Source organism: Trematomus bernacchii, unplaced genomic scaffold (genome assembly GCF_902827165.1).
Source record: "Trematomus bernacchii unplaced genomic scaffold, fTreBer1.1, whole genome shotgun sequence".
NCBI lineage: Eukaryota > Metazoa > Chordata > Actinopteri > Perciformes > Nototheniidae > Trematomus > Trematomus bernacchii.
The window spans coordinates 774,690-845,787 of record NW_022987527.1 but is presented as its reverse complement, the minus strand read 5'-3'; the positions used below and the strand labels follow the sequence as shown (position 1 = coordinate 845,787).

General features: G+C 40.5%; 5 protein-coding genes across 8 annotated transcripts; 3 read left to right on the top strand and 2 right to left on the bottom strand.

Moving 5' to 3' along the window:
• Positions 1-6,382: 6,382 nt before the first annotated feature.
• Positions 6,383-10,584, bottom strand: LOC117474455 (apolipoprotein A-IV-like). Its single transcript, XM_034120247.1, has 4 exons — positions 10,477-10,584; positions 10,321-10,371; positions 7,508-7,658; positions 6,383-7,365 (listed from the first exon to the last, which is right to left on the bottom strand). The coding sequence occupies exons 2-4, from the start codon at positions 10,358-10,360 to the stop codon at positions 6,825-6,827; spliced, it is 732 nt and encodes a 243-aa protein (XP_033976138.1). The 5' UTR covers positions 10,361-10,371; positions 10,477-10,584; the 3' UTR covers positions 6,383-6,824.
• Positions 10,585-12,573: 1,989 nt separating this feature from the next.
• On the top strand, positions 12,574-15,307 carry LOC117474435 (apolipoprotein A-IV-like). 2 transcript variants are annotated; one of them, XR_004555098.1, is made up of 5 exons: positions 12,574-12,684; positions 12,767-12,811; positions 12,928-13,078; positions 13,190-13,811; positions 15,179-15,307. XR_004555098.1 is itself a non-coding variant. In XM_034120222.1 (4 exons), exons 2-4 carry the CDS (start codon positions 12,772-12,774, stop codon positions 13,752-13,754), a joined length of 756 nt encoding a protein of 251 aa, XP_033976113.1. In that variant the 5' UTR covers positions 12,574-12,684; positions 12,767-12,771; the 3' UTR covers positions 13,755-13,969. The 2 variants fall into 2 exon arrangements, 1 of the variants encoding a protein (XP_033976113.1); XM_034120222.1 differs by lacking the exon at positions 15,179-15,307 and having other exon boundaries at positions 13,190-13,969.
• Positions 15,308-17,686: 2,379 nt separating this feature from the next.
• LOC117474588 (meprin A subunit beta-like) lies at positions 17,687-25,300 on the top strand. Its single transcript, XM_034120464.1, has 12 exons — positions 17,687-17,782; positions 18,638-18,659; positions 21,310-21,348; positions 21,493-21,518; positions 21,609-21,696; positions 21,977-22,094; positions 22,335-22,513; positions 22,820-23,038; positions 23,803-24,033; positions 24,159-24,608; positions 25,009-25,114; positions 25,240-25,300. Exons 1-12 carry the CDS (start codon positions 17,687-17,689, stop codon positions 25,298-25,300), a joined length of 1,635 nt encoding a protein of 544 aa, XP_033976355.1.
• Positions 25,301-54,085: 28,785 nt separating this feature from the next.
• Positions 54,086-55,042, top strand: LOC117474583 (protein ANTAGONIST OF LIKE HETEROCHROMATIN PROTEIN 1-like). The gene has a single exon (XM_034120452.1). The coding sequence runs from the start codon at positions 54,086-54,088 to the stop codon at positions 55,040-55,042; it is 957 nt and encodes a 318-aa protein (XP_033976343.1).
• A 5,438-nt stretch (positions 55,043-60,480) lies between these two features.
• Positions 60,481-70,557, bottom strand: LOC117474767 (meprin A subunit beta-like). 3 transcript variants are annotated; one of them, XM_034120774.1, is made up of 25 exons: positions 70,466-70,557; positions 70,187-70,269; positions 69,924-69,942; positions 69,792-69,830; positions 69,644-69,669; positions 69,465-69,552; positions 69,019-69,136; positions 68,561-68,739; positions 68,036-68,254; positions 65,952-66,113; positions 65,517-65,747; positions 64,939-65,388; positions 64,647-64,820; positions 64,422-64,527; positions 64,245-64,280; positions 64,040-64,078; positions 63,824-63,862; positions 63,567-63,605; positions 63,304-63,345; positions 63,151-63,192; positions 63,005-63,043; positions 62,350-62,388; positions 62,130-62,168; positions 61,182-61,220; positions 60,481-61,005 (listed from the first exon to the last, which is right to left on the bottom strand). In XM_034120774.1, the coding sequence occupies exons 1-25, from the start codon at positions 70,476-70,478 to the stop codon at positions 60,927-60,929; spliced, it is 2,379 nt and encodes a 792-aa protein (XP_033976665.1). In that variant the 5' UTR covers positions 70,479-70,557; the 3' UTR covers positions 60,481-60,926. The 3 variants fall into 3 exon arrangements, with proteins under 3 accessions (XP_033976665.1, XP_033976672.1, XP_033976679.1); XM_034120781.1 differs by having other exon boundaries at positions 64,040-64,054; XM_034120788.1 differs by lacking the exon at positions 63,151-63,192.
• Between the last annotated feature and the right edge of the window lie 541 nt (positions 70,558-71,098).

Sequence of the window (71,098 nt, the reverse complement as noted above, 5' to 3'; positions counted from 1 at the left end):
TTAATTACCGAACGGACCGGATGTGCACTTGGCTCGCAAAGCAAATCATATCCCCTCAGCCAAATGAATATCTGAACCTTAAGACAATCATTAGGATCTTCTCAGGCAGAATTCACGACTACGAGGTCAGACTACAGTGATTCCCTCCAGCATAACATGTCCTTACGGCTAGCAAAGATCATATCCCCTCAATCAAACCCTTAGCTTCTCAGGCAAGATTACGACGCAGAATACAGTGATCTCTACAGTATAAACATTTATCAACATAAACAAGACCAACAAACAAAACAAACAATCAACAGATCTCAACCATAACTGTGCAAATATCTCAAATCCACTCCTCTGCATTTTCCTTTTAACCAATACACACTTTCAAAAGTCATTTCATTCCAAATACGTTTGCTTACTGTTGAGTTGGTATTCTTCTGTGGAAGTCTCAAGTCTGGTTTCTCAATTCCTCGAGTTTACACACAGCTTTCTATGTAGCTGCCCTGATCAGGGTGAGTTGAGACCTCCAGGGAAACAACACAGCAACCTCCAGCATCGGCAATCTCGGTAGAACCTCCAAAATGTTGTGGCGATCCAGTACTCACACAACCTGAAGAATGAAACAGAGAGGAATCAATGAAACACAAACACAGAATAGTTGATGATTAATCATTATTATTTAGTTGCGCACCACCAAACAACAATGGGGGAAACATTACCTTGCTTCAACAGCAACCAATCGCAGAAATGGTCCCACAAATATTCAGAAACACAGGACACTTATAGGTTTCCTAAATGACCACACGAACATGTTCCCTAATCATGTTTAACGCACACACATTGTCAGGTCTCCTAAACTTGGACGCACCAACATCAGAGCAACATGTAGTTCCAGATGTCACACACCAACATCCTTATCGTTTCTTAGCTAATGCATGCTGGATATGAACCACTAACTAACAAGACTTTAACTGTATTATATCTGAGGAAGACCTCTCTTGGAGTTCTCTGACCTTTGCCAATTTACTTAACATGGGTACATCTGCTGTTAATTGCAAAGACCATTGATAATTAGCAAAGAGACTCATGGGGCCTCTTCCAATATCTTGAAACTGTATTAAATTATATTATATTGAGAAGGTCCAAGACTTGACATAACAGGCCCGCCTCTCGGAGCATTGCTCAGAGTGGCGGCGGATATGTTTGATGGACAGATGGGATGAGCAGGCTGATTCAGCAAAGGGTACTCTCTGCAATTCGCCTCCCCCTCCTCCGCAGTTCAATGGGATTCAGGAAACACTCCTGTCATCCCAAGAACACGTGTCTTGCGCTCCAGGAGGAGCTGCAGGAACTCCTGGTAAAAAGTGCGATTTCCAGAGTTCCTCAAGGGGAAGAAAATCGGGGTGTTTTACTCCCGTTATTTCTTATCCCACAAAAGACCGGGGGAATTGAGACCCATCCTCGATCTGTCAGCATTCAACAGGGTGATAATTGAAAAGACCTTTTCATATGCTGACAATCAAAACAGGTGCTGGATACGTTCACCAGGGGAACTGGTTTACGTCAATAGACCTGAAGGATGCCTACTTCCACATAACCATAATCCCGAAACACAGGAAATTCCTGCGTTTTTCTTTCCAGGGAATTTCGTACCAGTTCAATCGACTGCCGTTCGGATACTCCCTGGCTCCTTCGCACCTTTTTCAAAGTGTGTGGAGACGGCTCTGGAGCCGCTTCACAGAGGAGGATGAGGGTGTTATTTTATCTGGACGACCTGCTGTTGCTGGCTTTACAGACGGTACAGCTCGTATCTCATCTGTCAAGCCTGGGTTTCATTGTCAACTGGAAGAAGAGCTGTCCTCTTCCCTCCCAGGTTATCATTTATCTGGGAATGGAATTGAACTCAGCCCTCATGAGAGCGCGACTCTCACAGCAGAGAGTGGAGAAAGTGACAGCTCTCCTCCGACGCGTCACACCTCGCAGGGTGGTGACAGCCCTCTCCGTGATGCAGCTGTTGGGCATGATGTCAGCTGGTCACGTGGTGATCCCTCTGGGACTCCTTCACATGAGGAGACTCCAGAGGTGGCTTATTCGCCTGCACATCGAACCCCGTGCGGCAGAAAGAGACGCATGGTGTACATTCCCCTTCCGTGGGTTTGGATTTAGCCTATTGGAAAATCTCCACGTCCTGTCAGTGGGGGTTCCCCTGGGCAGAGTGACGTCACACACAGCGGTGTTCACAGACGCATCTCTCGCAGGCTGGGGAGGAAACGTGCATGTCACAGGCAGTGGGGGGGACAGTGGCCGGCTCACATGTCTCTCCACATAAACGTGCTGGAGTTAATTCTCCGTATGGAGAGTAATCCAGCACTTCGCCCGTTGCTGTTAATCAACATGTGTTGATTCGGACAGACAACAGAGCAGCAGCGGCATACATAAATCGCCAGGGAGGCGTACGATCAGCGCAGCTGCTGAGCACAGCCAGGCGGCTGCTGTGCTGGGCGCAAACACACGTACTCTCTATCAGAGCGGTGTATATTCCCGGCGTGTTGAACAGAGGGGCGGACCTCATGTCCAGAGGAGGTCCTCGCCAAGGGGACTGGAGCCTCCACCCCGAATTGATCTCCCAGGTATGGAGCAGGTTCGGGAGAGCGGAGGTGGATCTGTTCGCTGCACGCGAGAACGCGCAGTGTGCCCTTTGGTTCTCCCTGAGAACGCAGGACCACCCCCCCCTGGGCGTGGACGCGTTCGCACACAGGCCGTGGCCAAAGGTGTTGTTATACGCTTTCCCACCAGTCCCTCTGATCCCTCGGTTCCTGGACCGAGTGCAGGAGGAGAGACTGACAGTGATTTTAATAGCACCGGAACGCACGGGAGCGTCCTGGTTTCCATGCCTACAGCGGATGCTGTCAGGGAGGCCGTGGGAAATTCCGTGGCGCAGGGACGCTCTCTCCCAGGTGGAGGGAGCGATCAGCGGTCACCCAGTATTGGGCCAACGTTTGTGGGCATGGCCCCTGAACGGGAACATTTAGAGGGGATGGGCCTCTCTAAAAATGTTATCAGTACCATTCAGGGTTCAAGGGCGGCGTCCACCAGAGCATCCTACACAGCCAAATGGGCAGCGTTCCAGCGCTGGTGTGTAGGGAAAAGCCTGGACCCCGTTACGTGCCCCCTGCCTCACGTGCTGTCGTTCCTCCAGACCTTACTAGACAGGAATTTGGCTTATAGCACGGTCAAAACGTACGCTGCTGCCATCTCATCTTGCCACGTAGGGTTTGGTGTCAGTACGGTGTTTAGTCACCCTCTGACAACACGCTTTTTACGGGGAGTACAGAGACTCAGACCGGTGTCACGCGCTTTGGCGCCTCAATGGGATTTGGCGTTGGTGTTACGCGCACTGAGTAAAGCTCCATTCGAACCTTTATATCAGGTCCCCCTAAAGTTCTTGTCAGCCAAAGTAGCTCTGCTCTTGGCCCTAACATCAGCTAAAAGGGTGAGTGATTTGTCTGCTCTCTCTGTGGCTCCGTCATGCCTCCAGATCCAAGGAGATGGCAGCTCAGCTGTTTTGCGCCCTAACCCGGCTTTTATGCCAAAGGTTATCACAAGCTCTTTTAGATCAAGAGTGATAACTTTGGATGGTTTCTTCCCTCCTCCTCACTCATCGGAGGAAGAAGCCACATCTCATCTCCTCTGTCCCGTACGTGCGCTGTCATGCTATATTGCACGCACAGCCACATTGTGTAGGTCCCAGCGCCTGTTTGTGCATCACAGAGAGCACTCAATAGGACAGCCTCTGTCTGCACAGCGCCTGTCACACTGGTTGTGTGAGGCTGTGTCACAGGCGTATGTCTCCTCTGGGAAGGATCCCCCGGAAAACATCAAAGCGCACAGCATCAGAGGAATTTCAACCTCTACGGCTTTGCACGGAGGAATGACAGTGGAAGACATTTGCACGGCGGCATCTTGGTCTTCCCCCTGTTCTTTTATTCGTTTTTATTTGAGGGATGTCTCCCATTCCTCTCTTACTCATTCAGTACTCAGTGTCCTGTCAGATTGAGTAATGTCAGAGACTGAACGGTGTGCCCTCTCTCCTACCTGTCGGCACTGAGAGAGCTGCCCCTTTTTCCCCTCTTTTATCGTTTTAACAAGTGGGATTTTGTATCTCTACTTTTTAAAAATGCTATATTTCCAGGGACTGTGATGCTCCTTTACGCATGGGTTATTAATTGAGTAGATGTGTTTTTGTACTTCTGGTAACGGACGGACCAGTGGGGCGTGGACTACATCCTGCTTCGCCCTTAACCCAATAGCGATAGCCTTAGAGGGCGAAGCCTTATACGAAATAGAACTGGGGTTACGTATTGTAACCCAGCTTCTATGAGTATAGGCGCAGCCCTCTAAGGTTCGGGCCCCACTGGCTCCGCGAATAGCTGAAGAAAAGCTGTTTGTGTGGGAGCAGATTGACGGGCATACTTCCTATTTATACGGAAGTGAGACCGTAGGTGGGGCCCACGTCATAGGTGGGCGTGGATTAAGTCTGTCAGTGCTGCGCATGCGCAATGGGATTACCCAATAGCGATAGCCTTAGAGGGCTGCGCCTATACTCATAGAAGCTGGGTTACAATACGTAACCCCAGTTAGTGTGTGTGTGTGTGTGAGGTCCTGGTGGCTGGTGACTGTGTTCACGTGAGACAGTCATATTGAGGCTGTGTATCCTGTACCACAAAGAGGAATAAATGCCCACACCGGGTTGTATTTGAACTCTCTGCCTCTGCCTCCTTGCTTGGTCGGGCCGCTCAATGGTTAGCTTCACACACGCCCACTCATGTTCCTTAAGCACTTTGGTTTATTGACCTTTTTTATTGTAAAGATCATTATGGTTCATTTATTCTATTCTGAGTAAAATTACCTTCTATTGGGAGTAAAATTACCTTCTAGTTGGAGTGAAATTACATTCGATTGGGAGTAAAATGACCTTCTATTATGAGTAAAATGGCAGTAGAGTTGTTTTTAATATACACTACATAGAGTAAATAACCATTAAGCAGAGTCAAATCTAAGCACATAATAGAGTAAAATGAACTCTAAAAATACAACTCTGAACAAAGAGTACATTTTACTCTATATAGGTTGGGACCAAATGTTATATTTTTAGAGTAAAATTTTCTTCAATTTGAGTCAATTTTACTCAGAGAAATTTACTGTGTATGCATTTTATAGCACCACCACCAATGATCCCCCGAAGACCACAGATTTCAGGTATTCCTTACACACGTCACAATTTCAGTCATTTGTGAGCAGTAAAAAAAAGTGGGCTGTGAAAATCTTGATTTGATGCTTCTAAGGTTAATCATCCTCTTAAATATATATAAATTCATATTAGGCAAAAAAGTACAGTGATGCTGTCGAAGTTGAACAAAAAACAGATATGTTAACATTGAGCTAATAACATTTTATAATGCCTTTCCGATGATGCTATGAATTTTACAGCACCACTCATACTTGTTTGAATCTGAAATTGTATATATTTATATGAATATATTTGTGTGTAGGCCTATATGTCCGCATCTGTAGCCTGTTATTGTCTCATTATACCGCACTGTCAATGAATTAAAAGTAAATATATAAGTCGTCATGAACACATCTGTCCATCAAATAGAGGGCTGCTGTGACTCCTGTCATCATTAATGAACGTCTCTTTAAAATGACCGCTCAGAGGAGAGGAGTTCTCATTTCTCTAACCGCCTGCTGCTTCCACTCCTCTCTCCTCGGTCCCCCTCCTCAGTCCTCCGCTCGCATCTCCTGTGGGCGGCACTAAGTCTTGAGGATAGGAGTCGAAGAGGGGAAATTAGAGTATTGAGAAACCTCTACTGTCATATTTACAGAAATGGTAATTAATACATGTTGTCATTATCCTTGTATTTTAAATAAAACAATGTGCTTTTACAAAACAAATATTCATTGCTACCAGTAATGACATAATCTAAGGATTAGCTGCACATGTTTAGAAGTACGTTGGTTAGCACTCTTGCATATATATAAATAAGAAGATTAATACCACACTCATTATGCATGGGTTTTAAAATGATGCTACAGTACAAAGTCTGAAATCAGGGATAAGAACTATCCTGGCTCCGTCAAGACTTTAAAAAACAATACCTACCAGAAACTCTAAACCTTGCTAATTAAGTCTCAGACAAAACCCTTTGTAGCCCTCTGTAGTAAACACAACTTGATATTTGTACAACTTGTTTATTTACACAATCTTGATCCAACGTGTTGAGTACGTGTTGGTTTCACTTGTGGAAAGGAGATACAGAGTGAATAATTTATGAAATACATGCCAGTCTCCTTTAGTATGTTCTTCTTTTCAAAATAACTTTCTTTTCTTTTCTATAAATACAATCATTAGTTTCTTACTTAAGAATGCATATTACACAACATTTATTCAGGACACTTTAGTTACCAAATGTTTTCACCTGTCTTGCTTTCACGAGTGATTATAGGTGATGCACAGTAAACTCATGAGCTTCAGTGCAGCTCATAATGTGTTTGCTGCTTCAATTTGTCTTTTTAGTTTTTCATGTCCACTTTCCCCAGTCTGATTTCACAATGCAGAAAAAACATCTGTTTTTCAGATTTTAAGAATCTACCAAGGTATGTTCCCTTTTCATTAATTTACTAACACAGTCATTAACCTCCAAATCATTATTTTCTTAAAACATCTATAACTGGTTAGCTTGTGTTGTCGTTTTGTTCATTTTGTGTCCCGGGGTCAGATTATTGTGTATCTGTTGATGCAGTTACTTTCCCTTTAAGGTGAGGGGGAGGTTGACTTATGTTGATTTGGCGTAGGCCTCGTAGAGGGAGGTGAGGCGGGCCTGGAGGACCTGGGCGTAGGGGTTCAGATTTACTCTCAGATCCTCAACGTATGGGGCGGCCATATCTCGAACCTGAATGGCTCTCTGAATCAACTGATCTTGAACCTGCTCGGCCACGGGGGCCACGCGCTCCTGGAAGTCCTGCAGGTGCTGATCCACCTTCAGCTTCAGGTCATCGGTGTTGCCGAGCAGAGCCTGCAGGTCCTTCACACTCAGCTTCAGCTCCTCGCTCTTCTGCTCCAGGGTGGTTCTCACGGCCTCGGTGTCAAGGGACTCAGCGTAGGGGGCCAGCTCCTGTTTGAGCTGCTCCACTCTCTGCTGGATCTGGACCTTCATGTTATCGGTGTATTGCTTCAGGGCAGCGGCCAGCTCCCTTTCCACACGCCCGGTCTCTCTGTTGACTTTGTGGATCATGTCCTTAGCTGTAGGGGGAAGCTGGTCCTGCACGGCGTAGGCATAATAGAAGGCAGCCATGAACCCGTCTCTCAGAAGGGCACTAGAAAGGAGCGAGAACAATGGGATGTTACCTTTAATTAGAATTCAGTGAGGAGAAATTGCATATCAGTTTGCAGTATACTTTTTTTTGTTTGCATCATTAGAATGTCGACAATGGTAACAATGGTCTTGTCTAGACTTACTTGACATGCTTGACAAACGGTGATTTGCTGATCATCTGGAGGGTGTCATCAGCTGTGTCTTTTGCCTTTGCGACATAGTCCCAGAAGGCCTCAGTCAGCAATTCAATCCGTGTATTGGGTGCATCAGCATATAAGATGTTGGCATTGCAGCCTGTTGAACAGAGAGAAAAACATTTTGAAGAACAGTTGGAAGGTTCAAAATATTTCAGAGTTTTCAGGTATTTTAACTGAAAAAATATTCCGAAGGAGGTAAAGTGGCATACTTAACTGCCAAATCCCAGAGGCATGTGTGAGTGTGTGTGAATGAGCATTAGATTAGATGATTGTCTTATTTTTATCTTGGTTTTATGGAAATTATAGATAGACATGCACCCCTGCGTAAATTTAGAGTGAAGGGACGAGACAATCCTTGGTTTTCTGCTGAACTATCCAGTCTCCTTCATGAGAGAAACAAGGCCTGGGCAAAGGCTAGGAAATCAGGCTCAGAGGTAGAATGGCTACGCTTTAGGCAGCTAAGAAATAGCTTCACATCACAAATAAAAAGTGCTAATTTGAAGTATTATCTGTCAGTTACCACAAAGAACCTGAATAATCCTGGAACATTTTGGAAAGCCATAAAATCGATATCCACCGGTGAAATCCGTAATGAGCTACCTCCGTGCCTTACCACAGCATCTGGCACAATATCGGACAGGGCTACTATGTTAAATTGTTTTAATGAGCATTTTGTGTCCTGTGGCTCTCTGTTTGATTCTGTCACTAACTCTGCTACTGTGAACACCACAGTCGGTGACTCTGAACAATGTGGTCTGGAAAACCCTTTCAGTTTTACTCCTTTTACTATTGATGTTGTTCGTTAAGCCTTAACCAAGTTAGATCCTAAGAAACCGGCTGGCCCGGACAACGTAGAACCTTTCTTTTTAAAGATAGCTGCAGATTTTATTGCTCCACCTCTCACTACTCTTTTTAACCTCTCCCTCAGCACAAATACAATTCCAAAAATATGGAAGTCAGCTCATGTCCTACCTTTACTAAAAGGAGGGGAGGCCACCTTATTAAATAATTATAGGCCCATCTCTAAATTATCAGTTCTGGCTAAGGTTCTTGAACGCCTAGTGAGTGAACAGGTAAATGAGTTTTTATGTATAAATGACATCCTATCTAAACATCAGTCAGGCTTCAGAAAGCAACATAGCACCATCACTGCGACAATGAAAGTGGTGAATGATATGGCGAGTATTTTAGATAATAAGCAGAGTTGTGCAGCTCTATTTGTTGACTTGTCCAAAGCGTTTGATACCGTCGATCATCACATCTTAAAGCAGAGGCTACTCAGTATTGGCATATCCAGCCGTGCAGTGGGGTGTTTTGTGAACTACCTCTCTGAAAGGTCCCAATGTGTTCACTTTGATGGGCTGTCTTCTGAGTGGTTAAACATTACTAATGGTGTACCACAAGGTTCTGTTTTAGGTCCGCTATTATTCTCCATCTATATAAATAGTTTAGGTGAAAATGTTGATGGAGCAACCTTACATTTTTATGCGGACGATAACGTGATGTACTGTGCAGGTCCCTCCATTAAGGAGGCTGTTGTTTAATTGCAAGCTGTTTTTACCATTATTCAGACTGAGCTCTCTGAACTAAAGCTTCTTTTAAATGTTGATAAAAACCAAGGTAATGCTCTTTTCAAATGCTAAAAAGACACCAGAGCCTGTTTTAGATATTGTAACTACGCAAGGAATAAAACTTGAAGTGGTTACCTGTTACAAATACCTTGCTATCTGACTTGATGATTGTCTCACTTTTAAACTTCATGTCAATAACCTGCTTAAAAAACTGAGGATTAGGCTAGGTTTCTTTCACAGGAACAAGTCCTGTTTCTCGCTTGAGGCCAGGAAAAGGCTAGTCACTGTGACCTTTTTACCTGTGCTGGACTATGGTGATCTGATCTATATGAATGCACCTGCCAATTGCCTAAACAAGTTAGATGCTGCGTATCACAGTGCACTGAGATTTGTGACAAACTGTAAAGTATTAACCCATCACTGTACCCTGTATGCAAGGGCAGGTTTGCCTTCACTAACTGTACAGAGGCTCAGTCACTGGTACATTTTTATATACAAAGCCATGTTAGGGAAACTTCCATCCTACATCTGCTCCCTGATCTCACGGCGAATTGTAAGTGGCTACTGCCTGAGATCGCATGCTGTGGTTTTATTAAATGTGCCAACTGCTAGGACTGTCTTAGGGAAGATAGCTTTTAGATGCGCAGCTCCACTAACTTGGAACAGTCTGCAAAAGGAATGGAAGCTGAGCAATTTGGTTCCACTAAAGGTTTTTAAAGCAAGGATAGATGCTATCCAATCGGAAACTGTTGGAACCTGTAAATGTCACAAGCTATGTAAGCTGTAGTCGCTGTAAATATGCTGTATGATGTCCTTTTTGTTTTTCTGTTGTTTTATGTTTATATGTATTCATGTGGAACCTACTTGCAGCAGGTCACCCTTGAAAAAGAGATCAATGAACTCAATGGTATTCACCTGCATAAATAAAGGTTTGAAATTAAATGAAATTAAATGATGAGCAGTCTGACTCCTTATATGGTCACCCATACAAGGTTCCATATCAGTACACACCAGTGTATTAATGTGTATGTGATCGGTTAATTTCACATCCAAGGAATTTCTGGGTGTTATTTAAAAGTGATTTGAGTGGTCCAAAAACCTCATTGCAATTCTATATTTGTCCTTGAAGTCTTTTGACTTGGGTGTCACGCTCCAAAACAAATAGGGATATTTTTCCACCATACTCACCAGTGAAAACGGCAAGGACGAGCAGAACAAGGACCTTCATGGCTCTTATATCTTAACAAGGAGATACAAAGATAGTTAGCAAAGCCTGTTCACTAAGATTCAGTGTAAAAAGAAAAAATTCAGAAGCTACTCCGAGCCAATCCTTCATCATCTCACCTGAGTTTGTTGTTGTATCGGCAAATCCACTTGGCACTGCTTGTGTTGAGCTGGTGAGGTTCTGCAGCTTATAAAGCAATACGGACTCTAATGATCCCAAAGTACAGTGGCTAGTGTCTTGCTGTCACCTTGCCTCACCCTGCTATCCTCACAGACACCCAGTGCCAGACACCACGCAACAATCATGCACAACCCCATATTGTTGCACCAATGCACACACACACACCAAGCAAATCATTTATTTTAAACAGTTTCATATGTCAGTTATCATCTACCAAACAGTATTGATTTAGTTATGTGCCTTTTTATCATGATTTGGCCTAAATATGTGTGATTCCTCTGTGTTAGAGTGTGACTAAATCCTCAAGTGTAACCTTAAATGGACCTTGTCCTCAAAAGCCCTCCTGTAAGTATGTCTGTAATCACTTTTATGTTAGCTCTGCATCGCCAGAGATAACGCTTTGCCAGGAATGGCAAAATCCCTCTTCTCATGTCTCTGATGTCCAGCTTTGATTATATTTACAGTGGTTTATTTATTGTCACTATTAGCTTGCCATGTTGCCAACCAACTTCACCGTAGCTTGTGGTTCTAGTCTGTGTCATGCTATGAGTCCATATGGGTCAGTTTGGCCAAAGGTCAGCAGACACCAACACCGTCAGCTTTCGGAGGACAAAGTAGCCTCAGTTTCACACAAGCCAAACCATAGTATCAACATTTTTGTTTCTTCCATTTTTTCTATAGACAGTGTCCAACTCACAATGTCTTAGACTTGAACATTTATTTTATTTATTTATTATTCTCATTTTACCATGATAGTATTCTAAGACTTTTGTACAAGTGGGCTAAACTTGATATGTATATATCTTCTAATTCTTTTGGTATTCAAAATATGTATAGTGCCCATGCAAAACCGGCCTTAGACTATAGAATTGCTGCTTGAACAACTCGTAGAAACAACTTAACCCTCGACACTGCCTTCTTTTTGAGTCCTTATGATAAGTTGTGGCTTTTTGCATTTCTCAATGTATGTATCTTTCAGGTTCCAAAATGAGACAGACACTGGCTTTAAGATAACCGGTTATACTGTAAGGTAAATCAAGGATTTAATTAGCTTGAACATTTTGCCTTTAGAAATGCCCTTAGATTAAGTCAATTGTCTCAAGGTCTGCTTCACCTATTTGAAACACATTCCCGTATCCATGTTGATGGCATATGTCTTTGTCAAAAAACAAAGTTCATAGTCTAATAGGTTAGAACAGCAAACGTGAGAAGTTGGGTTGTAATGTTTGTATACCCAGCAGCAATTGTGACTGAACTGGGTGGGTAATAGCCTGCTGCAGACATGATGACATGATCAACTCAGTATTCAGAGCCCTGAACTCCTGACCTGCTCCGGCCCAGAGTCCTGTTCATTTGTTTGTTTTCTATAATATTGGACATGTCCTATTTGACCCTCTTCGGCACTTTACAATCCGAAGCATTACATCTGTAAAGTGTGAAGAAGGTCAGATAAACCGTTCTCGAGGAATGGGAAAGAATACCAACATACAGATCCCTTGCTTTATATTTACAACGCATTTTAAGAGGCAGTTTGGTACATTTATTTCAAACTACTTATTCCAATTATTCCCCTCTGTCAGTTTAAAGTATTTTTTAAAAGGCCACAATTTGATTTAAAGCTAACTTAAATCACCTCAAACCGCATTACCAAGGAAAATTGATACCAAGATGACTTTGGATATTTTGGCTTCTCACTACGCATATTTTATTCACGTTGCTTGCCCCTAACACAAAGTCCACCAGTCCAAGCATATTGAGGTTATCTGGAGTTATCTGAGGACACTTTTACCACTGGACAACGTGGACAGTTACTATTTCCTAGTTGCTTTCTAAAAAGGGGTCAAACAAGAACTATTGCAATATTCATGGTCAGGTACATTGGTTTTATTGTTCCAAAAGCCATATTGCCTGTGAAAACTGTAAAGGTTGTGTCAGTGCGCCTGCGTTGGAGGCTCAGCAGCTCATGTGATAGTAGTGCGGAAGCAGAGGAGTCAGGAGGAGAGTCATTGTGACAACATGGAACTTGACTCCTGGACTTTGAGCTCTTGACTACAACTGTTCTGTGCTTCAGTATATATATACATGGAAGCGCCAGTCTGTCATTCACAAACACGCTTAACTCTGAGAGACGCACAAGCCAAAAGCAGGTGAGAATTACACTACATTTGAATACATCACATGACACAATAATGCAGTCTGAAAGCTAACAATCTCATAACTGTCTTTCAGCAATCATGAAGGTATTCCTTGTACTCGCCATTGCCGTACTGTCTGGTAAGTTGTTTTTGCTTTCTCAAGTGTCTTTTCTACATCAATCAGTATGGTTTACCCAACTAAGAGCTATTAATATGAACTGCATTTATAAAGCTGCTTCTGTGTCCGTCCAACAGGCTGCAATGCTAACATCTTTTATGCTGATGCACCCAAGCCACAGCTTGAAGTGCTGACTGATGCTTTCTGGGACTACATTGGGAAGGCCACCCAAACAGCTGATGACACCCTCCAGATGATCAGGAAATCAGAGTTTGGACAGGAAGTCAAGTAAGTAGTGTGACACACAGGAACCATGGTGACTATTAGTGGCATGTGTGGTTGGCATTGTATTACACAAAAATGTCTGATTGTCTAACCTTCACCCTGCGTGTCTTCCAGTGCCCGCCTGGCCGACAGCACTGACATTGCCAGCCAGTATGCCGTCTCCCTGCAGGAGCAGCTCCCCCCTGCCGCCCAAGACCTGATGACCAAGATCACCGCAGAGGCTGATGTGCTGAGAAATGTTCTGACCAAGGAGCTGAGCACTGTCAGGGGCAAGCTGGAGCCCTACACCGACGACATGAAGGTCCAGATCCAGCAGAGAGTGGAGCAGCTCAAACAGGAGCTGGCCCCCTACGCTGAGTCCCTTGACACCGAGGCCCTGAGAGCCACCCTGGAGCAGAAGAGCGAGGAGCTGAAGCAGAGTGTGAAGGACCTGCAGGCTCAGTTCGGGCCCTACACCGATGACCTGAAGCTGAAGGTGGACCAGCACCTGCAGGACTTCCAGGAGCGCGTGGCCCCCGTGACGGAGAAGGTCCAGGTGGAGCTGATGCAGAGAGCCAAGCTGGTGAAACAGATGGTGGCCCCCTATGCTGAGGACCTGAAGGAAAAATTGGACCCGTACGCCCAGGACCTCCAGGCCCAGCTCACGTCCCTCTACGAGTCCTTTATCAAGGGCAACTAAGTCCACCTCCACACCTACTTCATCGTTCATCAGGATGCCGACCTCTGTTGGAAGCATGTAATATACTGTAAACCAAATTAAACTAATATTTATTACAAGTTGCAAAGCTCTGCACTTGGCGAAATTGTAAATATTTGTGTTTTGAAGTTGGAAACTGTGACTTTTTTGTAATCTCTGTTAAGTTATCAAAAATAAATACTTGCATCTGCAAACAATACTTTTGTATTTCTAGTCGATTACAGATTATGTAAATCTACAATAAATCTAATCCTAAAAAAAACATTAAATATATATTTTGTACTTACGCTGTTTTAGAGCATACAGTGAATTATCAAAACATCTCTAAAACAAACAAATGGTTACTACATAAACATAAACAGGGACTGCTGTGGTCACAGTGGGGCATGTGCTGCTTTTTTCATAGGAGGTAACTTGTATTTATTCCATGTCTTAACATGTCCTGGCTCCTGTCACAGTTTCGTCTCAATCTTTATCCAGAGGCAGAATTATGTTCCTATTCAGATACTTGTCAATGCTTGCCATGAAACTGCACCTTCCTGTTTTCAATACCAAAATTGGGAAATGTTTTCAAAAACATGGATGACCAAGGTACTGTGAGAGAGGCCTAGATAAGTCAGGTATTGATTTATCCCATTAGATTTCTTTTTTTTTAGCCCTAAAAATCATGTGAATCTGCATTTTATTCAATTTTATTTTAATGCTACTTTGGAAACAACAAAAATACTTCCAGGGTGAAAAAAAGTTGTGCAATGTCTTATAGTTGTAAATATCCAAAACAAAGCGTTATCCACCTCTAGTGACGCTGCCGGCATCCAACGTGGAGGTCCAGAGTCCAAATACAATACTAACTTTACACTCATGCACACATGACACACAAGCAATGCACATTGTTCCCAGGTGAATAACGTGGAAAAGTGTGTTTTGAGTTATCTTGATAACTAGGAAAATTGATAAATGAGCCTTAAACTAGTGCAATCAAATATAAAGAATAGCACATTTAATTATTTATTCAGCTCACTTATTGCATTACTTTGATTTAGATAAAAACATTAAAATACATGTCATCATAATTTCAAATGTTTTACTGTTCCTATCTTGTCATAGAACATCTTTATGAGATTTGTCATATGTTTTACTTTGAACCTTTGCACATTTCTCCAATCATTGTGCACATGTGTGCCCAAAATGACAACAACATTTACATAGAAATGTATGTATTTTTATAATATTTGCTCTCTCATTTTAATGTATCTTACTGTATTTATGTATGCACCATTATAAACCAAAGCTTATTCCATGTATGTCTAAACCTGTGTGTGTGTGTGTGTGTGTGTGTGTGTGTGTGTGTGTGTGTGTGTGTGTGTGTGTGTGTGTGTGTGTGTGTGTGTGTGCTCCTTCAACAGGATTGAGGTCATCAGGGTTGTTTGCTTGTGTAGCCACAGGAATTAAAATCTGATCAAACTGCGTCCAAACAGTCCTGCTGGAGGAGATATGTTAAATTCTGTCCATTAAACTCTCTGAATAAATAATAAATAAGTAATAGGAATGTGTGACTGCAAGGACGTTACTATATCTCCATAGATAGTGTTTCCTATTTTTAAGAAATGAAGGTGATTAAATCACAACACATTTCTCAGTTTGAAGTTTCTGCAACAATGGCACAACAGTTTGCAAAAGACAAAACAATAGTCTCAAAGGCGGAGATGTCAGTAAGATTAAATGAACAAAAGACGTGTGTGATAACATATGTCTAACACGTTAAGTCTAATTAGCATTCACATTCTCACGCCTGTCAAACCGGGCTCCTGTCAAAGTGCAAATGTCAAGCAAACAAAAATAGTTTTATGTAAATTCCATTTACTGATCCTATCTTTTGTGAATGTAACATTATCTGCTTCCTCACATCTCAGTTGAAAACGACATAATGTGAATAGATTGTGCATAACAGATGTATGACTTCATTAACTAAGGCAGTCAAATTTAAATAATGAATTTAATTGACACTTATTTCTATATTTCTCAAGTCTTTACCTGAGACACCTGACCAAGGCTGTAATGTGTCTGACTTCATCAATTACATGCAGACAGATAACCATGCCTAAACCAACAGTAAGAGATGCAGCTGACAGATGGACATTTAGATGAAAAGTACACAGTAAAAAAAGAACGTGTTGAAAGATTTACTGAGTCACATAAGACCGTATGACAAAGCATTTGGAAAAGCCCGTATGACAAAACGCCCCTTACCTCTTCTGACAGAATAGAAAACAGTAAAAAAAAAACAATCGCTCAATTATCACGTTCCCGTTCCAACATGTTTACAATGCAAACATTTCATTTCTAAAAGTACAAAACTTAAGTTGTATTTCATAAAACTTAATACCTCTCTACCGTTAAATATTGTAATTTCCACTTCACACACACATTTCCATACCCTTCCAGTAATTTGCATTTCCAAATTTGATTTTGTCTAACATACGGAAGAAAAATGAACTAGTATTTACAAAGAATGATCCCCAAGAGCTGAATCTGACCCGGATAACTATATTCTATGTAAGTTATATTTGATTGTTTCAGTCCTTCTCTGTGTTGTCCCTACAGCAGCACGGAAAAGCCTACTCGGGTACATTTGGCTAAAGGGGTTTTCGGTTTATGTGTTCATTGTTTTATCAGTGTGATACTTAATGACATTATCTAAGTCAGGGGTGTCAAACTCAAGGCCCGTGGGCCAAATCCGGCCCGCGACCTCATTTTTAAGAGCTTGCAAAGAATATGATATACAATACAATTGGTGTAATTGTTGAATATTTGCTTTCAATTATTTGCCCTATACTTCTTCTTTCAGACGTAGTTATTTATGAAGTTACTACCAGAACTGATAATAATCCAATGCAGAGCCAATAATGTAATATAATACATTATTTAATATATATTATATATTTATATATGTATATTTATATAGAGAAGCCAAGAGTCTGCAAAGCTGTCATCAAGGCAAAAGGGGGCTAATTTGAAGAATCTAAAATATAAATCATATTCTGGATTTTGTAACACTTTTTTGTTTACTAGATAATTACATATGTGTTTTTTTATAGTTTTGATCTCTTCAGTATTAATCTACAATGTAGAAAATTATTAAAATAAATAAAAACCTTCGAATGAGAAGGTGTATCCAAACCTTTGACAGTATATTTATATAGTTACAACCGGCCCTTTGAGTGTAACCATAATGCTAATGTGGCCCGCGATGAAATTTAGTTTGACACCCCTGATCTAAGTGTATTGTAGTTGCTTAAAAACCTGATATATGACTTGTTTTAGTTGTCAGCAAAATTAAAGTACACATTAGTTCCCAATTGGCTTCTATGCAGGATATCTGTGATACGTTTATTTGGATTTACTAAGACTTTATTTAAGTGGTCTACAATCAAAACTGTAGATGCACTGGATATTTTATGTATCTGCTTGTATTCTAACCCATGGTGTTTTTAGGACTGTAGTATTACATCAAATGAAAAAAAAAAATTCCTGTGTTTAAGTCCCTAAAACTTAGCTTTCAAATGCATGTCTATGTGATATAATCTTCACAGATAACATTTTATTTCAATGTTTCATTCTTCCTGACATAATCCCTAAAACTATTAGTTATTATAACATTAAAAAAAGGCAACACTTATAAATATTTGTATTTATAGAATGATCAAATCTCCCACTGAGTGGCTGAGACCTGCATCAGGTGTTGCCAAACATCAGCCATGTGACTCTGATAATAATAGATGATAAGATAACTTCTCTTAAACCAACTGTAAGTGATACAGCTGACATGTATTGAGAGGGAAAAAAAAGACACAAAAGAATATATGTTGAAAGTTTTAGAGATACTGTGTCCATCTGCGACTGCATGTCAAAGAATGTGGAACGGCCTGGTTTACAAAACAAACCCTCACTCTTCTGACAGTCTGGAAAACTACAAACCACCATCCTTCAATTACTACGTGCATGACTGTGTCAGACTTCCTGTCTTAAACACAAATAGTACCTAACTCAAGTCTATACTTAGAAATACTACTTGTATATTTCTGCTTGTCAAATGGGCTCCTGTCAAAGTGCAAATGTCAAGCAAACAAAAATAGTTTTATGTAAATTCCATTTACTGATCCTATCTTTTGTGAATGTAACATTATCTCTTTCCTCACATCTCAGTTGAAAATGACAAAATGTGAAATGAGTGTGCATAACAGATGTATGACTAAGGCAGTGAAATTTAAATAATGAATTTAATTGACACTTATTTCTAGATTTCTCAAGTCTTTACCTGAGACACCTGACCAAGGCTGTAATGTGTCTGACTTCATCAATTACATGCAGACAGATAACCATGCCTAAACCAACTGTAAGAGATGCAGCTGACAGATGGACATTTAGATGAAAAGCACAAAGTAAAAAAGAACGTGTTGAAAGATTTACTGAGTCACATAAGACCGTATGACAAAACGGCCCTTACCTCTTCTGACAGAATAGAAAACAGTAAAAAAAAAAAATAATCCCTCAATTATCACGTTCCTTTCAGACAACATGTTTACAATGCAAACATTTCATTTCTAAAAGTACAAAACTTAAGTTGTATTTCATAAAACTTAATACCTCTCTACCGTTAAATATTGTAATTTCCACTTCGCACACACATTTCCATACCCTCCCAGTAATTTGCATTTCCTAATTTGATTTTGTCTAACATACGGAAGAAAAATGAACTAGTATTTACAAAGAATGATCCCCAAGAGCTGAATCTGACCCGGATAACTATATTCTATGTAAGTTATATTTGATTGTTTCAGTCCTTCTCTGTGTTGTCCCTACAGCAGCACGGAAAAGCCTACTCGGGTAAATGTGGCTAAATGGGTTTTCGGTTTATGTGTTCATTGTTTTATCAGTGTGATAGTTATTTATGAAGTTATTACCAGAACTGATAATAATCCAATGCAGAGCCAATAATGTAATATAATACATTATTTAATATATATTATATATTTATATATGTATATAGAGAAGCCAAGAGTGTGCAAAGCTGTCATCAAGGCAAAAGGGGGCTAATTTGAAGAATCTAAAATATAAATCATATTCTGGATTTTGAAGCACTTTTTTGTTTATTAGATAATTACATATGTGTTTTTCTATAGGATTTAATTGCTGATTTTTGCAGAGGAAGTAGTTCTGATGGCATTATCAATTAGCGACCTTCAGCACTAATTGGATCTGTTCGCAGCCGAGTGTGAACACTGGAAAAAATGCTGCTCCAAAAACAAGTTAAACAATAATGAAAACAAGGTGTTATCACTTGAAATAATTAAAATAATCTGCCAATAGAACAAGTGAAAATTTGCTTGGTAAGATTCCTTGAAATAAGAAGGGGTATTTAGATAAATCAGATATGGGAAAACTTATTTTGAACTATATTTTACCAGAATCAGGAAATGTTTTTACAATATAAGCCGCAAATGCTCAAAAGTGTTCTGTTTTTCTGATGCTAGTTGGTTATCTTTCAATTAACATGAAAAATAAATGTCTTTCATTTGAGATACAACTCAAAATAAGATTATCTGTACAATAGCTGCCCACTGCTCCTAGTACTAGACTCCTTGTACTAGGATGGGTTAAAAGCAGAGGCCAAATTTCACTGTGTGTGCTGTGTGCTCTGCATGTGTGACCATTAAAGAGGGTTTCATCCCTCCCTATAACATAACATATTTGACTTCACAAGGAGGATGCATTGTCTAAAAACAAGACCCGATATGTCATTGCAGTGTTACTTCTGAAGTTATTATGTCTTATAGCAGGTGTAAAGACATATTCGATATGTTGATTAGATATTAGACAAATATACTTGGCAAGATTCTGAGTTTTTGTAGTGAAGCGGCGGGGATAAGGATCAGCAACTCTAAATGTGAGGCAATGGTTCTCAGCAGAAAAAACAATGGTTGGTTAACTCAGAGTAGGGAACGAGTCCTTACCCCAAGTTAAGAAGTTTAGGTATATCTGGGAGTCTTGATCTTGTGTGAGGTGACAATGGAGCATGAGATGAGCCTGAGAATCAGAGCAGGGGGAGAAGTGCTTAAGACACGTGGGAGGAGGATGGGTGGATGAATGGATCAAACTAAATAATCATGCATTTTCATAACATTGTTCATACAGTATAAAATAGAAGAAGCCCCAGAATCCAGAACATAAAGGTGTGTTTTATTTGTCCAGTGCAGTTATACAATGCTTGATTTGGAATCCCTGGATTACATGACATTGAAGCTATTGGAAGAATCAATAAACACTCATAGATCATAGAACAAGCACTAAAACCAACAAAAATATCCGGGTCTTCTCTGTGTAGTGTAGTAATATATCATATCATTGGAGCTATTGGAATGAAATGAGAGTTTTTTATACGCTGAATTTCCCTAAAATAGTCATATAAAATTGAAAAAGCTCTATTAAATCAGAAGAAATGTATGTGTTGTTGTTTTTTGCATAGTTGTAATATCTGATATCGGTTTGGAGTTAAGTGATGCTGCAGTAGATATATTAAACTAAAGTGCAAAAGATAATGCTCCACTGCGTTTAAACCGGATCCTCAATTAACAGATTGACAGCAGTTTGCTTTGCTCTTGAATGGAATTCTCAAGGTCCTTTGTCTGCACTTTTGTTTCTGTCTTCACAGCATTGCAACCACAACATCAATTGTTAAGTATTCGGAAAGAATGTAAAAGAATTGTCTGAAGTTAAAACCTGTTCTACTTTGTTTTCGCAGATGGGCATGATGATTTACACACATATATAAACTCATACTGTATAGCCAAAACCTTCATGTTTAGAACAGACAATCGAGCTGGCAGAAGGTAAACGCAGATGAGCATTTTCTGTCTTCTTTAAATACTGCATTTTCAGATTAGTGAATAGGACACAATAATGTATAGTAACTTTATCGTGTTTTGAGAGGTTTACGATTATATTTGTTCATATTATACAAATATATTACCATATTTTTGAATTTATCATGCTTATTAATATTGATCTTGTTTATATTTCCAGTTTGTTTCAAGACACAAGGATGAAAGGCTACATTTTCCTTGTTGTGATTTTGACCGTTTCATCATCATTCTCCAAAAGAACAGTAAGAGTTACTTTATTGTTGTACTTTTCCTTAATTTCTAATGTATTGGCTTGCTGTTGATTTCCTAACATTTCATACAGGAATGAATGAATTACTTATTTTTCATAAAAGTTGAGACTCAAGCATATTTAACTGCATCCGAAAAAAAATAGATGGAATGCGAACATGTTATTTGTATGTCATGTTGTACGTTAGATATTATAGTTTTACAATTATTTATCTCCGCAAATGTAATTGTTCACAGGTCAGATTGGAGATAGTGGGTAAGTTGTGGTATTTCATATTTTATCTTTTATTTCATAAAATATATAATATTTAATAATTTAATTCTCAATGTTACTTCATAAGGCAACCTCTTATCTGTTTTTCTAGACATTGGTGCAAGCAAGAGCATTCAAGAGGCAAACAAAGGTAAAGTTAAACATTTTCATACCATTAAATGGACCTTTTGGTAATATTGTTCTGTCAAGTTCATTTATAACCAAGTAACTTATTCATTGTATCGTTATTGATATTCTGTTAAAAAAAAACATCCCCTTTTATGTGTTATCTTAGATTCTTTTCAGGATGATATCCTGAAGGTGGGTTTAGCATTTTTAGGCAAATATTCAAATGATAAACATTTGTGTGTGTGTGTGTCACATGATACAGTTTCTTATAAATCTTCTCAGGACCCACCAAACACAGAAAGGAGTGCCACTACTAATGAGAAAAGACTGTGGACATCCCCAGTCCCATATGTTTTGAATGAAGACCTTGGTGAATATTAGTTTTCCTGCATTAACCAGAATATTTGTTTTAGTTATGGAGGCCTATGCAACATGTTAAGGAGTTAGTTACATAATTGAACAGACAGAAGTTCAATATGCATCAGTTACCTGGAGGAGAAGAGCAAGTTTAATGGCATCCTGTTGTGAATACAAATTTGTGAAATTCATACCAACAATGTATACAAGCGAGAATACCTCATCTGTTCTTGTCATTTACAATGCCATATCTTTGTTCTTCCTTTTTGAAAAATGCCCATGCACAATGGAAGAGATGAATGCTAAAGGAGTCATCCTGAAAGCCTTTGACCAGTTCAGGTTGAAGTCATGTATTGACTTCAAACCAAGGGACTCTGAGGAGTATTACATCAACGTCAAAAATATAGGCGGGTAAGTTTTAAAAATATTTTTAAAATGCTCCATATCTTTCTTGTTCGCAACATTTATCCACAAAAAGCACCTTAACAATTAGACTAATGAGACTTCCAGAGATTAGAGGGTGATCATGTTTTGCTATTGTTTGTACATTTGCTTGTGAGATGTATTGTTCTTTGTGGACCTTTGATAAGTATACATTTTGTTGTTTGTTATTGTTGTTGATGAGCTAATGACTGCTTTTTCTCATTTTAGATGTTATTCATATATTGGGAAAGTAATATCCAACGGACAGGAAATCTCCATCGGGCCTTACTGTGATTCCATCGCAACGGTTGAACATGAGTTCCTCCATGCTTTGGGCTTCGACCATGAACAGTCCAGATATGACAGAGATGATTATGTGACCATTGTTTACGAGAACATCAGAGAAGGTTTGTTAAATACTCTTATTAAACATGCCTCTTCTTTATATGTACAGGATGATATCAAGGTATATAAAGGACCTACAATGATTTGGAAATAAATAAGTTATTAGAATAATTAGTCCATGAACATATCATCAATATTTTTGTCTAAATACAGACGGTATAATCAAAAGTATTTCAAATATAAATTGGTGGCAAGATAAATGCTGCTGAAATTAAAACAATGAATACATAACATTATTCCAAACAATCTTCTTCATATCTTAATAAGTTTAAACAAATAATGATTGGCTTTTATATGTCTTTATCTAGACTATGAGAATAATTTTGACAAACAAAGCAATGTAACCAGCACCAACCAGGGAGTCCCGTACGACTTCTGGTCAGTGATGCACTATGGCAAAGATGCTTTCAGCAATGGCAACGGGTTAACTATTATAACCAAAGACCCAAAGTTCGAAGATGTGATTGGTCAAAGACTGGAAGTGAGTCCCAAAGACGTTCTGGAGCTGAACCTCCTCTACAAATGCAGTAAGTGATTGAAAGTTGGTGGAGATATAATAATGCTATTTGCAGCCCAGCAGGTTTTCAAGGGGCATTTTAATGAACTCAATAACTTTACCTGTGCTTTTAACTAAGTAAAAACATAATTGACGACAGCACAAGCTCGAACTAAAGCTATTCTTCATTCATTCTTATCAAAAGCCAGATAAGAGCTTATTTAATGATTCCTGTGAACCTGTATAATGCCATTTGGTTGCAGTTTGTGTATCAAAACATGTATTTGAACAATGAACTTCAAACTTAAAGGTTTACTCAATATTAAATGACTACCCACACAATCCTTTAACAAATCGGAATCAGTCTTATTTTGATTTGATACCCTACATACAACCAAGAGTCCGCAACCCAATGTTCTCTATCTTACTCTACAGAGTCAACCATTGCATTTCAGATGACATGCAGCTTCCCCGATGAGACCATGTGTCAAATGACTAGCTGTTCACAGAGTGGGCTTGTCTGGGAAATGGTAACACATGTTACAGGGGGTCCTGTGTCTGAACACACCAATCTACCCAGTGGCTGTGGTGAACAAGGTAACATTTTTAAATCTAACATTGCATTTGTGTACTTCAAAACTTTCCCTTTTACTATTCCTATCCACCTTTCTTATGCCACCCCCCATTATGTCATGTTATCTTTGAACTGTTGAATATATTATCAAGTATCCCCACAGAAAATGATTATAAACACAAATATATAACTCCTTATTTTTGGGACAATACACATTCTAGGTGAAGATGTGCGTTACTTCATGCATGTTAGCACGGCATCAGGTGAGGAGGGAGACTCGGCCTGGCTGGAGACCCACAGGATGAGTCTCAATAGGGAGCATCATGTCCAGTGTCTCCAGTTCTACTATTTCCACAGTGGGAAAATGTCAGACCACCTCAACATCTGGATCAGAGAGTTTCAGGAGGAATTGGACCTCAAGGGAACCTTACGCCTCATGGGACAGATCACTGGTAATGTAGCATCTGGTATCATTCTCCATAAATAGCATTTAAGAATCTTGTATTTGAAATCTATATATCTCATGCGCCTGTTATACAACAAATACAATTCAGACATCACAAAATGTTTCCTCCAGGTGAGCCAACAAACTACTGGAAGCTCCATCATGTGTCCCTGAATGCCACCAAGCACTTCCAGGTGGAGTTTGAGGTTCGTAAAGGAGCAGGAAGCTCTACAGGCGGCTTCTCAATTGATGACATAAATCTGTCAGAGATCGAATGTCCACATGTAACCATGCAGCTTGATGACTTTGAGCAGGCTTTGAACTCTGGAGGTTCTGGCATCCCTATTTACAGCCCTCGGCAATACTCCAGCGGGGGCTATGCTTACAGAGTTGGGGTTGTGTTGTATAATTCATTGTTCGGATTGATTGTGCAACTCGTGTCTGGTGAAAATGATGACCGGCTGGAGTGGCCTTGCCCACAAAGGCAGGTGACCTTCAAAATGCTGGACCAGAACGCCAACATCCAGCTGCAGATGTCCAAGCAATTTAGTATCACCAGTGATCTAAGCATATCCTCTGATGGTAAGTCTAAAAGTATTTAAAAAGGTATGTTTAAAAATATATATTATCTCTGGAATGAGATAATAATCGAATGTTATTGTTGATTACTTAGCTTTGATGATGTATATGCTTTCTATATACAGGCAGATATCGGTGGGGCAATCCTCGTAAAGTTGGAACTCCATACGTAGATGAGAATAATGAGAATGCATTTTCTGGAACTCTGTTTGGCCGTTGGCTTTCTGCCAAACAGAAGGATATGACAACCAGAGAGTTCCTCAAAGGAGGAAGTGTCGCTTTTGTTTTCAGCTTCCAAGGCAGGCTGAGAAAATATTTGTTTTGCTTCTAATTCTAATACAAACTCTTTTGAATATGTGTTTCAAATTGAAGTTATTATAGCTAAATGGTTATTATTTTCTAGATATCACCCCGCTAGTCACTGGAAGTTCCCTGCCAATTCCTCAAGTGGGACCAGTGGAGATCAAATATCCTCCGAAAGATCTAAATGGAGGCCCCTGCTCATCACGGTAAGACATTGTCTTAGCAAACAAAGTTTAATTGTCAGAACTGAAACCAATTTGAAACACAACTTAATGAAATAGATTTAATTTTGTTATAAGATGTCTTTCAAATGATACAATTCTTTCTACAGAATCTCACCAACCACCACCCACTCAACTCCCAAAACAACGGATGAGAGGTATTCACACTGACTCCCATGTTACATTTGAAGTAATTTGTAAGTTGTAAAATAGCTTGATGCCCTTGAGGATAATCAACAAATAAAATATATATAAATGTGTTTCTATGTTCATGTTAAGCAAAACAAATTTTTTTTATTTTAAAACAACAATTGAAGAAAGCAAGTTGATTTGTACATGCCTTTCAAATAATACTATGCGTTTTACAGCACCACCACCCTTAAACCTTCTAGAACCACGGATCACAGGTATTCACTATCACTCCCACACACTTGCAGTTATTTGTGGGCTTTGAAAATCTTATCTTAACTTGCACTAGCAACAACCATGCCACAACAGTATAATGTTTGTAGGTTTAAGGTAGGAGTATCAATGAATTGATAATGGAGGAGGTGATTAAGCGAATGGCGTCTGTTGGTCTGGTCTGGGATGACGTGCTTTGGTCCAGGCAGAGGGAGACTCAGAGTGGGGGTTCAGTCCCCGGCATGTTTCCGCAAAATATGCACGAGTTGAATACGAATAGAGACAGGTGGAGAGGATGAGGGGATGTAGGGATAATGGAAGGGATGAAGGGATGTAGGGATGAAAGGATAAGGTATGTCGGGATTAAGGGATGTCAGGATGGAGGGATGAAAGGATTAAGAGCGTTCAGGATGAAGGGATGAAGGGATGTAGGGAGGAAAGGATAAGGGATGTCAGGATGAAGGGATGAAAGGACTAAGAGATGTCGGGATGAAGGGATGTAGGGATGGAAGGATAAGGGATGTCGGGATGAAGGGATGTAGGGATTAAGAGATGTTGGGATGAAGGGATGAAGAGGTGGGAGGAAAGGATAAGGGATGGAGGGATTAAGGGATTAAGGGATGTCTGAATGTCAGGATGAAAGGATAATGGATGGAGGGATAAGAGATTAAGGGATGAAGGGATGTCTGAATGTCAGGATGAAGGGATAAGGGATGGAGAGATAAGGGATGCCGGGATGAAGGGGTCGATGGTTGGAGGGATTAAGGGGGTTGGGCTAAGGATGAGGTAGAAGTGCATGAGTGGAAGGGAGAGCGAGGGTGGGTTGAGAGAATGGAGACAAGTGATGGCCGCATGTTTGGCCGGATATAAATAGAATTAGCCTTGATTAGCGATGGGGTTGAGGCGTGGCCATGCTCCTGAACCTGAGTTAACAAATGTATTCAGTTAAAGAAAGCAATTTGCTTTTCAAATCATGCCTTGCATTTTACAGCACTACCACCCTAGAGCCTCCCAGAACCACGGATGAAAGCAGGTATTCACATTTACACTTTAAGTAATTTATTAACTGTATTACGTTTGTAAGTGGTAAAATAGCTTGATGCACTTGAGGATAATCAACAAATAAAATATATATATGTGTTTTTATGTTCATGTTAAGCAAGAAAGGTATATTTCTTTTAAAAAACAATTGAAGAAAGCAAGTAGATGTGTACATGTCTTTCAAATAATACTATGCATTTTACAGCACCACCACCCTTAAACCCCCTAGAACCACAGATCACAGGTATTCACTATTACTCCCACACATTACATAAAATCTTATCTTAATGCTCCTGAACCTGAGTTAATAAATGTATTTCATTTAAAGAAAGCAATCTGCTTTTCAAATCATGACTTGCATTTTACAGCACCACCACCCTTGAGCCTCCCAGAACCACAGATGAGAGCAGGTATCCAAATTTACACACAACTGTTACACTTGCAGTCATTTGTGTGCTATGAAAATCTTATTTTAAATTGCACGAGCAAGGACCATGCCACAACAGTAGAAGTTTTGTAGGTTTAATGAAGGAGTAACAATGAATGTATATGGAGGGGGTGATTAAGTGATGATGGCGATTGACGTCTGTTGGTCTGGTCTAGGAGGACGTGCTTTAGATGAGGGGATGTAGGGATAAGGGATGTAGCGATAAGTGATGTAGGGATAAGGGATGAAGGGATAAGGATGGAGGGATAAGGGATGGAGGGATAAGGGATGTAGGGATAAGGATGGAGGGATAAGGGATGGAGGGATAAGGGATGCCGGGATGCCGGGATGCCGGGATGAAGGGGTCGATGGTTGGAGTGATGAAGGGGGTTTGGCTAAGGATGAGGTGGAAATAGGAATGTATGAGTGGAAGGGAGTGGGAGGGCGGGTTGAGAGAATGGAGACAAGCGATGGCCGGATGTTTGGCCAGATATAAATAGATTTAGCCTTGATTAGCGATGGGGCTGAGGCGTGGCCATGCTCCTGAACCTGAGTTAACAAATTAATTTCATTTACAGAAAGCAATTCGCTTTTCAAATCGTGCTATGCATTTTACAGCACTACCACCCAAGAGCCTCCCAGAACCACAGATGAAAGCAGGTATTCACATTTACACTTTAAGTAATTTGTAAACTGTAATACTTTGTAAGTGGTAAAATAGCTTGATGCACTTGAGGATAATCAACAAATAAAATATATATGTGTTTCTATGTTCATCTTAATCAAGAAATGTATATTTCTTTTAAAACAACAATTGAACAAAGCAAGTAGATGTGTACATGTCTTTCAAATAATACTATGCATTTTACAGCACCACCACCCTTAAACCCCCTACAACCACGGATCACAGGTATTCACTATTACTCCCACACATTACATAAAATCTCATCTTAATGCTCCTGAACCTGAGTAAACAAATTAATTTAATCTAAAGAAAGCAATCTGCTTTTCAAATCATGCCTTGCATTTTACAGCACCACCACCCTTGAGCCTCCCAGAACCACAGAGGAGAGCAGGTATTCAAATTGACACACAACTGTTACACTTGCAGTCATTTTTGGGCTATGAAAATCTTATTTTAAATTGCACGAGCAAGGACCACGCCACAACAGTAGAATGTTTGTAGGTTTAATGAAGGAGTAACAATAAATTGATATGGAGGGGGTGATTAAGTGATGATGGCGAATGACGTCTGTTGGTCTGGTCTGGGAGGACGTGCTTTAGATGAGGGGATGTAGGGATAAGGGATGTAGGGATAAGTGATGGAGGGATAAGGGATAGAGGGATGGAGGGATATGGGATAGAGGGATAAGGTATGTTGGGATTAAGGGATCTAGGGATGTAGATAGGAAAGGAAGTCAGGATGAAGGGATATGGGATGGAGGGATAAGGGATTAAGGGATTAAGGGATTAAGGGATTAAGGGATGAAAGTACTAAGAGCAGTCGGGATGAAGGGATATAGGGATGTAGGGATGTATGGATGTAGGGAGGAAAGGATAAGGAATGTCGGGATGAAGGGATGTTGGGATGTCGGGATGAAGGGGTCGATGGTTGGAGGGATTAAGGGGGTTGGGCTAAGGATGAGGTAGAAGTGTATGAGTGGAAGTGAGAGCGAGGGCGGGTTGAGAGAATGGAGACAAGCGATGGCCGGATGTTTGGCCAGATATAAATAGATTTAGCCGTGATTAGCGATGGGGCTGAGGCGTGGCCTTGCTCCTGAACCTGAGTTAACAAATTAATTTAATTTAAAGAAAGCAATTCGCTTTTCAAACCATGCCTTGCATTTTACAGCACTACCACCCTAGAGCCTCCCAGAACCACGGATGAAAGCAGGTATTCACATTTACACTTTAAGTAATTTAATAACTGTATTACGTTTGTAAGTGGTAAAATAGCTTGATGCACTTGAGGATAATCAACAAATAAAATATATATATGTGTTTTTATGTTCATGTTAAGCAAGAAAGGTATATTTCTTTTAAAACAACAATTGAAGAAAGCAAGTAGATGTGTACATGTCTTTCAAATAATACTATGCATTTTACAGCACCACCACCCTTAAACCCCCTACAACCACGGATCACAGATATTCACTATTACTCCCACACATTACATAAAATCTCATTTTAATGCTCCTGAACCTGAGTAAACAAATTAATTTAATCTAAAGAAAGCAATCTGCTTTTCAAATCATGCCTTGCATTTTACAGCACCACCACCCTTGAGCCTCCCAGAACCACAGAAGAGAGCAGGTATTCAAATTGACACATAACTGTTACACTTGCAGTCATTTTTGGGCTATGAAAATCTTATTTTAAATTGCACGAGCAAGGACCACGCCACAACAGTAGAATGTTTGTAGGTTTAATGAAGGAGTAACAATAAATTGATATGGAGGGGGTGATTAAGTGATGATGGCGAAGGACGTCTGTTGGTCTGGTCTGGGAGGACGTGCTTTAGATGAGGGGATGTAGGGATAAGGGATGTAGGGATAAGGGATGGAGGGATAAGGGATAGAGGGATGGAGGGATAAGGGATGGAGGGATAAGGTATGTTGGGATTAAGGGATCTAGGGATGTAGATAGGAAAGGAAGTCAGGATGAAGGGATATAGGATGGAGGGATAAGGGATTAAGGGATTAAGGGATTAAGGGATGAAAGTACTAAGAGCAGTCGGGATGAAGGGATATAGGGATGTAGGGATGTATGGATGTAGGGAGGAAAGGATAAGGAATGTCGGGATGAAGGGATGTTGGGATGTCGGGATGAAGGGGTCGATGGTTGGAGGGATTAAGGGGGTTGGGCTAAGGATGAGGTAGAAGTGCATGAGTGGAAGTGAGAGCGAGGGCGGGTTGAGAGAATGGAGACAAGTGATGGCCGGATGTTTGGCCAGATATAAATAGATTTAGCCGTGATTAGCGATGGGGCTGAGGCGTGGCCTTGCTCCTGAACCTGAGTTAACAAATTAATTTAATTTAAAGAAAGCAATTCGCTTTTCAAACCATGCCTTGCATTTTACAGCACTACCACCCTAGAGCCTCCCAGAACCACGGATGAAAGCAGGTATTCACATTTACACTTTAAATAATTTAATAACTGTATTACATTTGTAAGTGGTAAAATAGCTTGATGCACTTGAGGATAATCAACAAATAAAATATATATATGTGTTTTTATGTTCATGTTAAGCAAGAAAGGTATATTTCTTTTAAAACAACAATTGAAGAAAGCAAGTAGATGTGTACATGTCTTTCAAATAATACTATGCATTATACAGCACCACCACCCTTAAACCCCCTAGAACCACATATCACAGGTATTCACTATTACTCCCACACATTACATAAAATCTTATCTTAATGCTCCTGAACCTGAGTTAACAAATTCATTTAATTTAAAGAAAGCAATCTGCTTTTCAAATCATGACTTGCATTTTACAGCACCACCACCCTTGAGCCTCCCAGAACCACAGATGAGAGCAGGTATTCAAATTGACACACAACTGTTACACTTGCAGTCATATGTGGGCTATGAAAATCTTATTTTAAATTGCACGAGCAAGGACCACGCCACAACAGTAGAATATTTGTAGGTTTAATGAAGGAGTAACAATGAATGTATATGGAGGGGGTGATTAAGTGATGATGGCGATTGACGTCTGTTGGTCTGGTCTGGGAGGACGTGCTTTAGATGAGGGGATGTAGGGATAAGGGATGTAGGGATAAGGGATGAAGGGATAAGGATGGAGGGATAAGGGATGGAGGGATGAGGGAATGCTCTGGTTTTTGGACAAAATTAACATGGGATCACTCCCGTCACCGGACGTACTTCGTCTCACTGGAATATTAACGGCCATAGTGAATATAAAATCGTCCCCATGTATCCGGCCAATGGCGGGAGAGTTTTGAAAGAGACAAAACACTGTTCCATACATTTAAAAACACTTAAACAATTAAACAATGTTTACCCCAGGATTCAGGCACCTTCCCTGGCTTGTAAAGTGCAGTTATGCGCCCTGGAGGTATTGCACTATTTACAAAATGTATACCCAGGATTGAAGCACCTTCCCTGGCTTGTAAAGTGCAGTTATGCGCCATGGAGGTATTCTGCTATTTACAAAATGTAGCACTCTGTTTATTTCACAGCTCCAGGAGAGACCAGGGGAAAATCACCTCTCTTTGCCCGCTCACAGAGCCCCGAAGTACGGACTAATGACTTCCAGCATGGCCCCCTAACAGTGGGACTCTGTTTATTTCACAGCTCCAGGAGAGACCAGGGGAAAATCACCTCTCTTTGCCCGCTCACAGACCCCCAAAGTACGGACTAATGACCTCCAGCAGCAGTCCCTAACAGTGGGACTCGGTTTATTTCACACCTCCAGGAGAGACCAGGGGGAAATCACCTCTCTTTGGCCGCTCACAGAGCCCCGAAGGACGGACTAGAGACCTCCAGCAGCAGTCCCTAACAGTGGGACTCGGTTTATTTCACACCTCCAGGAGAGACCAGGGGAAAATCACCTCTCTTTGCCCGCTCACAGAGCCCCGAAGGATGGACTAGAGACCTCCAGCAGCAGTCCCTAACAGTGGGACTCGGTGTATTTCACACCTCCAGGAGAGACCAGGGGAAATCACCTCTCTTTGCCCGCTCACAGAGCCCCAAAGGACGGACTCATGACCACCAGCATGTCCCCATAACAGTGGCACCTCCATAACCTTGCACACCGTGAGTCCCCGGGCCCCCGCAGTTAAGCACTCCCCCCACGGACTAAACACAGGTATTCACACCCACCAGAACCTCGTGCCCCTGGTGACCCTACAAGGGGGGTGGTTTTTATGGTGCTTCTAAGTCCGCCCATCAGCATCCATATTCGTCCTTCTTCACGGCACCACCCCCCCTTCTTTGGAGGGTATTCTCGTGCCCCTGGTGACCCTAAAGGGGGTGGATTTTGTGGTGCTTTTATGTCCGCCCATCAGCATCCAAATTCGGCCTTCTTATTGGCACCACCACCCCCCTTCTGGGCTGGAGGTTCAAACACTTTAACTTTTGTTCACCCTCCTCTGGCTTACACCTCCTCCGCCAACACTTGAGCGCTCATCACAGGGTTCAGCACCAAGGAGAGTGCCTCCCCGGTGCTGATGGAAAGTGGCACTTTATCTGCCCCTGGGAACCATCAAGGTTATTGTTTTTTTTTTTTTTTTTTTATTTGAACAAAAACTACACAACGTAGGTTAAGAAATGTAGTAGTACTGTTATAGCAGCAGTAGTACGTGTAAATAGTTGATGTTTTAGTCTGTGTGTACTGTGATTTTTGTTACTGCAACGTGTAAATAGTTGATGTTTTAGGCTGTGTGTACTGTGGTTTTTGTTCAAATAAAAAAAAAAAAAAAAAAAACAATAACCTTGATGGTTACCAGGGGCAGATAAAGTGCCACTTTCCATCAGCACCGGGGAGGCACTCTCCTTGATGCTGAACCCTGTGATGAGCGCTCAAGTGTTGGCGGAGGAGGTGTAAGCCAGAGGAGGGTGAACAAAAGTTAAAGTGTTTGAACCTCCAGCCCAGAAGGGGGGTGGTGGTGCCAATAAGAAGGCCGAATTTGGATGCTGATGGGCAGACATAAAAGCACCACAAAATCCACCCACTTTAGGGTCACCAGGGGCACGAGGTTCTGGTGGGTGTGAATACCTGTGTTTAGTCCGTGGGGGAGTGCTTAACTGTGGGGGCCCGGGGACTCAGGGTGTGCAAGGTTATGGAAGTCCCACTGTTAGGGGCCCATGCTGGAGGTAATTAGTCCGTCCTTGGGGCTCTGTGAGCGGGCAGAGAGAGGTGATTTCCCCCTGGTCTCTCCTGGAGGTGTAGAGTCCCACTGTTAGGGAGTGCTGCTGGAGGTCTCTAGTCCGTCCTTGGGGGCTCTGTGAGCGGGCAGAGAGAGGTGATTTCCCCCTGGTCTCTCCTGGAGGTGTAGAGTCCCACTGTTAGGGAGTGCTGCTGGAGGTCTCTAGTCCGTCCTTGGGGGCTCTGTGAGCGGGCAGAGAGAGGTGATTTCCCCCTGGTCTCTCCTGGAGGTGTAGAGTCCCACTGTTAGGGAGTGCTGCTGGAGGTCTCTAGTCCGTCTTTCGGTGCTCTGTGAGCGGGCAAAAATAGGTGATTTTCCCCTGGTCTCTGCTGGAGCTGTGAAATGCACAGAGTCCCACTGTTAGGGAGCCATCCTGGAGGTCTCTAGTCCGTCTTTCGGTGCTCTTTGAGCGGGCAAAAAGAGGTGATTTTCCCCTGGTCTCTGCTGGAGCTGTGAAATGCAGAGTCCCACTGTTAGGGAGCCATCCTGGAGGTCTCTAGTCCGTCTTTCGGTGCTCTGTGAGCGGGCAAAAAGAGGTGATTTTCCCCTGGTCTCTGCTGGAGCTGTGAAATGCACAGAGTCCCACTGTTAGGGAGCCATCCTGGAGGTCTCTAGTCCGTCTTTCGGTGCTCTGTGAGCGGGCAGAGAGAGGTGATTTTCCCCTGGTCTCTGCTGGAGCTGTGAAATGCACAGAGTCCCACTGTTAGGGAGCCATCCTGGAGGTCTCTAGTCCGTCTTTCGGTGCTCTGTGAGCGGGCAAAAATAGGTGATTTTCCCCTGGTCTCTGCTGGAGCTGTGAAATGCACAGAGTCCCACTGTTAGGGAGCCATCCTGGAGGTCTCTAGTCCGTCTTTCGGTGCTCTGTGAGCGGGCAGAGAGAGGTGATTTTCCCCTGGTCTCTGCTGGAGCTGTGAAATGCACAGAGTCCCACTGTTAGGGAGCCATCCTGGAGGTCTCTAGTCCGTCCTTGGGGGCTCTGTGAGCGGGCAAATAGAGGTGATTTTCCTGTTGTCTCTCCTGGAAGTGTGAAATAATCTAAGTCCCCAGACCTCTTGTTTACCGGACCCGGGGAACCCCCCCGAGACCCCCGATGCGTCCCCCTATTTTAGAAACCCGAGTAAGGTTGTTTAACTCACCACAGTAAATATATGTATAAATGCATAACATATACAGCCGGTGGCTGTATGTTATATGCGGAGAGGGATCTCGGGGCTAACTATTGGTAAGCAGCATGACTTCCTAAAACATCCCACATCTCACTACTTCCCTTCAGCGCTGTCCGTGGTGCTGAAGTGTGAAATAAACAGAGTGCTACATTTTGAAAATAGCAGAATACCTCCATGGCGCATAACTGCACTTTACAAGCCAGGGAAGGGGCCAGAATCCTGGGTATACATTTTGTAAATAGTGCAATACCTCCAAGGCGCATAACTGCACTTTACAAGCCAGGGAAGATGCCTGAATCCTGGGGTAAACATTGTTTAATTGTTTAAGTGTTTTTAAATGTATGGAACAGTGTTTTGTCTCTTTCAAAACTCTCCCGTCATTGGCCGGATACATGGGGACGATTTTATATTCAATACGACCGTTACTATTCCAGTGAGACGAAGTACGTCCGGTGACGGGAGTGATCCCATGTTAATTTTGTCCAAAAACCAGAGCATTCCCTTATACCAAGGAATAAGTGTTTGAAAGGCGGGGAAAAGTTGTTTGAAATAGTATAATACCTCCAGGGCGCATAACTGCACTTTACAAGCCAGAAATAATGTTTAAATGGTCGGGAAAGTATTTTTAAATGTCTGGAAGAGAGTTTTAGCCAGTCATTTTGCACGAAATCATTTAACATTGACGCTCTCCTGAAAATGCACAGAATATGTGCATTTTCAGGAGAGCGTCAATGTTAAATGATATCTTGCAAAATGACTGACTAAAACCCCGGAATAAGTGTTTGAAAGGCGGGGAAAAGTTGTTTAAAATAGTATGATATCTCCAGGGCGCATCACCAAAAATGTACAAGCCAGGGAAGATGCCTGAATCCCGGATACTTTAGGTCTGTCACTTAGGGTGACCGCACCACTCCGACGCTCCCGAGAGCGGACGTCCATTGTTTGTAAGGCACCTAATACGGATAAGGGATGTAGGGATAAGGTATGTTGGGATGAAGGGATCTAGGGATGTAGATAGGAAAGGATGTCAGGATGAAGGGATATGGGATGGAGGGATAAGGGATAAGGGATTAAGGAATTAAGGGATGAAAGTACTAAGAGCAGTCGGGATGAAGGGATATAGGGATGTAGGGATGTATGGGTGTAGGGAGGAAGGGATAAGGAATGTCCTGATGAAGGGATGTATGGATGTAGGGAGGAAAGGATAAGGAATGTCGGGATGAAGGGATGTTGGGATGTCGGGATGAAGGGGTCGATGGTTGGAGTGATGAAGGGGGTTTGGCTAAGGATGAGGTGGAAATAGGAATGTATGATTGGAAGGGAGCGGGAGGGCGGGTTGAGAGAATGGAGACAAGCGATGGCCGGATGTTTGGCCAGATATAAATATAATTAGCCTTGATTAGCGATGGGGCTGAGGCGTGGCCATGCTCCTAAACCTGAGTTAACAAATTAATTTCATTTAAAGAAAGCAATTCGCTTTTCAAATCGTGCTATGCATTTTACAGCACTACCACCCAAGAGCCTCCCAGAACCACGGATGAAAGCAGGTATTCACATTTACACTTTAAGTAATTTGTAAACTGTAATACTTTGTAAGTGGTAAAATAGCTTGATGCACTTGAGGATAATCAACAAATAAAATATATATGTGTTTCTATGTTCATCTTAATCAAGAAATGTATATTTCTTTTAAAACAACAATTGAACAAAGCAAGTAGATGTGTACATGTCTTTCAAATAATACTATGCATTTTACAGCACCACCACCCTTAAACCCCCTACAACCACGGATCACAGGTATTCACTATTACTCCCACACATTACATACAATCTCATTTTAATGCTCCTGAACCTGAGTTAACAAATTAATTTAATCTAAAGAAAGCAATCTGCTTTTCAAATCATGCCTTGCATTTTACAGCACCACCACCCTTGAGCCTCCCAGAATCACAGAAGAGAGCAGGTATTCAAATTTACACACAACTGTTACACTTGCAGTCATTTTTGGGCTATGAAAATCTTATTTTAAATTGCACGAGCAAGGACCACGCCACAACAGTAGAATATTTGTAGGTTTAATGAAGGAGTAACAATGAATGTATATGGAGGGGGTGATTAAGTGATGATGGCGATTGATATCTGTTGGTCTGGTCTGGGAGGACGTGCTTTAGATGAGGGGATGTAGGGATAAGGGATGTAGGGATAAGGGATGAAGGGATAAGGATGGAGGGATAAGGGATGGAGGGATAAGGGATGTAGGGATAAGGATGGAGGGATAAGGGATTGAGGGATAAGGGATGCCGGGATGAAGGGGTCGATGGTTGGAGTCATGAAGGGGGTTTGGCTAAGGTGGAAATAGGAATGTATGAGTGGAAGTGAGAGCGAGGGCGGGTTGAGAGAATGGAGACAAGCGATGGCCGGATGTTTGGCCAGATATAAATAGATTTAGCCGTGATTAGCGATGGGGCTGAGGCGTGGCCTTGCTCCTGAACCTGAGTTAACAAATTAATTTCATTTAAAGAAAGCAATTCGCTTTTCAAATCATGCCTTGCATTTTACAGCACCACCACCCTAGAGCCTCCCAGAACCACGGATGAAAGCAGGTATTCACATTTACACTTTAAGTAATTTAATAACTGTATTACGTTTGTAAGTGGTAAAATAGCTTGATGCACTTGAGGATAATCAACAAATAAAATATATATATGTGTTTTTATGTTCATGTTAAGCAAGAAAGGTATATTTCTTTTAAAACAACAATTGAAGAAAGCAAGTAGATGTGTACATGTCTTTCAAATAATACTATGCATTTTACAGCACCACCACCCTTAAACCCCCTAGAACCACAGATCACAGGTATTCACTATTACTCCCACACATTACATAAAATCTTATCTTAATGCTCCTGAACCTGAGTTAACAAATTCATTTAATTTAAAGAAAGCAATCTGCTTTTCAAATCCTGATTTGCTTTTTACAGCACCACCACCCTTGAGCCTCCCAGAACCACAGATGAGAGCAGGTATTCAAATGTACACACAACTGTTACACTTGCAGTCGTTTGTGGGCTATGAAAATCTTATTTTAAATTGCATGAGCAAGGACCACGCCACAACAGTAGAATATTTGTAGGTTTAATGAAGGAGTAACAATCAATGTATATGGAGGGGGTGATTAAGTGATGATGGCGATTGACGTCTGTTGGTCTGGTCTGGGAGGACGTGCTTTAGATGAGGGGATGTAGGCATAAGGGATGTAGGGATAAGGGATGAAGGGATAAGGTATGTTGGGATGAAGGGATCTAGGGATGTAGATAGGAAAGGATGTCAGGATGAAGGGATATGTGATGGAGGGATAAGGGATAAGGGATTAAGGGATTAAGGGATGAAAGTACTAAGAGCAGTCGGGATGAAGGGATATAGGGATGTAGGGATGTATGGGTGTAGGGAGGAAGGGATAAGGAATGTCCTGATGAAGAGATGTTGGGATATTGGGATGAAGGGATAAGGGATAAGGGATAAGGGATTTTGGGATAAGAGATTAAGGGATGTAGGGATGAAGGGGTCGATGGTTGGAGGGATGAAGGGGGTTTGGCTAAGGATGAGGTAGAAGTGGATGAGTGGAAGGGAGAGCGAGGTTGGGTTGAGAGAATGGAGACAAGCGATGGCCGGATGTTTTGCCGGATATAAATAGACTCAGCCTTGATTAGCGATGGGGTTGAGGCGTGGCCATGCTCCTGAACCTGAGTTAACAAATGTATTTAATTTAAAGAAAGCAATTCCCTTTTCAAATCATGCTATGCATTTTACAGCACTACCACCCAAGAGCCTCCCAGAACCACGGATGAAAGCAGGTATTCACATTTACACAAAACTATTAAGTTTTAAGTAATGTATAAACTGTAATAAAAGTGGGTTTAGAAAATCTTAATTTGAAGATGTCGAGGTTAATCAACTCACTAAACATATATATAAACTGGTTCATTTTAGCGCTGAGAAAACTTCTCATTTAAAAAAATTTTTTAAGGAAAGCAATTAGATATTTGTATGGTTTTTAAATCATTGATATATATATATATATATTAAAAAAAAAGATACTCATTTGAAAAATAAAACATCTAATTATACGGCTATCAAATTATGCTATGCGTTTTTTACCATCACCACCCCTGACCCTCCAAGAACCACCGATGACAGGTATTCACATTTACTCATACACTAACATTGCATTAACTTGTAAACTATGAAAATAGTGGACTTTAAAAGTAAAATCTAATGCTGTTGTGGGTACTTTACTTTTTACAAAATATAATTTTGAATGTTCATATTAAACTAAATGTTATCAAGCAATATGGGACATGTGTGAACAATCCTCTTATTTAAATTAATCCATTCCTTTCTTCCGGCTACAGCATTTTTGGCTTCTCTCCTGGTTTGGTGTGTTCTCCTGTCCTCACCTTCCTGCTAGCATTGATGCTTTTGATACCTTGAAGCACATCTCGCCTCGCTCATGACGGGACCAGTAAATGTGCCACATGCAGAGTAATTCAGCAGATTTTACATTTATTAACTTTTTTTGTTATAAACACAAATCAAAAAAGGGGTACACAAAAGGGTAAAAACTATTGGTGGATACTTTATACTGGTGGGAGTTGTTGTATCACAATTTAAAACAGCATGTGTAAGAACGTATGAAATACCTGTAATACTGTGATGTTTGGTGTTGTGACCATATATTTGTTAGTACCAATGTTAGGGATCATGTATGTCAGGGTTAAACTGATCACTACGCAATTGATTATTATTCTTTTGACTCATTTTCCATGACATTAACCGTTTAATCGACAAGTTTTACAAACATTTACAGAAACAGACAGTCACACTGAATTTGAGTTAATGTATTGAAATACAGTTTCAAAGGTGTTTCAAATATCTGTGTTGTGTAAATGTACACTACAATACAGTGTACAATACAAGTACCTACTGTAAATAAAAGGTTTACTGTAGTTAAAACTATAATTAGGTTTAAGTCTATAACAGTAGTGTGCTGTTTACCATTACAGTAATATGAGTAGTGCAAACACTTTCAAAAAACTTGCTGATGGTTTTAGTGCATTACTACATTTTTAACAAGCTTGAAAATAAACGTAAGGGTATCAATCCCTAATATCATCATAACATTTTAAATATAGTATATATTGAAATATACATTTGTATAATTTAGTATATTGTATGAAAATAACCAAAAGAATGAGCAAATTATTTTAACAGCAATTGTTTAGTGTGGCCAAAGTTTTGAGCCATAAAGGTGTTTGATCACTGTAATCATAATTACTATAGGGGGGTCAGGGTTAGTTTCCAATGTATTTTATCTTTTGTGGGCTTATCTTGAAATGTTATTTTGATTTCTAATAGCAGTGCACTCTCTCAAATAAATAAAAAATACTTATTTTATAACTGGCTAATAAAAAGAAAAGTTGCTGTGAGACATATTTGTGTGTACACTAGTCTTTCATTCACAACAATATCATTTTGAGAGTGTAATCACATGCATATAACGCGTTTTGTTTTGTTTTCATTAGACATTGCTTATTAGGCAAGGTAAGGCAAGGCAAGTTTATTTATATAGCATCTTTCAACACAAGGCAATTCAAAGTGCTTTACAAAAATGAAAGACAATAAGCCCATTAGTATTATGGATTAGATTGTACAGGAAGTATGTAGAAAATGCAAACTCACTGAATGAAAGGAATTGTTCTTTGCAACTCTAACGTGGCAAAATAACAATATCAGGTTGCTGTTTAGTAATAAAAACATGACTTACTTCAAGAAAAAGGGGCTGTTAAAGTAATACAAACTTGGCAAACTTGCTAGAAACACTTGCTTATAGTTCGAGCAGATAACGAGAATGTTGTGACATGTCATATTATGACTTCATATATACATTTCTGTTATACAACTCAATAACATTTTTATTTGTATGGAAATGTATGTGAAAGAACACATTCGGTAAAATAACATGGAAGCTATTCAAAGAAACCAATAGTTTATAATTACAAAACTGTTAATTCTTTCATTGAAATCCTTAATTCTATCAAAAATAATGTGTCGTACAGTACTTGTGGTAATACAATGCCAAATACATTTGAGGTCATTGAATGAGCATGATAGAGAGTATCCTGACTGGCAGCATCACGGCCTGGTACGGCAGCTGCACCGACCTCAATCGTAAGGCTTTACAGAGGGTGGTGAAAACTGCACAGCACATCACCAGGACGGAGCTGCCATCCATGGAGGACCTTTACTCCCAGCGGCTCAGGAAGAAAACACTACGGATTATCAAAGACCCCCATCACCCCAGCCACAAACTGTTCTTTCTGTTGCTGTCTGGCAGACGTTACCGCAGCATCCTGGCAAAGACAAGAAGATTCGGAGACAGTTGCTTCCCGCGGGCAGTGAGACTGTTAAACAATTGAACTGCTGAAACAACTTCAAAACATTCATCTGCTACTCAGTAATATGTATCTAATATCTAATATATGTCATTCCAATAACTTGTATATAGACTCGTACTGCACTATTCCACATGCTCACTTTATTTTATAACTATTTTTCTTTTTGTATTGCTCTTGCTATCTGTTTTGTTATTATGTTGCATTGTAGGAGAAGCCTGTGACATAAGATTTTCAACAACATAATTACTCTGTAGCTATGTCAGTTTGACAATAAAGAACCTTGAACCTTGAACCTTGATTGGGTTACATGACATGAAAGCTATCATCAAGAAATTAGACTTTTCAATAAAGAAAGTGTTGAATCTTCATAAAGATATTCATAATGATAGAGGAAGCACTAAAATCCAATCCCTGCTTTTCCAGTGCATTAATACAAAGTTGCATTTATTTGCAGTCACTGGGTTACTTGACATGGAAACTTTATTAATAAAAACTCAAGACTTTAAAAAAAAAATACGGTGTAATTTAAAGGTTACCTATTATGCTAAATCCACTTTTCATGTCATTTATACAGGAATATGTGTTCCCTGTAAAGAGATTCTGAAAGTTTTATGAAAAAAGTTTTTGTCCTGATCCATTTATATAAAAACCTGTCTGAAAATGAGCTGATCAGACTTCGGCCATTTTGTGATGTCACAACAGTTTTTTTTCGGTTGTGCAACCATTAGCCAATCACCAACCAAGGTAACGCCCGCCCACCTTATCACCTGAATCTCCTCCTAGAGCACCATTGTGTTTTTTAACACAGGGGTGTGGGGAGTGTCATGGCCTGGCTCTTGGCCATAACAAAAAGCGTGGGAAAGGACAAGAACATGTATGAAAAATATATTTATTAACAAAAGTTTGTCATAAACAAAGAAAAACTAACACAAAGGCAAAAAGCCAAAAAAGGCTAAGCAACGTGGCTGCTCCGTGGTCAGGTCCTCTGCGGGAGAGAGCGATCGAGAGTCTGCTCAGGCCTTTTCAATCCTCTGGTGCCAGCAGACAGGTGTCCTCAATCAGCGCTGACACAACAGAGGGAGAACATTAAAAGGCCATGCACACACACCACAGGAGACAGTAAAGCAGGGGTCGTCACACCCCCCCCCCTTAAAGTCGGTGTCCCTAGGACCACCGGCACAACAAACCAACCCCATCCCAAACAAAAATAAAAACCCAACCAGTAATGAAAAACAAAAACAAAAGACATAAGGTACCCTATTTTAAAGAAAACCAACAACTGTAACATACAACCCTCATTCTGCCAACCGCGCCTCCAACACCCAGCCACATCTTTAGCAACCCAGGTACCTGAGAAGCACACTTTAAAAAGATCGGCAGAGCAAGAAAGATTTACAAAACAGTATGAAAGACAATACATTACAGTCAAAGATAAAAGTTATGCACATTTTCCTCGGGGCAAACTGCTAACAGATGGTCCGCTTTTCTGCAGTTGTAGCCGTTAGCCTCACTGGGTTTACTGCAATGCCCCGCAACGTGGCCAATGTCGCCACACCTGTAACATTTCACCTTATTACAACGTCTCCAGATGTGACCAAGCCCACCGCAGAAGTAGCACCTCCGGTCGTTGGCATGCCCACAGTCACGAGCCATGTGGCCTGGTTTGTTGCAGTTGTAGCACACATCCTCAGTTTGGTCACAGTCCCTGGCCATATGTCCTTGGTCTCCACACCGATAACAGACCATTTCCTTGCCACGTCCTCGACCCCTGCTGCCGCTGCCGCCACGACCACCATCAAAGCCGCCGCCACCACCATCAAAGCCGCCGCCACCACGACCACTTTGACCAGTGGAGCAATGCTTGGCCTTCTGGTTTCTAAACAGCATAGTTTTGGCCATAGCACGCGTGATCACGCAGGAGGACGTGACCCCTGGCACCACTGTAGAGCTCTCCTCAAGCCCAGACTCAATCAGACCACCAGTCACTAAAGGCGCAGGGGGAACATCAGTCCAGATTCTGCCACCTGCCAAACCGTTGCCCAGAATAAAATGTATCCCCTCGATTGGCAAAGCTGGACGTACACCAACAGCTACTTCACCTTTAACAAGGTCACAGTCAATATACACCTTATGAACAGGAATAGGAAAAACTTTTAATCCCATCCCCCAACTCAGAACTGTGTCACCTGTGTCACTTTCACCAGATAACGGCAAAACAGAGTCAACAATATAGGAGTCAAAAGCCCCTGTGTCCCGTAAGATTTTTATTGGAACTCTGACATCACTACCTACCAATGACATCAAGCCGTCTCGTATAAATGGAGTATAAGATGCCAAAACCTCAGATCCACATAAGTGGGATTTAAGCACATCGGCAACACAGCAGCTTTTCACAGGCACAGCCAACGCAACAGGCCCAACAAAACATCTTCCTCCCTCAGATTTTGCTCTAATCGCAGGACATTCTGCCTTCCAATGGCCTTTTTCACGACAGTAGTGGCAAATATCGTTGTTTTTATCCACATCAGATTTGACCAAACTCAATTTCCTTGGATCCATCCCTCCGAACCTGCTCTTATGAAGCAACACAAACTCATCAGTTGCCACAGCAGCTCCAGCCGCGGAAATTAACTTGTGCTCTGTTATGTAGGTAGCAATCTTGTCAGGAAGAATATTTTTGAACTGTTCCAAAATCATGAGTTCGCACAAATCGTCAAAAGAATCGATTTCAAGAGCAGTTAACCAACGCTTAAAATGAATAGACAAATCCCTCGCCATCTCCACATATGTTTGATCTTGTTTTTGCTCAAAGAACCTAAAACGCTGTCGATAGGCCTCTGGCACCAGTTCATATGCTCTAAGCACCGCTGATTTTATTTTACTATAGCTAGAGCTATCTTCCAGACATAAGGAGGAATATGCAGACTGCGCTCTTCCTGTGAGAACACACTGAAGCATCAAAGCGCAGTCCGCATCAGGCCACTCTCTAGCCCTAGCTACACGTTCAAATAACAAAAAAAACGTGTCAGGATCACTTTCATTAAAGTGAGGCAGCAAGCGCAGGTTACCAATATCAAAGCGATGAGGAGACCTGGTCACCTGTTCACCCAGCCCCTCACCGGACAACGCGCCATCTCTGAGAATAGCCAGACGATGTCCCTCCAACTCTATCTTGGCTTTCTCAGATTCTTGTCGCATCCGCTCCACTGTGATTTCCTTTTCAATTCCCAACTCATACTTCCTTTTGTCATGTTCCCGGTCACTTTCATACTTTACTCTGTCATGTTCCCGGTCACGTTCATACTTTACTCTGTCATGTTCCCGATCATGTTCCCACTTTATTTTTTCGTGTTCCTGCTGCAACAACAACATTTCCCTCTGCTGCTCAAAAGAAAGTGCACTTGCCTGAAAACGAGGTTTTAACAAAACCCCCTCTTCCTTTGCAGCAAAAACTCCCGTCTCCCTTAACGTCGACACTATAGAGTCCTTTATGTTGTCTTTCACCCTTCTATCCCCGACAATAGACACAGAGAAATGCTCAGCAATTAAGAGCAGCTGCTCTCTTGAAAAAGTACCAAGCAACTCCTGAGACGGAGCTTCAATAAATGCCTCTACGTCAGCCATATTAACTTCCAACGTCCCCTCACCGGAACACAACACCGGACCTTTAAACTGAGAGATGAGAAAGAAAAAAACACAAAAACAACCCGGACAGATACCACCACACTTAATATGCGTCCAAAGTGGAACAACACTAATGTTCTGATTGGAGTTTCCCCACTAACTCACCATCCCACTGACTAATCTCCTCCCTAGTCTTCATGCAGTTACTTGTGGTGGGTATTTATGCACCGGAGACCGCTGGCCCAGCAAAGCGACTAGCAAGCTAGCAACACTACTGTGACCACGGCCATGCTCCCAAGCCGAAGCTTCAACCACTTTCTCCGCAACACTACACACCCCGCTCAACAATTCCAAGGGAACCGCCGCTTAACCTGCCAGGGAAAACTCCGCACCGCTCCGCACTGCTCCACCTGCAACGCACCAACAAACCCCCACGAGAGAGATATGAGAAAAAAAACAAAAAACAAACAGCTGACCACGGCTAAGAACAACTAGCAACCACTCTCCCGAAATATAATACCAAACAAATCAAAGCCTCACAAAGTAATCAAATATGTCCCCAAACAACGATCTGAAATCTAATGTCCTTCCCACAACGAGCCGAAACAAAGAAACCGGCCGCACTGCAAACGTGAAAAAAGTTTTTGTCCTGATCCATTTATATAAAAACCTGTCTGAAAATGAGCTGATCAGACTTCGGCCATTTTGTGATGTCACAACAGTTTTTTTTCGGTTGTGCAACCATTAGCCAATCACCAACCAAGGTAACGCCCGCCCACCTTATCACCTGAATCTCCTCCTAGAGCACCATTGTGTTTTTTAACACAGGGGTGTGGGGAGTGTCATGGCCTGGCTCTTGGCCATAACAAAAAGCGTGGGAAAGGACAAGAACATGTATGAAAAATATATTTATTAACAAAAGTTTGTCATAAACAAAGAAAAACTAACACAAAGGCAAAAAGCCAAAAAAGGCTAAGCAACGTGGCTGCTCCGTGGTCAGGGGCCTCATTTATAACGCCTTGCGTAGGATTGACGTAGGAAGGTTGCTTACGTAGTACAAAGCACAAAAATAGGTACATACATTTTCCGCCATTTTCCGATTCACAAAACATTGCGTACCGGCGAGGGAAGTGCGTACGGCACTCCCTACGCCTGTTTCCCTTTATAAATCACAATCGACTCGTAACGCCCATATTTGCCTATACATAGTCAAAGAAACGCCCATTCATTCATTCATTTTGACTGACTGCATGAAGAAGATCGCAGGAAATTACGATAGAACAGCTAAAAAAAGACATCTCACACCGTGTCAGATTTTGGTTATTGTGGGGAGGTCGAGATAAATCATATTGTTTGGTGGATGCAGTTTGAACCAGAGTAGCAGCATGGAGGTCGGATCGTCACCAAAATAAATAAATAAGTGGTCCGAAAAAAGTTAATGACAAAAAAAATACACATAACCTTCCTCAGGCAGTGTGTTTGTCCTGGGGACAGGAGACACCCCCTTGATGAGAAACTGTAATATCGGGGAATCCCTCCGGAGTGGAGTCATGACGACTGGATCTGAATTATTTTGTTGTATTTGGTGGTTTGTGTTCCAGCTGTCGATCAGCAACTATATATCCATAATCCACCAAAGGAAATACAACTAATGGATTGTGTTATATTAGCTGTACAATTTACCACATATGGTGTTCTTAGTTTCCATACCTCCTGTGTTTTACGAGCGACTTATCAAGTCTTGGCAAACGGCATAAAACACGATTAAACGTGATAGTATATAAAACCATGCTCGTATCTACAACCTATAGAAATGCAAAACGGCGTCAGTTTAGACGTAATTCTGTCCTCCTGCTTACCGCATCATTTATGAGAAAACATTTAATAACATTAACAGTGTTTAACACAACATATTCGAGGTGGTTTTAAATAGCATATCCGTATTTATTTATTTCTCCAAGTTATGTTTTTGTGTGCACTGAGGAGTCTCAAACAGGCGTTTGTTTAATCATTTAAAGATTGGCTTTAATCAATGTTTGAAAATGAATTCTTCATATTTGATAAATGAGAGGTAACATTTTATTTATGGTATTATTTCCACATATTTCTCTCCATTCTTCCTTCTGCCAACGGTGTCGCAGTTTCTCGTCTCTCCCGTTTGTGTGCTTAGTGCGTACGCATGGGTTAGAGTTTGCGTGGAGGACCGCACATTTTCCCGTCAAGTTAGTATTTTATAAATCGCAAACATTGCGTAGAAACTGGCGTACGCCATTTTTTGAGCGTATATCCCTTTATAAATGAGGCCCAGAGGCCACACCCTCTGCCAGCCTTTCACGAAACAAAGCTTCCCAAACCTTTCAGCGATTCATGCCGGATATGTACAGCGTAGGGCACTGAAGAACGATGCTGTTCCTACTTTGTTTGGACCAGCGGGAGATTCGGGTACACAACCTGTAAGTATTCATTGTTGTTTGTGTATTTATGATGTTTAAAACAAACAAGGTATATACCACGACTGTTTAAATGGGTAAACGTTTTTCGGGCTACTACGTTGGGAACCCGGAGAAACGCTCTCAGCGTTATAAACGCTTATTCTTACTCAATATCAAGCCACACTTATTGTTTTTACTTCGGCTGTGAGTGTTTGTGTGTGCTCAGGATGAGTTTAGCTTGTTCTCGCTGTATCACCGACACGGAAGCCTGTCTGATCCTCGCAGCAGCTGCGAGCAGCAACGAGCCTCTCAACGTCGCAACCAATCAGAGCACACTGGGCTCACAGGGAGGGGAGGGCAGGAGCTCCAACAAGCCGTTTAGGACAGAGAGTGAATACCGGTGAATACACATACTTTACAGAGATGCTGTATGAGAAACCACTGTGAGTTTGGAAAATTGCACAGTATAAATCTATTCTAGTATACCTCAACAATGGAATTATGATCAGTAGAAATGGCCATGACATGGGACCTTTAAAGACCTAGAAAGGGTTATTAATGCCTTTGTTACCTCAAGACTGGACTATTGCAACGCTCTGTATGTGGGTATGGACCAGGCCTCAATTAAACGCCTGCAGCTAGTCCAAAACGCAGCTGCACGTCTTCTGACTGGCCACAAAAAGCGTGACCACATCACCCCAATTCTGGCCTCACTACACTGGCTTCCAATTTGCTTCCGAATTGATTTTAAAATCCTTTTATTTGTTTTCAAAGCCCTAAATGGGCTGGCTCCTGCCTATATGGCCGAACTCCTCCATCGCTACATCCCAGCCAGAGCTTTAAGGTCTGCTGACCAGCTGTTGCTGATAGTGCCCAAGACCAGGCTCAAAACCCGAGGGGACCGAGCCTTCGCAGCAGCTGGCCCCATGGTCTGGAACACTCTGCCCCTCCATGTGAGGTCGGCCGAGACACTAGGGGTTTTAAAATCCTCACTAAAGACACACTTCTTCTCTCTGGCCTTCTAGTCAGAGCGGAGTATGACACCTGATTATTCCCTGTCTTTTAGTTTTTTATATTTCTGTTGTAAATTATTGTCTTTTATTGTGATTGTAGTAATGTGTTTTTATTACATGTACAGCACTTTGGCTCAACCAAAAATCGCTTTTAAATGTGCTTTATAAATAAAACTTGATTGAAACTTTGAAACTTTGATTTGATTTGAAGCCTGGCTCAGGGACATATTTTGCAATACACAATGGCACATTTTTTATTTCTAAAACGTACCTTGTTCACCACTGCCACTGGGTAGATTGGTGTGGTCAGACATAGGACCCCCTGTAACATTTGTTACCATTTCCCAGCCAAGCCCACTCTGTGAACAGCTAGTCATTTGACACATGGTCTCATCAGGGAAGCTGCATGTCATCTGAAATGCAATGGTTGACTCTGTAGAGTAACATATAAACACAGGATTGAAGATGTATGAAGTTGTTTATTTGAATCTTTATCAGTTGGATATGGAGCATAGGGACACCCTAAACTTCTTTTTGATTGGATTACATTAATAAAAGCTTTAGTTCCTGGTTGTGTTGTAATCAATGATACATCTGAAAACTGATTACTCTAGGTAAACACAGTTAAAGTAACTAAGTAACAAAACATGTACATTTAAGTGGTTGCTGGCCTGGTTCTGACTTTAATGACATATTATGTTCACAGTAAATGGACTGATTTTAGTCACTGGAACAAACAAAGGTTGCTTCAAACACTTACTGCATTTGTAGAGGAGGTTCAGCTCCAGAACATCTTTGGGACTCACTTCCAGTCTTTGACCAATCACATCCTGGAACTTTGGGTCTTTGGTTATAATAGTTGACCCGTTGCCATTGCTGAAAGCATCTTTGCCGTAGTGCATCACTGACCAGTAGTCGTACGGGACTCCCTGGGTGGTGGTGGTTTCAGCGCGTGGTTTGTCAAAATTATTTTCACTGCCTAGATGACACATATAGAAGCCAAGAATCAACAACAGAATAATGTATTAAAAAACATAACTTAAAGACAATTTATACCTATCATTAAGATGTCAATTGTATTATTCGTAAAAAAAATATATTTTAATAGTTTAATTTAGGAATTAATTAAAAACAATTGCCATCAAATGATTAATACATTTGAAATACCTTTGATAATGACTTAAATTAAACAATTAACATATATTCATGGAATAGTCTTTAACAAACCTTCTTTGATGTTCTCGTTAACAATGGTCACATAATCATCTCTGTCAGATCCAGAGTTGGGTGTTACTGTAATAATATTACTTTTGTCGGTAACGGAGTAGTGTAACGCGTTACTTTTATAATTCAGTAATCACACTACAGTTACTGACATTGCCCCGACACGCGTTACTTCGTTACTTTTATAAAATCAGTCATAATCACACTGACAGACAAGAGGGGTTTCCGCCGCAGGTTTATATGTACGTAATCTGCGCGACTTGCGCGTCCACATATCCACGTGCAGTGCTGCATAAACATGGCAGAGTCAGCGATAACTTTCGAGGGGTGGAGGTATGCCCATTATTTTGAGTTCGTCCGAAGAATAGACAGGAATGTGACGGTGAGGTGCAAACTGTGTCCAGGCCAGAAGCTGTTATACACTGCTGCAAACACCACGTCAAACCTCAACAAACACCTGCAAAGAACACATGCTAAGGTGAAGCTAATAGCTAACGACCGGACCCCCGAACCCAGAGTGAGGATGTTGTGAGTCGCCGCCGCCGACTCCGAAGCGGCACAAATTAGAATTTGGAGGACCGGTAACCAAAGCAGAGATGGACAGGTTTGTAGCATCCTTCATAGTAGATGTAATGTTGCCCATTTGCACAGTGGAATCACCATCGCATCGTTCAGAGATATACTGCGCAAAATACAGATAGCAGGAGACAGAGGACAGCCATAGTCAGAGCTATCTGGATCAGTCTTATGCGACAATGGAAACTGAACTAAAGAGAACATTTGAAACTTTAGCAGTCTGCGTGATCTGCCTGTAGGGAGGGGCGGGCCGGCCCTGCGAGTAAAGTAACGAGTAAAGTAACGAGTAACGTAACGAGTTACTTTATGTAGAGAGTAACGAAGTAGTGTAATATATTACTTTTTTTTAACCTGTTAAGCACCGAGCCTGTTTTTCATGTTTCAGGCTCGAAAATGACATGCCCAAAACAAATGACTACAACTTAACTTCTAAAAGGGTTATATGAATAATTTCTTTTATCAAAGCAAGGTTACATCTGTGAGTTGGATGTAGAAGTGTCAGAATCAATATAAATGTTTTTTATTTTAAAGAAAATTCAGATTTTACATAGTAAAAAACTGTAAATTATAGTGTCCGTCCAAAAATTATTTTTTACAGATAGTGAAAACTACCCTTGGATGATGGGTTAGTAGACTAAAAGCTTTAGGAATCCAAAGTACAACATATAATAAGTACCCTGTATCAAGATTGATGCAAAACAAGTGAAATTTGACCTTTTTAGAGAGATTTAGCCAAAAACCCCCACTTCTGGGGTCATTTGGGTGGATTTGACCTATCTTTGGCCCCCCTTACTCGATTGGGTTCGTTGACACACCTTTCTGACCGTTAGAGCCAATAGAATCGAAGGGGGAGGCCCACACACACACTCGTTGTAAAGAGAAAAGGTGGGGGCTGCGCGTTTACAACTGAAACTAATTTTGCAGATTTTCTCCTTCTGGAGTTTGGAAATTAAAAAGCCGTTTTATTGCTTATGGATTATCAGAAATCATTTCAAAGAAGGCACAGATACATAGGATGAACCTATGGATTAACTGCAGTATCGTTTTTTTATCGTTTAAATGCCATTGAAGACCAGTTTTGACCAAGGTAAGCCATGTTAGCGTTTCTTGCTACTTAGCTCCACATGTTATGATGTACGCTTTCGTTTATAGCGTCGCGAATGTTTATCAATGAGTGTTGAGGAGGGCACCGGTAGATTCAGTGTCTCCAGGACACCAAAAACTAGTGGTTGGTTGTGCATCTAGGATAAGTAATAAGGGAGTTAGAGTGAGTTTAGGTGCAGAGATGGGTTACATTTTTTCGCTGTTGGCTAATTCAGAGGCTGAGTGCTAGCATTGTGGGTTTTTTTTGAAAAAAAAAATTAAAAAGATCAGTTAGCTGAGTTTCTTCCCGTTACATGGATATAACACATTCATAGTTTTATTCAATATTAAGATTCCTTAGACGTTGTTTCCTGCAAATGACGCGTTTATCCGCCCGGTACCGGGCGGAAGATTCGTAACAGGTTAAAGTAATATGTAATATGTAATATATTACTTTTTTTTAGTAACGACCCCATCTCTGGTCAGATCTGGACTGTTCATGGTAGAAGCCCAAAGCATGGAGGAACTCATGTTCAACCGTTGAGATGGAATCACAGTTAGACCCGATGGAGATGTTCTGTCCATTGGATATTACTTTCCCAATATATGAATAACATCTAAAATGAGAAAGAGCATCAGCAACAGCATTTTGACTGACCTTACCAGGTCCATTGGATGGTACTCGCCCAATGTATGAATTACATCTAAAACGAGAGAAAGCAGTCCATTTTAACAGCTAATACTGTTTGTATGTGACTGACCAGGCCTCACTTATTAAAAACATAAATAAAGCAAGTTTAAAATATATACACAGGACCTACTGTCCAACAAGGTCATTTAAGAAAGATCTGTGAAAGTGTAAATAGCCCTAATGTTAAGGTACTTTTTGGGGATAAGTAGCGATCAAGAAAAATACAAAACATACCCGTCTAACTTCTGGACGTGGATGTAATACTCCTCAGAGTCCCTTGGTTTGAAGTCAATACATGACTTCAACTGAACTGGTCAAAGGCTTTCAGGATGACTCCTTTAGCATTCATCTCTTCCATTGTGCATGGGCATTTTTCAAAAAGGAGGAACAAAAAAATGGCATTGTAAATGACAAGAACAGGTGAGGTATTCTCGCTTGTATCCATTGTTGGTTTGAATTTCACAAATTCCTTTGCTCATATGTATTATGTACAAGTGGACGCCTTGAAACAATGTTAGTAAGGGAGACACATATTCTGGTTAATGCAGGAAAAGTCATATTCACCAAGGTCTTCATTCAAAACATATGGGACTGAGGATGTCCACAGTTGGTCCTCATTAGTAATGCCACTCCTTTGCGTGTTTGCTGGTGACTGAGAAGATTTATAAGAAATGTATTATGTGACACAAACAAATCCTACATAATTGTTTATTATTATTATTGTTTTATTGTTTATACCTTTTAATAATTGCCCCAAAAAATGCTGAACCCACCTTCAGGATATCATCATGTAACGAATCTAAGATAGAACAGAAAGGTAGTGTTTTTGAACAAGAAATGAATATCAACACAACACAATATTGACTTTACAACTTAACCATAGGTCCATTGAATGATATGAAGATGTTTAACTTTACCCTCGTTTGCCTCTTCAATGCTCATGCTTTCATCAATGTCTACAAAAAGAGTTGATATGCTGCCTTAGTTACATTGAGTCATTATATAATGACGTTAAATACATTTTATAAACTAAAATGTCAAATCTGAAATACTACAACTTACCCACTATATTTGTTCCGACCTGTAAAGAATGACAATATATGACAATATATGACAATATAATTCTCTAAGATATTGTTCAACATGAAAAACTAAAAACGTAATTGATTTCTATTTATTGATTGTTTTTTGGGGATACATGTAAAATATGCTAGTCAAAAGTTCCATTTAATAAACACTTTATTAATTCCTGTATTAAATGTAGGCTATTAACAGATTTAGGAGACATGCATGCTTAATTTAAAACTTTCATCAACAAAAATACGTAAGAAATTGAACACAGAAAATACAACAATAAAGTAACTCTTACTGTATTGTGTGGGAATGAGAATGAAACTGTCAAGGTCACAACAAGAAAAAGGCAGCCTTTCATCCTTGTGTCTTGGAACAAACAGAACATATACAAGACAGAGATACTGTATATGAATGATCATGAACAATACAAACGTTTACTGTTTTAAAACTATTTAAAAATTCTGTTTAACAATTTGTATTTCATATAAAGTGCTCATCCATGTTTACCTTTTGCCAGCCCGACTGTCTGATCCTTAACTGAACTTGATGAGCTTTGGATGAGACAGATGAACCTGAAGCGTTTTATACAGAAGAACAGGTTTAATACTCTTCATCAATTGTTGTTTTAATTCCTCCCTCATGTTTGTGGTTGCAATGATGTCAATACACAACAAGGACTTGGAAATTCCTTGACGAGCTTTCCACACCCTTAAACGTTACGATGCTGTCATATTTGTCAATCTTATGTGAGGATAATTTCACACGCAGTAGTACTAGCTATTGCAGTATTATAATAATAATAATAATAATAATAATAATAATAATAATAATAATAATAATAATAATAATCTTTATTTGGATAGAACTTTTCATACAATAAGTGCAGTTCAAAGTACACACAGGAAGGTTGATTGATGTATGAAGCTCAAATTCACAAATTGTTCATCAAACGTGACTTTAACAGAAATGTTTGAAGGCTTGCAGAATGACTCCTTTAGCATAATCTATTGTGTTTGTCGGATTTCACATCGCATAAACACCAAATCCCAGCGTGCATAGCGGAATATCAGTATGAGAAAAACGGCATCATCTGTCCTTTGACCCTCACATCGTACAAGGAAACACTTCCAGAGAAAAACCCACAGTTAATATACACACATTCCTTCACATTTAAATTTTAATTTACATTAAAGTATTCCGTGAGGCCTTCTAGCATTTTTTTTTAAATAACTACGGTTGTAGTTGAAGAGTTTGTAAATTAACATTAACCGAAGCAGTTGCCTGTTGCAATATACAGTCTATGGTTGCTACAGAGGATTGTGGGTAATGTAATGTCTTCGGCCATCCAAAACTCATAGAAAACGACTTGTTTCTCAGAATTGAAGGGGAAAACATGACAAAAGCATTGTACACTAAAACCTATCAATGTCGTTTAATTAACAACGATAATCTGGTGTTTTTGAGTTGATGAGTAGTGCAGATATCACTGTCAAATCAATCGACAGTAAGGGGAATACTTACTTCCGGGTGTACAATTCTCCGTTATCCAATGGGAATGGACGGTCACATTGCCTTTAACAGCCTCAGACACAAACGAATGCCGTGCTTCCATGAGCATCAAATCCCGCCGCAGATGGGAATACATTGCAATCAGTTGAAAGCTATATGCGTCTGTTTATGAAGCTGAAGGAGCCTAGGAGCGTCCCAACTGCACGCCTCGGGACCCTGACCAAGCGTCGCTCCTGGACGTTTATGGAGTGAGAGTGTGTTGGTTTGGATGCTCGACCGAGCTACCGAGTGGTGGGGTGTGATTGTTCCATCTTTCACAGACACTCAGTGGGTGGAGAACTTCAGGATGTCTGAGGAAACCTACGTCTACCTGTGCAACAAACTGTGGCCAGCGATGGAGAGACAGGACACAGCATTCCGCGAGTGTATACCTCTAAAGAAGAGGGTGGCCATCGCACTGTGGAAGCTTGCGACCGGCTCAGAGTACAGAAGCATTGGACATCTTTTCGGAGTGAGCAACACTACTGTGTGCCGGTGTGTGCAAGACCTCTGTGCTGCTGCAGAGACGTTGTTAGTACCGGAACTAATTCGTTCACCAGACCGGGAGAAGTTTGCAGAAATGGCCGACTACACTGAGAACAGGTGGGGGCTCCCACAGTGTGTAGGTGCTATTGATGGATCACACATACCCATCTTGGCACCACAGGAATACCACTGCGACTATTTCAACCGTAAAGGCTGGCACTCCATCATCCTTCAAGGAGTTGTAGATGGAAAGGGACATTTCTGGAATGTGTTTGCAGGAATGCCTGGGAGCTTGCATGACGCTCGGGTTTTGAGGCTGTCCTCATTGTGGGAGTTGACCAGTCGTGGCAACTACTTTCCACCTTGCACCAGGAACATTGGTGGGGTGAATGCTGGCTATTACATCCTGGGAGACAATGCCTATCCCTTGCAAAACTGGCTCATAAAAACGTTCCCTGACAATAGACAGCTCACAGCAGAACATGTGATCTACTACAAGAACATTTGCAGAGCACGGGTAGTGGTCAAAAATGCTTTTGGTAGACTGAAGGGAAGGTGGCGTTGCCTCATGAAAAGAAATGACTGTGATGTGAAACTTGTGAAATCTATGGTGCTGACATGCTGTGCTCTGCATAACCTCTGCGAGAGTCATGGAGAGGTCTATGATGATGAATGGGATGCACCAGCAGTAGCAGAGCCTGGGATAGCAGTGGCACAAGGTGCAGAGGAGGAGGGCACTGAAATAAGAGAGGGTTTGATGCGCCACCTGAATAGCTAAATATTCTTTGTATACAGGAAACTTGAATGTTTTGGTTCATAACATCATGGTTCAGTAAGTTGATATACATTTCTTGTGTTTGTAATTATAAACACGAAATTGAAAGATTGTGGGCCATTAAGGCTAGTGACATTTTGTTTTGTTTTTATTGTTTGTATTATTACTACATTGCAATGAACATAAATAAATATTTTTTTCTCTTTCACATACATGTGTTTGTCAAATTATTTAAACCAAAAAATGTTATCAGAATTGACTATTTAGTAAATATTTGAATTTCAAGCACCAGTAAGTACTGCCCCATAAATAAGAACATTTGAGAAAATATCAGATCATGAAAAGAAAATCTCTCTAATAAATTAAGCAAATATCAAAGTAAACTATAAACATGAATACAAATTATCTCTTATCCTCCTTCTCTTTCTGTTTTTTTTCTAAATACCCCCTTCCAGTTTATTTATAAAAGGAAATCTTTGACTTTAAGTAATGATGTGTCAGTTACCAAATAATGTTTTAGAGGAGGACCTCAAGCTAGCAAACTCAATTTCTTGCTTTAAATCTCTTCTTAAAATTAACTTTTTATCTTATGGGCTTTTTCCTAACTGATGTTGTTTCTTATTGCTTTATAAATTCATGTATAATGTTTATATCTTCAGTTCTAGATCTTAATTGGGCTATTTTTACAATTGTTTTTGAGAATGATATTGTAGGCTTCCTTTGTTTAATTAAAGTTTGGATTAAAGATCCACATAAATGTTATTAGTAGTAGCCTATTTTTATTATTATTTAGAAAAAATATAGGCCTATAACTTCTGCCTCAAAATTATGTGAATCTGAATTTTTTTTAAACGTTGGACTACGACACAATTCTCAGTGTTTTTGTTCTGCTGATTTAAAGCCCTTTAATTAAACGTGTACATTTCATTTCAGTTTATGATTGGATTCCAAAACTGTGTGTTTATGTGTGAGTGGCAACCCAGTGACTTTGTTTACATGCTCACGAAAATCAGTTTGTTAATCAGATTATGGCAGGAAATCAGATGATGCATTTATCAACAAGAGATAAGATGAGAAGTACTTTATTGAATCCCAATTTGGGAAGTGTTTTTGTTGCAGCATAAAAAAGCCATGGCATTGTACAATACAAATAAAATAAAATAAAATATTTGTTGCAGTAGCATAAAAAGGCATGGCATTATAAAAAAAAAAGGAAAGATAAGAAATAAACAAGAAAGTAATAATGTTGCATTTGCAAATTAACAAAAACAAGAGAGATGAAACTGAATAATGTTAATATTAAATTACAGAGGTGGTTCGTCTTCCTGAAGAGATGGGCCACGTCGGCTGCCGCCTAGAACCTGGCCAAGAGTGCGCAGGAAGGCTAGGTTAAATGCCTGAGTTTGAGCGTTCTCCTCCCTTCTCAAGGCCATTTCCTCCTCCCTTGCCCGGGCAGTAGCCTCCATGGTCAGCTGCCAGTGCCGATCCACCTGGGCCAGTTGCCGTTCCTGCTGTGCTAGGTGCTCGTCTCCTCCTCGTTTCCTCTTGCCTGTATGATGATAAGATAATTATAGCAATAAGAATTAGCAATAAGAATGAAAAACACAGGACAGGTACAGGTCACACAAGGATATAAGAATAACATGTATAAGCAGAACAACAGTAAGGATGAACTAAAGACAGTTATGCCCTAGATGTTTACAATGATTGTGAAAGTGAATTACATTATGTCCAGCCTGTTGATAATGAATATAAATATATGTATATAATAGGATGTCACACACAATTGTACTAGCTGCTTACTAGCTAGTTACTTACTTGTAACAGAGCACTTCCACACAGTGGTATAGCTTATTTTATTACTGACGATGGATGATCTAAAGTTTAAAAAAAGTCACAATTCCAGTCGTTTTGCCATGCCTATTTCTTACCTAGAACCACACGCTGCGGTGTCGTGATGGCACTCGGCGTTGGTGGTTGAGTTGGTATCGGTTCTTCGGCTGGTGTGGTCGAGTTGGGGTCCGTTCTGGATTCGATGACGATGTTGAGGACGGAACACTGCCATCACCCGTTGTTCAGGACTGTTCCTCCTCATTAGAGACAATGGCATCATCTAGAACAGCAACATGACTTGTTAATTCCACAAACTACTGCAGCACAATACTAAATAGCAACAACAACTGTAGAAAAGAAAAACTGAACGTAAACAATGGCACATGTGGTGGTAGCAAACAATAGCTCTAGCTAATGCTATCTGCCTTAGCTAGCTATGTAGCTCTTCGGAGCTCCATAAAAGCTGGGTTGTAGAACATAAATGTAAGGATAAAATAGACTTGTTTGTTAGAAGTGAGCTTTAGAATAGATAGGGACACAACGCTTTCAAGCAAATAACAGAGCGTTAGCAAAGACTTACCATGCAGGGACTCCAGTAACGCGGTTGCAGAGTACAGGCCTCCCTCCCTCCCAACGTTGGCCGGTCTATGGCCATAAATAGCGTCCAACTGGTCGAACCACTTCCAGCTTTTCCTATCTGAACCACTCCGGCCGTTGTGGTCCTTGACGGCTCTATACTCACTCTTAAGCTTTTTCAGTTTTTCCCTACACTGCTGGAAAGTCCTTGAGAATCCGCGTTCGGACAACAGTGCAGAGACCTCTTGAAAAACGTTTAGGTTGCGAGTTGTGCCGTCGAGCTCCCGCTGGATTTTATCATCTGCTATCAGCTGGAGGAACGTTGTAACTTCGTCAATCGACCACGGTGTGCTTTTCTTTGCCATTTCTTCTTTTAGCTTCTCTGTTTTCAAAAATGCTGCAAGCGTCCCAATATATGCAACGCTAGGGATTAACTTGTGCGAGAATTGTGACGATTCTCTCTGACCAATCAGCAGTCGTCACTAGTTTAGCATATTCTGCCCGGTTGTTGGCCCGCTTGTTGGCCTCGATAGAACCAACATTTTTGTCGGGCCAGAAAAAAGGTGAAAAAGTAGCCCCGGGCCGGAACCAAAAACGGGACCGGCACGACACGGCACGCTTAAACTGCGCTCCGCGCCATGGTGGAAATGCGCCATTAGGTTCACTCTAATAGAGTCATTATAATGTTCATCAGTCAGTCTTCTTCTGTATTTAGATTTCATGACATTCATGTCAGAAAAAAGCTGCTTCACAAAGGTATGTAGAGCCAAATAAAGCAGACATGTTCAGTGCTGCTTGGTGAATGTTCTTATAGTTTTCTGGGTCTACAAGGCTCCAGAAATGTTCTGAGTTTTGCTGAGACTTAAGCTGAACATGATTTTGGAGATTTATAAACTCCATCTCCATCTCCACAGGATTGACACTGAACAGTTCAGCCATCTTTTTCTCCTTCTTCCCCGTCTTGACATTAAATTATAAACCATAATAAATCAATTGTAGGCTATAGGTCTAGCCTCCCTATATCTGTGTGTGAAATTGTTCCATCCTCAAAAACAAAAAATGAATACTTCTGCAGTCTAGCTGCAGCTTCTAGCAACGGCCTTCTGTTTAAAAAAAGGACACTGAAGGTCCTGAATGTGGCAGCACACACATGACTTGAGTCTGAACACAGCAGACAACAGGAGTATTTACAACAGCATATACAAACTAAAATAGTGCATGTGGGTGCACACTTACATTCTCTGTCTTACTGTTACATAAATCCCATGAATGTATGAGATTAAGTTAGCTTCATCATATCTCAATCAGTGATTAAGGCCTCTTTCACACGGGAACGTTTGCGTTTATGCACAGTATGCGTATTCAAAAAAGTCTTCCGTTCACATGCATTCGTTTCATTTAACGTGTCTGTTCAAACGAGACCGCTGGAAACGCTGTAGTACATATGCCGGGACTGTAAGTGGCGCTGTAACTTCCGCCAAAATACACCAAAAGCAGCGAAGAAGAGCAGCCCAGAGCAGCCCCGCAGCAATGTTGCCATGGCTACCCTTCTGCCCGCGGTGTATTTAGCAACATGTAGTTCATGTAATTCTCCATGTCCACTTGTTGCTGATGGTTGTGGTAGAGGAGCTGTAGATTGTGCACTAATATCTGTAGCATGGTCAGTAGCAGTAGCACTAGCAGTAGCTACTGACAGGAGGAAGTGTGTGTGGCGATTGCTGGTATTCAGCGGGATATAGTAATTTCCTCAGCATATGGATAAATGCAACGGGGAAGTTAACTGAAAGCAACCGAATCTGTGGATATTGCATCGACCGACCAAGAAGCACGTCTCCGTGGAGAGGACGCACTCAGAAAGAGAGATATTCTCTACAAACACCGGGTGAGATCGCTCCTTTGTCAATATAATGGATCAATGCATGAAATCTGACTCTGTTTATTTTGTTTAAGGAGTATATTGGGCGTTAACAATTCTGGTTTGCCTTTTATAATATTATTTCATTCAAGAACCCCTTGTGCGTTTAATTAACACAGCTATTTTTGATAGTTGCTACAGCAGTGAGCAGGAGAGGTGGGGCTATCGTTATTTTTTAAGGAAATATTCGTATAGAGGTGATTACACGGACTCGGTTGACCCCCCAGAGCGTTTCGTTTGCAAATCTATCCACCTTGGGACCCGTTATCGTTTGTGGGGTCAGTTTCTATCGGCCTCGTGTAAATAATAGGGCTGTACGCACACGAAACTATGCAGATACAAGCTGTTTTCTCCTCGTGTAAACGGCGCCTAAGTGAATAATAAAGTTTCTATCAGGTTACGATTAGCCTGTCACTCATTATTTTCAGGGGGGGGGCGGGGTTTGGAGGAACAGAGGAGACGGTGATCGCGGAAGCTTTTTCCTCCTGCCTTCACAAACTTTACACACGTATTTATCAACTGAAAATAGCAAGAGGACATTCATACTCTGCAATCCAAGACTTGATTAAATCCACCAAAAACCTGACATGACGATAACGAGTGTTTTTCAAAAAAACACAAATCCCTGTGTCTCTGTGCCGCTGTCACGTCTGTTCCTTGATCTCTGCGTCACCGACCAATTTGATATTCGTGTCACAGAAAACATTCAAAAACAAAAAAACGTTATTGTCCAGCCGCGGCCGAAAAATCAAGAAGCAACGTTACTATAACGTTGCTTCTTGATTTGCTATAATCGATAATCGAGCGGCGAGCCACTGAAAAGCTGGCGATCAACGTGTTGGAGACCCCTGATTTAAGGTATTTGAATGTAACATTTTAAGACAATGGATTTTGAAAAGAGAGGAAAGTGTTTTCCTGTAAAATCTTTAAGGACAATTCCTGTATATTAATTGCTTTTGCACTTTTTACTTGAATTTTATGGTTTTTGTTTGGCAGCCGCTGCTGCCAGTCATTTGACCGTTTTTTTTGCCCGTAGAAGTATTAGTGATGTACTTTTACTAGAGGTTATTGATTTTAAAAAGAGAGGATGAAGCTGTAAAAATACAGTGTTTGCACATTAAAGTTGTAGTGCTGTAGTTTTATTAAAGGTTATTGACTGTAAAAAGATATAGGAAAACATCTGTAAAATTACAATCAAATTCAGTCAATAACAGAGCTGTCTCTTTTATTGCTTTAATTGTATGTCATAAATGTTAATTCAATGGTAATTTGCATTAGAAATTTGACAATTGAAGAAAAAAAAAAAACATCTACCACTTAGTGATCAATACAACAAGGACTAAACAACACATCAGTGCAGGCATCTCAATTTCATTGATTCTTACATATGCAAATAAATCATGATATGACTAACACCAACAAACACTACACATACAGTACATAGAGCATCTCCCAATAGTTCTTTAACCTTTTTCATCACCCATTTTTTTATTAGTGTTTATAACAAGAGCCAAAACGATGGCACATTTACTGGTCCCGTCATGAGCTGAGGTGTGATGTGCTTCAAGGTATCAAAAGCGTTGCCGCTAGCAGGAGGGTGAGGACAGGAGAACACACCAAACCAGGAGAGAAGCCAAAAATGCTGAAGCCGGAAGACAGGAATGGATCAATTAAAAATAAGGATTTTTGACACGTCCCATATACAACATGTTTTTTTTAATATGAACATATAAAACCACATTGTATAAAAAAGAAATAGTTGCCTCTTTTACAGCTTAAAAGTGAATGCATCATTAGTGTGCGAGTCAATGTGAATACCTGTCATCCGTGGTTCTTGGTGGCTCAAAGGTGGTGGTGCTGTAAAATGCATTATTCAAAAGGCATCAAATTAAGCTTTTCAAAACCCTCTGGTGGTGGTTCTCTTAATTGCATAGCACCATTAGAAAGGCAGGTAAAAATCCAATTTGCTTAAAGGTCACCTATTATGCTATTTTTAGGCAATAGCATAGGTCTCAGATATATACAAATATATAAAAAAGATGTCTATAAAGTGTTTTGCTCAAAATACCAAACAGATCACCCATTCTAGCCATGCCTCATATCCCTCCATTTCACTTCCTGTTTCAAAAGTGCTGATTTTGGGTATAAAGCTTTAAAAAGCTTTTTTGATTTTTTTTAAAAAGGAGGGGGCTGAGCTCATGCGGGACCGGCAGCTACTGTCTCTAAACTAAATACTGCCGTGATGAAACGCCATATCAAGGATTATTTCTGAAACAGTATGGAGCTCAAAGGCTTTCTCTCTTGCCTTTTTATGTCCAGCTTCTTCACACACATGCTCTCCAGTACAGGTTAGCTCTGAGTGTTAGCGATGCTAATGTAAACACCGACCATATTACGTCCAAAACAGTCGGGCATTGTTTCTGATAGCAACTTTCTGATAGTGCCGTGGGTCCACATTTCCGATATTACGTCATATCGGACGCAAATCTGGATCAGCTACGTTGTACCCCCGTTTTTAGAGATTTGGGTACGGAGGAAAAGAGAGAGGGTTTTATTTTCTGACGCTGCGTGAGTTCCCTGACACACCGGGGACACATTTATGTATAAAAGACATACAAAAGTGCATTTTGCATGATAGGTCCCCTTTAATATGAACATAAAGACCAGTATTCAACAATATTAACAGCATAAAATTAGGGTTTTCAAGGCCCACTGTTTCCACAGTTTACAAATGACTGCAGGTGTAATGTGTGTGAGTATAAATACCCGTCATCCGTGGTTCTTGGAGGATCACGCGTGGTGGAGCTGTAAAGTGCATAACATCAATACAAAGGCATGTACAAATCTAAATGGCTTAATATGAGCATAGATACCTTTATGCTCATGAATATACGTTTTTAACGAGTCGGTTAACCTCAATAGCATCAAACTAAGCTTTTCAAAACCCACTTCTTTAAGTGTAATGTGTGTAAGTACATGTGAATACCTGGAATCCGTGGTTTGTGGAGGGTCAGGTGTGGTTGTGCTGTAAAATTCATAGCACCATTGGAAAGGCATTATAAAATGTTATTAGCTCAATGTTAAAGGTGGGGTAGGTAAGTTTGAGAAACCGGCTCGATATACACTTTTTGTTATATTCCATGGAATGCTCTTAACATCCCGATAGCAATGAATATCTTAAGTGCTTTGACAAAAAATCCATAAAAAAATGTCATCTGTGGAAGCCGTAGTACTGTAAAAAGCACGACCAATCATTTTAGCCGGCCCGGCTAAAATAACTGGATGGCCTACCTGCCTGTCAGCCTTCCATCTGTGCACAAACTTATCTTGTGCCCTCATTGGTCATGTGCGCGTTCGTGTGTGTTGGAGGAGGGGCTCTATAAGGAAGTGGAAGATTTTCTCCGGTTGTGTATTTTCAAATTCTAGCGATCTCGAGCCGGTTTCTCAAACTTACCTACCCCACCTTTAACATATCTGTTTTTTGTTCAACTTCGACAGCATCACTGTAATTTTTTGCCTAATATGAATTTATATATATTTAAGAGGATGATTAACCTTAGAAGCATCAAATCAAGATTTTCACAGCCCACTTTTTTTTACTGCTCACAAATGACTGAAATTGTGACGTGTGAAAGGAATACCTGAAATCTGTGGTCTTCGGGGGATCATTGGTGGTGGTGCTATAAAATGCATAGCATGATTTGAAAAGCATATAAAGAAACACTGCTGTTACAGCTTACACAGCTTACACATACAAAGTGTAACAATTGTGTGTAAATGTGAATACCTGCTCTCATCCGTGGTTTTTGGAGGGTTAAGAGTGGTGGTGCTGTAAAATGCATAGCATCATTCAAAAGGCATCAAATCAAGTTTTCAGATCCACCTGTTTTCACATATTACAAATTCTTCAAGTTAATTGTGTTTGTCTAAATGTGAATACCTGCTCTCATCAGTGACTCCAGGAGGGTTAAGAGTGGTGGTGCTGTAAAATGCATAGTATGATTTAAAAAGTATACACAAATCGTATTCCATTCTTTAAATGTTGTTTTTAAAATGAGTTGTGTTTCATGGCTAGAAATTGACTTTCTTCAGGAATATACATACATATTTTTAACAAGTTGACTAACCACAACAGAATCAAATTAAGATTTTCACAGCTTACAAATATTTTCAAGTGTTAGGTTTGTTATTGAATGGGAATACCTTTCATCCGTGACTCCAGGAGAGTTATCGGAGGTGGTGCTGTAAAATGCATAGCATGATTTAAAAAGCATATCAAAATCGAATTGCTTTTTGTGTCTGGGCTAGAAATGGACTTTCATGCTTGATTTGAACATAGGGGCCTGTTTTTATATATAAATATGTAACATCATAAATCATAAGTTGATTCTCAACAGCATCAAATTAAGAATTTCAAAGCCCACTGTTATTATGGCTTACAAATGACTACATGTGAATACCTGTAATCTGTTGTCATCATGGGATCACTGGTTGTGGTTCTGTAAAATGCATAGCCCCATTGGAAAGGCATGTGAAAATGTAATTAGCTCAATATCAACAAAGATGTCTGATTGGTTTTTCATATTCGACAGCATCAACTTAAGCTTTTCAGAGCCCATGGTTTTCATAGCTTTCAATTTACTGCAAGTGTTATTTGTGTGAGTAAATATGCATACCTGTCATCTGTTGTTCTGGGGGGATCACGGGGGGTGGTGCTGTAAAATGCACAGCATCATTCAAAATGACTTATTATGCAAATAGAAACCTGTTTTTATATATATTTAACAAAGTGATAAACCCCTACACCCTGATTTTAATATTTTCAAAGCTCACTGATTTCACAGTTTACAAAAAGTGTAACGTGTGAGTAAATGTGAATACCTGTCACTTGTGGTTCTGGGAGGCTGGGTGGTGGTGCTGTAAAATCCATAGCATCATATGAAAGGCATATTCAAATATATATGGCTTAACATGACGATAAAATGTTTTAAAGTTTTGTTTTAAAATAAGAGGTTGTTTAAGAGCTAAAATAAATCATTTGATAATAAAAAGTCCTACTTTGATGAGCAAGGGCCTCTGTTCAGATCTTTGGGAGGATATTTGATCTCCACTGGTCCCACTTCAGGACTTGGCAGGGCACTTCCATTGACTAGCGGGGTGATATCTAGAAAATAATAAAGTTTGAGTAATTATCCGCAACAAAACTTAAATCCAATTATTTAATTTAGATGTTATTAGAATTGCAAGCAATTTAAGCATTAACAAAAACAAATTCCAGCCTGCCTTGGAAGCTGTAGACGAAGATGACACTTCCCCCCTTGAGGAACTCTCTGGTCTCCAAATCATTTTTATCGGCAAAATAGGGTCTGCGAAACATAGGTCCGGCAAAGATGGTTTCACCATTGTCATCTACGTAGGAAGATCCAACCAGACGAGGATTACCCCACTCATAGCTGCCTGTTTAAAGAAAGCAATAGATCATTGCAGCTAAATAACCAAAGGAAACAGTGTCAGCGTGCTGAACCAGAAGCTTCTCATTTAGGTAATTCACTTTTGTATGTTCTTTTAGACTTACCATCAGAGGATGTGTTTAGGTCACTGGTGATACTAAATTGCTTGGACATCTGCAGCTGTATGTTGGCGTTCTGGTCCAGCATTTTGAAGGTCACCTGCCTTTGTAGGCAAGGCCACTCCAGCCGGTCATCATTTTCACCAGACACGAGTTGCACAAACAATCCGAAAAATGAAATATCCAACACAACCCCAACTCTGTAAGCATATCCCCCGCTGGAGTATTGCCGAGGGCTGTAAATACGGGTGCCAAAACTACTAGAGTTCAAAGCCTGCTCAAAGTCATCAAGCTGCAGGGTTACATGTGGACATTCGATCTCTGACAGATTGATGTCATCGATTGAGAAGCCGCCTGTAGAGCTTCCTGCTCCTTTACGAACCTCAAACTCCACCTGGAAGTGCTTGGTGGCATTCAGGGACACATGATGGAGCTTCCATTGTTTTGTTGGCCCGCCTGGAGGAAGAATTTTGTAATGTCTGAATTGCATTTGTTGAATATTAACAGGCGCATGAGATATATAGCTTTCAAACACAAGATTCTTAAACACAATTTATAGAGGATGATACCAGATAGTACATTACCAGTGATCTGTCCCATGAGGCGTAGGGTTCCCTCGAGGTCCCATTCATCCTGAAACTCTCTGATCCAGATGTTGAGGTGGTCTGACATGTTCCCACTGTGGTAATAGTAGAACTGGAGACACTGGACATGATGCTCCCTATTGAGACTCATCCTGTGGGTCTCCAGCCAGGCCGAGTCTCCCTCCTCACCTGATGCCGTGCTAACATGCATGAAGTAACCTGCATCTTCACCTAGAATGTGTATTGTCCCAAAAATAAGGAGTTATATATTTGTGTTTTTAATCAGTTTCTGTGGGGATACTATTCAACAGTTCAAAGATAACATGACATAAGGGGTGGCATAAGAAAGTTGGATAGGAATATTATATATTTTAATTAATTGTCAGGGAAAGATTTGAAGTACACACATGTAATGTTAGATTTAAGAAATCTTACCTTGTTCACCACTGCCACTGGGTAGATTGGTGTGGTCAGACATAGGACCCCCTGTAACATTTGTTACCATTTCCCAGCCAAGCCCACTCTGTGAACAGCTAGTCATTTGACACATGGTCTCATCAGGGAAGCTGCATGTCATCTGAAATGCAATGGTTGACTCTGTAGAGTAAGATAGAGAACATTGGGTTGCGGACTCTTTGTTGAATGAAGGGTATGAAATCAAAACTAGAGAATGCAATTCCTGAAGAAATTGCTAGTGGGAATGCTTTATGCTGAAAAGCTGACGCTAAACTGCTATGCTGAAATGTAATGTGTAAGAAGAAAGTGAAGAATTTAGATTGAAATGATACATGAACACTGGGGGCTTGAATGTGTGATGAGTGAAGAAAAGAAAGTAAAAAGGCTTGGAAAAGCAGCAGAATATTTGAACTGCAAACTTTTGAACTAACTTGATGGTGAATGATCTGTCGCCATGGCAACGGCATTTGATGACACCCCATAATACGCTTAGATGCGTTGATGGCTGCATCGTTACCAAACCTGTGAAGTTTTGGGCCGTTTGGAACATTGATGAGAGAGAGAGAGAGAGAGAGAGAGAGAGAGAGAGGAGAGAGAGAGAGAGAGAGAGAGAGAGAGAGAGAGAGAGAGAGAGAGAGAGAGAGAGAGATGAGAGAGAGAGAGAGAGAGAGAGAGAGAGAGAGAGAGAGCTCTCTCTCTCTCTCTCTCTCTCTCTGCTCTACTCTCTACTCGTTTATCTACTCTCTCTCATCTCTATCGCTCTCTCTCTCTCTCTCTATCTCTCTCTCTCTCTCTCTCTCTCTCTCTCTCTCTCTCTCTCTCTCTCTCTCTCTCTCTCTCTCTCTCTCTTCTTCTCTCCCTCCTCTCTCTCTCTCTCTCTCTCTCTTCTCCTCTCTCTGCTCTCTCTCTCATCTCGTCATCTACTCTCTCTCTCTCTCGCGCGACTAGATATCTATAGATAGCGACGCTCTCTAGCCCCCTGACTCTTGGTCGCCCTCTCTCTCTTCTCTTGAACGGCATATGATGACACCCCATAATTGACGTAGAGCTGTTGAGGGCACGACCATTAACCATTATCTGAAGTCTGCTGCTCTGAGCATGTCAGTTGGAGTGATGACATCATCGTGTTCCATTGCACAGGTGTTTATAGTTGAGCTAATGAGCTCTGTAGAGATCAAAGGTTTGCATTGTTCTGAATGAGAGATAAACCTCTTACATGTGAACGTTTTGTGCAAGAACAATAACAGATATCTGTGAAATTTCAAAACGTGAAGCATGTCAAGGAAGTTGAGTATCTGAAGTGTACTTTTTGTGTACTTTCGGGTTAATACTGTGGCCTTTTTGGCAGTTTAACTAAAGGTGTGCGGCTGCTGATGTGAGGAAATATCAGCCTGAAATTACAATGGGTTTTAATGGAGACATGTTGAACGTTTTTGTCACTTCATGCCCTCAAGAGGCATTTTGTTTAATTATTTTTGCTTAATTATTTGTCATTTTTCAAGCTACGAGATGTTTTCCTTCGTTTGTCATGAAAAAGTATGTCTCAGGAATGTAGGGTTTGGGAATTATGGCAGTTTAAAAAAAATATATGAAGGCAAATTTCAAGATTTGCTCCACTCTAGCTGTGACATCACGCACTCTGCCTTAACGAGCTGTGCAATGTTAAAGTTAAAATGTTAAAAAATGTGATGAATTATTGGATGTATCTCTGGAATTATGAAAGTTATGAATGAGAAAAGTAATAGCCTGTGATTCCCGACCGAGCTGAACGTTTTGATGTTTGAACGGAGTTTCTGCGATGTTGAATGTGGGAGGAGAAGAGGGCCAAAATAAGTCGGTGGAATAATAAACTTTTTGTCCGTAGCTAAATTAAGTAAGCTCTTATCTTGCTTTTGATAAGAATGAATGAAGAATAGCTTTAGTTAAGGCTTGTGCTGTAGTCAATTATAATTTTACTCAGGTAAAAGCACAGGTAAAGTCCCTGAGTTAATTAAAATGCCGCTTGAAAACCTGCTGGGCTGCAAATAGCATTATTATATCTCCACCAACTTTCAAACACTTACTGCATTTGTAGAGGAGGTTCAGCTCCAGAGCGTCTTTGGGACTCACTTCCAGACTTTGACCAATCACATCCTGGAACTTTGGGTCTTTGGTTATAATAGTTGACCCGTTGCCATTGCTGAAAGCATCTTTGCCGTAGTGCATCACTGACCAGTAGTCGTACGGGACTCCCTGGGTGGTGGTGGTTTCATTGCTTTGTTTGTCAAAATTCTCCTCACGGCCTAGATAAAGACATATAAAAGCCAACCATTATTTGTTTAAACTTATTAAGATATGAAAAAGATTGTTTGGAATAATGTTATGTATTCATTGTTTTAATTTCAGCAACATTTATCTTGCCACCAATTTATATTTGAAATACTTTTGATTATACCGTCTGTATGTAGCCAAAAATATTGATGATATGTTTATGGACTAATTATTCTAATAACTTATTTCTTTCCAACTCATTGTAGGTCCTTTATATACCTTGATATAATCCTGTAAATATAAAGAAGAGGCATGTTTAATAAGAATCTTTAACAAACCTTCTCTGATGTTCTTGTTAACAATGGTCACATAATCATCTCTGTCAGATCTGGACTGTTCATGGTCGAAGCCCAAAGCATGGAGGAACTCATGTTCAACCGTTGAGATGGAATCACAGTTAGACCCGATGGAGAGGTCCTGTCCGTTGGGTATTACTTTCCCAATATATGAATAACATCTAAAATGAGAAAGAGCATCAGCAACAGCATTTTGACTGACCTTACCAGGCCTCGTTTATCAAAAGCATTCATAGTGAAAGTAAAAAATATGTGTATAGTAGAAAGAACAAAGACGTATATTTATCAAACATGCCCCTAAATCACAGCAGCTCATTTACATCCAGAAGCAAAACATGGTCAACCACGTACTTATGAAATGATGTAATGTTGAGGAATTTTTTTGTGGACAAAGAAGCTAACAACAAAGGAATGGTAAAGACAGAACAAAAAAAACATACCCATCTAACTTCTGGACGTGGATGTAATACTCCTCAGAGTCCCTTGGTTTGAAGTCAATACATGACTTCAACCTGAACTGGTCAAAGGCTTTCAGGGTGAGTCCTTTAGCATTCATCTCTGCCATTGTTCATGGGGATTTTTCAAATAGAAGAAGAACAAGTAAATTATAATATGAATGCATAGTTTAGGTGGCGTTTTCTTTCCTGGGAACATTACTGGAATATGTATGCTCTGGTGGATGCCGTTAATGATTAAGATCATGGCAAAGGAGCTTTGTTCACGACAATTTGCTGCTGCTATCTGGTTCTTATCTCCCAGGAACTGACTCCAATAAACTGGTTAGGTCAATGATATAAAATATTTAACAAACTCCCTAACATGGCTCATAGCTGTTCTCTCTACCAAAGACACATTTTTTGGTTAATGCAGGAACAATTATATTTACCAAGGTCTTTGTCCAAAACGTATGGGACTGGAGATGTCCACAGTTTGTCCCCATCAGTAATGGCACTCCTCTGCGTTGTTGGTGGTGCCTAAGAAGATTTATAAGAAATGTAATGGGTGACGGAAAATAATCATATAAACCAAGTTTCAATTTCATAATTTACAACAAAAAAAACCAACCTTCAGGATATCATCATGTAAAAAATCTAAGATAAAGCATAAAAGGGTTGTGTTTTTAAACAAAGAAAGGTGCTGCAGTTAAGTATGAACGTGAAAACAGCAATATTAACACAGGTCCATTGAATGATATGAAGATGTTTGACTCTACCCTTGTTTGCCTCTTCAATGCTCTTGTCGTCACCAATGTCTAAAAAAATTGAGAGGTTGCCATATAAAGTAACATTGATGAATTATATGAGTATACTTGTTATATTTGATCAAATAAACGACTACAACTTACCCACTATCAATGTTCCGACCTGTGAACAAAGACATTTGATCATATTAACAGATGTAGTAATATAATATGTTATGTACAACATGAAACACAAATAACGTTATTGTATTCTATCTAATGATAGTTTTTTTGGGAAACAGGTACGCTTAAAACTTTCGTCAAAACAATACGTAATTAATTCCTGCTCTAAACTTTACGAAATGAAACACTGCAGTATGAAATACATCATGATTTGACAGAAAGTAGAACAATAAAGGTACTCTTACCGTATTTCGTGAGAATGATAATAAAAATATCAAGGTCACAACAACGAAAATGTAGCCTTTCATCCTTGTGTCTTGGAACAAACCTAAAATATGCAACAGATATATATGAATAAACGTAAAAAATGTCACAATATATATATTGTTTAAATATTATAATGAGAATATATTGCTCAACCAATTTAAACAATAGCTTTTTTTTCTTTAAATTAATCAATAAATAAATGATAAGTTTGATTAATTTGTATTTAAAGAAGACAGAAAGTGCTCATCTGCGTTTACCCTCTGCCAGCATGATCGTCTGAGCCCTAACTGAACATGAGAGGCTTTGGCTGTAACAGATGAACTTGATGTGTTATACAATAGAAAGAAAAACAGGTTTCAAAACTATTCAGACAATGCAGTAAACACAGACACAGGGTTTCATCTAAGGCAAGGCAAGGCAAGGCAAGGCAAGGCAAGGCAAGGCAAGGCAAGGCAAGGCAAGTTTATTTATATAGCACCTTTCAACACAAGGTAATTCAAAGTGCTTTACAAAAATGGAAGACATTTTAAAAATGGCATTTAAAATCAGTCATTAAAAAGAAAAAATAATAAAATAAACATTAAAAGAAAAAATACATGGATAAAAGTTAAAAGTTACAGTGCAGTTTAAGATGTGAATAGTTCAATTAAAAGCAGCGGCAAAAAGAAAAGTCTTCAGCCTGGATTTAAAAGTAGTAAGAGTTGCAGCGGACCTGCAGGTTTCTGGGAGTTTGTTCCAGATATTTGGAGCATAATAACTGAATGCTGCTTTACCATGTTTAGTTCTGACTCTGGGGACAGAAAGCTGACCAGTCCCTGAAGACCTGAGAGTTCTGGATGGTTCATAATTTAGCAGTAGGTCAGACATGTATTTTGGGCCTAAACCATTCA

Excerpts from the sequence above, each read along its gene's own strand:
- LOC117474455 (XM_034120247.1), bottom strand. The coding sequence starts at position 10,360 with ATGAAGGTCCTTGTTCTGCTCGTCCTTGCCGTTTTCACTG. Across the intron at positions 7,659-10,320 it reads CGTCCTTGCCGTTTTCACTG|GCTGCAATGCCAACATCTTA; the intron begins GTGAGTATGGTG and ends TCTGTTCAACAG. Across the intron at positions 7,366-7,507 it reads CCGTTTGTCAAGCATGTCAA|TGCCCTTCTGAGAGACGGGT; the intron begins GTAAGTCTAGAC and ends GCTCCTTTCTAG.
- LOC117474435 (XM_034120222.1), top strand. The coding sequence starts at position 12,772 with ATGAAGGTATTCCTTGTACTCGCCATTGCCGTACTGTCTG. Across the intron at positions 12,812-12,927 it reads CGCCATTGCCGTACTGTCTG|GCTGCAATGCTAACATCTTT; the intron begins GTAAGTTGTTTT and ends TCCGTCCAACAG. Across the intron at positions 13,079-13,189 it reads GAGTTTGGACAGGAAGTCAA|TGCCCGCCTGGCCGACAGCA; the intron begins GTAAGTAGTGTG and ends CGTGTCTTCCAG.
- LOC117474588 (XM_034120464.1), top strand. The coding sequence starts at position 17,687 with ATGTGGAACGGCCTGGTTTACAAAACAAACCCTCACTCTTCTGACAGT. Across the intron at positions 22,095-22,334 it reads AACGTCAAAAATATAGGCGG|ATGTTATTCATATATTGGGA; the intron begins GTAAGTTTTAAA and ends TTCTCATTTTAG. Across the intron at positions 25,115-25,239 it reads GGAGGCCCCTGCTCATCACG|AATCTCACCAACCACCACCC; the intron begins GTAAGACATTGT and ends TTCTTTCTACAG.
- LOC117474583 (XM_034120452.1), top strand. The coding sequence starts at position 54,086 with ATGTCTGAGGAAACCTACGTCTACCTGTGCAACAAACTGTGGCCAGCG.
- LOC117474767 (XM_034120774.1), bottom strand. Across the intron at positions 65,389-65,516 it reads CCTCATGGGACAGATCACTG|GCGGGCCAACAAAACAATGG; the intron begins GTAATGTACTAT and ends TTCTTCCTCCAG. Across the intron at positions 61,221-62,129 it reads CCAAGAACCACGGATGACGG|CACCACCACCTTTGAGCCAC; the intron begins GTATTTATACTC and ends TGCATTTTACAG.